Genomic DNA, 72,089 nt, shown 5'->3' on the forward strand with positions numbered 1-72,089 from the left:
AAGGAATCCTGTACTGCAGAGTTGCAATTATGACAATGCAATAAACCAAACCTACTCAGAACAAAGACTGATTAATAAATTCACCTATTGGAATGTGGACTGTTTATATAATGGAGGAATGCACAATGCACTCATCAGATCACAGAATAATTTAGGCTGGAAGGGATCAGGAGGTCTCTAGTCCTACCTCCTCTTAAATATGATCAGTTATGGGGTCAGATCAGGATGTGCAGGGTTTTATCCAGGTGTTATAGGGGATACTTTCAGTTCAGGAGGGCCAGGTGAATACTGTGAGAGCTGGATGTGGGGCAAGATAAACAGGAAGAAAGAGGAATGAATTGAAGATTGTAAAAGGGGCTAAGCCACTTGGGGAATAGGCAGAAAAGCCTATACTTAATTCACTGCACTCTCCTCCAGTCTTGATTGAACCACACACCCGACTTTCACTATTTTTCAGATGTAAGCAAAACGTTAGCAAAACTTAGTGGCAAGATGTTCTGTTCCTCTCTGATGCCGTTCAAAGAGAAGATGGCAACCTTCAGTCATTTACTCTGCCAGCAGAGGTCTGTACCCCATATTTGGGGAAGATGCAGCAGGGGAAGGGTTCCCAACCCCCATCTGCTAAGAGTGTATGATGGGGAGTGTGGGTGGATTCATTTATTATCCTAAAACCAGAAAATTATTTGTATACTCATTACTGGTACAGATCATAGATACTGCAAAGTCAAGCAATCTGATGTTGGTAAACGCTGTAACTAAGATTTCTTGGGCAATGTTGATTTGTGCCCCAAATCCTGTATACATACATTCTGATGCAACATTTAATTAAAAGTGCATTATGATTCAACCTACAATTACATGATTACATACATTTTCTCTTGTAGATCCCCTGCCTTATTCAGCAAAAAAAAAACCCCAAACATGGCCACTCAAGAAGCCCTGACTCTCAGCAGGATTTAGGCACTTAAAATATCTTTGAGAATCTGGATTTTAATGAGGAGAAATTCAATATTTTATTTTCTCCCTGTTCAGTATGGAGCCCCATGACTTATTTAATGCATTGTCTTCAAACCCTTCTCTCAAGAAATAATGGTTAATGTCCTCATGGTATTTTTTATAATATTCCCCTATGTAGTATCCAAGTGTTTCACAAATATTATTGAATTTATTTTCACAGCATCTTGGTAAGGGGAAGGCTTATTACCTTCTTTTTATATTGGGAAACTCAGAGGCAGGTAGGTTAAAGCAAAATCCTAAATTCTGGGTACTTTCAGCTCCCAGCAGTTTAGCATTCTTGAACATGGTGTAGCATTTTGTAATTTCAAAGCACAGCTCCTGTTGGCAACTGTGAATGTGCAGTGCTTTTGTAAATCAGATTCCAGAGTCTCAAGGCATGCACTCACATAAAATGAGACAAATGCAACCGGAATAACATCTTATGGTGCTTTGAGGGAGAGACAGAAGCCTGACACCACTCCAGGGCAAAATGACGGAGTAGCTGGTGCAGCACTTGATGAATAAAGAATTAGAACTAAGTAAGGTAATTAGAGCCAGTTAACCTGGGTATGAGGAAAATAAACTTTGTCATACTACTTTTTTTTTTTTTAATGAGGTTATGAATTTGGTTAATGAAGACAATGGTACTGATATAGAATATTAGTGAATGTAAAGTAAGAAAGATAAACCCAGACTGGTTCTACCGTAGCTTGGTCCAAGTTGTGAACAGATGTACCCGATGTACATCATCTAGACACAGCTGTGCCATGGGAAGAATTTACCTCCATCTGCTGCTTGTGACCATTTCCTAGCAAGAAATTAGTTCCCCTTGTGAACTGCCTGCAGGCCAGTTCCCACAGCTGCTTCCTACTTTACAGTACAGTAAACCAGTGAAGTTTTCTTAGACCAAGAGCTTGTCCTGACAATTTTAATTGAGGTGAGCTTAGGAGCTTGTTCAGATACCTGTCAATAGCCAGCCAGCCGACTTTTTAAGTTATGAATTTAATTCCCAGGGGAAGAAGTGTCACCCTTCAATTCTTCTTCCAGTCTCCCAACTCATTTGTGATTCACCTACCTCTACAATTAATAAGGCAGTGTCGTATACAGAACAGCTTTCTTCGCAGTAAGGTGACCCACATGTGAAGCAGGTCTATCCTGTTCACTGAATAAGGCAAGCCCTCTGTGGAAGAAAACAGTACGTAGTCATGTAATTAAAGGCTTTTCTCACTGTACATACAAAAATACTATACATTTTATATATATGTGTGTGTGTTTGTATAGCACATAGACATTATGTAAACACACAGAGAGGCCAAATTAGATTTACACAAGTTATTATACCTTGTGTAATTTTTTACTTTCAAGTGCTTAATTTTTCATTCTTTGTGGTATTTTAATATACATATTTTTCTCTGTGTGTATACAGTAAAAAAATGCAAAAAGCTAATGAGTGCTTACACAAGACAAGTTCTACAGAGTGCTTAATTTTTAGACACAGATTGTTTGAATGCCTTAATGAATGTAGTGAAATCAAGTAGGAATTAAGTCAGTCCAGTGGCTTTTTTATTTTAAACAGATCTTCAAACACCAGAATTAAATAAATTAAATTAAATGAACAATTAAATTAAATAGGCTTTGAGCTGAATTCCTGTTTCAAAAGACCAAAGTCTCTAACAGCATTCAATTTACATTCCCTTGGTCATAAAATGGTAGCCGAACATATAATGTTGAAAAATCACTTAGTGCAAATACATGTGTATATTTTCTGCATGCTGCTCTGTGGCTGCTGACAGATTCTTAATAGAACTGTTGAGACTGGAATAGTAATACGTAGTTCAGGAGCAAGATTTTCACCTATAATCAAAATCACAACCTGCTACATGCAGATGCTTACTGTCACTTTTACTGCGTAACACAGTTTCTAGAGGGAAAGCAAAAGCTGAACAGCATCTAGGATATTCCTTATGGATTATTAGGGGAAAGGAATCAGAACACTGAGAGGGAATTCAGTGACTCAGAGTGCAGCCCTCAAACAGATAAATTATACCTCACACAGAGACTAACTGTGCAAGCATGTGTATTTGGTACAGAAAGTAACCAAACAAATGTAAGGATGAAAACTCAAAGCCTAATTGCCTCAAATATATGAATAACCAAGTTCTAATCTTGCATGACCTAACTGCAATACGTAAAAAAATGGAACCTGTAATCAAGAACCTTATTTGCACATGAAATATTTCCCTTTCATTGTTTTTTTCTTTACACCCGGGTAAGACAGATGCTCAATGGGAAGTGTTTGTTTACATGCCTGCTCTTATATTCTACATGCAGACTCACCTAGTGTCCAAACGGTTTTGATGTGAGTCCATGCTTACATGGGCTGGGATTGAGTTCTCAATCAGAGCTTGAGCCTCTTCTGTCCTTCAGTGCAGAGCCAAACTGGATGTTATCTGTGGAGAGACTGAGAAGGGGCAAAGCCTTAATTAAACCACATCCCATAGCCACGTGATGTTACCATATATACATTCATCTATTTACGATTTACTTTTCACTCACTGCTGGTTGCACCCCACAAGACTTGCCTGCAGTTCCACCAGATGATTGTTGTGTGTCCCTTCCAACTAAAATATTCGATTTTATTCTATTCCATTCCTTTCCCAATCACAGATAGAAATTACTGAGACACCCTGCACAGACCTTGCTAAATTTGATCTGCATCAGTGCTGCCCTGAATACTCTTCCATGGCCCATCCACAGGGAATATCTGCCACAGTGGCTCACATCCCAGCTCATGGTTCAAGAAGAGCATATTCTCTATTCTCTGTGTACAAAACAAGCATGACCATGCACATATGGTTTCAGAGGGGAATAAGTGCATTAATTGGTTCAAGTTGGAGAAAGTGCATGTTGATTTTGCTCAAGAAAATTATTATGAAACAAAACAACCGCCTTAAGAACAAAAGGGATAGAAAGAGGTTGGGAAAAAAAATCATAAAACAATATTTAATATTTTTGTTGTATTTTCTATCAACATTTGAAGATTTGAGAGATAAGAGGCTTGCACACATAGAGTTAAATAGTCTGTAGTTACGTAGAACCCAGGCCAGCTTGTGCAAATACAGTTCTGCAGTGCGGTCAGCCTGGCAGACTTTGTCTTTCCAGGCGTAACCACCGATTTATACCTTACCCCACAAAGGTCAAAACTCCCTTTCCAGTATGCTAGTAATGTTATCTTCAGCTGTTATCCCCTACCCTGGAAATACCAAACACTTCTTTCATAATGTTTTGGGGTTTTTTCCCCTGAATTTATGCAGCCTGAAATTAAGGAGTCTGTGGACTTCTGAAATTAAAAATAAAAAAAAAAACCCAAAACCAAACAAAACAAAAAAAAAACCAAACAGAAAAAAGGGAGTGAGGTGGGTCCCTTCATTCATCCAAAGGGCTCTGTATTTTACATCACTAGAGACCCAGTGCCTGCTGCATCTGAAATAAAAGTGGAAATTCTAGCTGATTTTGCTCTGGACTGTTAGGGCCTGGCCATCACATGGAGCTCACCAGGATGTTTGCTCAGTGTATCTGAGAAAAGGTGAGAGGCATCAACCATGCCAAGTGCACTGCATCAAATGACTCACTGCAGACTTGCCTCAGCCTTTTTCCTCTCTGTTGCCCAGTGAGGACACTCTGTCTGAGGAACCTTGAAAACAGAGAAGTCAGAAGACTAAAGTTCCTCAGCAGCTGGAGACATCTAGTTAGAAATTTTTACTAGGAAAGGAAAGCAGCCAGAAAATGAGAGGTTACACGTGGAGTGAGGAGAAATGCTACAAGTGAGGAGTTGGCTGGGAATAAACACCTGGCTGGGGGAGGTTTGGCTTTACAAAACAAAAAGAAAACACGCTTTTTAAAAAATGCAAACCAGCAAATTGTAAACCATACTGTGAAAAAACAAACCTAGTATAGGATGATGAGGAAAGGCAAATTAGACTTTCAGCCACATATGGCTTCTCTTTGTGTTTAAGAGATGAAAGAACAGAGGATCATTGACAAGCAGCGTTTACTGTGACCTTTCCCTGCTTTCCCATGCCACTCGTCTGGTCCATGGATGGTCAGCCAGCAGAACAGGCAATACCAATGGTGACATTCAGCAAGGACGGGGCTGTTTTTTTGCTGGCAAACCTGCATTTCTTTCTGAGCAAATACTCTTTTTGGACGTGCCTGAGGTTCAGTCATGTTCCTCAGGAAGCTGGGTAATGAGTGTAAACCGACTAGCATTTAAAAAAAAAAAGGTGTCTGTACTGGTCACTGTAGATTTAAATTGTTCACACTTGTGACCATGTAATGGGAGAACATCAAAGGTTTCCATCACTATCATGGCTGTTTGGAATGAGATAGGCAGTGAGCCAAAACCTACCTTGGCAAAGGCCTCCTGTGTCACACAGCTTAGTTATCCTGCCAACTGTCTTAGGCAGGACATTTCTTATCTGCAGTTCCTTTCCATAGACATGAAGTGTTCTTGGTCATTTGGATCTTCACAAAAGGCTCTGTATGGTCATTAGCTTTGATACTATTCCTGGATCTTATGCAGGAGGGAGGTTGTTAGGCTAGTTTCACAGCAGTGTTGACTTATTTGTGTTCTTCTTGTTCAGTGACAAACAGTGATTCTGAATAGGCAACCTTCATTGGCTCCAGCTTATTCTCATAAGCTTAGCTGGTTCAAGTGACGAACTGGTGCCCAGTTCAGCTTCTTCTCTGTGACACATTTTGGTGATCAAGAGGCGGGTGGTAAGAGATGAAGATGTATTTGTATAATTATGCAGCACTTCTCTGTTAACCTCTCTCAATTATTTTTAAAAGCGTGTTGCTATGGAAAAATGCTCCCAGAGTCAGTTATTTTCAAGTTTTCTTTTTAGATGCTTAAACCCATCCTTCCAGTATTTTCAGATTTGAGGACAAACCTTTACTCATTTAATGAACGTAGATGCAAGGTATGTTGTTCACTCTGCTGGGAATGAAACATTCTACCCACTGCTCTGAGATCTCCGAAGAAATCAGTGCAGTGAACATTATCCTATATTTAAAAAAGGGAAAAAAGATACATTGAATAAATTTTAAAGTTTAGGACATAGTTTCTTTTTCTCACTTTATTAGAAGCGGAAAAAGCAGGAATGGCACAAAGAAAATTATCACTTCTTTTAAAACCACAAATAGAGGAAGTCCAAGTCAGGCAATTTTAGAGGCTGATGTTTTCTTTAAGTGAATCTACCTAAAATTCCTGTGAGCTTTAAATCAGACTTTTCTTTTTCTTTTCATGCCATGAGAAGCAGACTCCTGAGCTGTGACTGACACTAGACATCTATATTCCTCCCATTTTTAGTGCTGGCTGCTACTATCATGGAAAAATTTAGTGTCAGCTTCACCTTTTTGCAAAACAGTCAGCATTTGGTTTGGCTGAACAAAAAATATTTTGGAATGGACCTCAATGACCTCCTGCAAATTGATAGCTGGCTTGCAACAGGCAAATCTGAGTCACCAGTTGCGTGGGGTCGAAAACCAGCCCATATATCTGTGGCATATCTTGCATTGCCAGAGTAATTGGTGTTACCCTAATTGGTGTTGTTCTCAAGTTTTAAAGTAGCTTTGAAGAGCCTCTGATTGGATTTTGACCAGATACTGTACGTAACAAAATCTCTGAGAGGAGGTGAATTTAGACATCTACTCTGTAAAGTTTGGGGTATTTGGGTTCTCCTGTTCTGTATGTGTTTTCCTGGGGATTTTCCAGTTCCTCAGAGGGAGGAAATTCTGAATTCCTCAAGATTCACATTTTTCTGGTGGATTTGATCCATCAGACCACTGAGGCAAACAAGTGATTCACTTTCTGTTATTAACACACCTACTCTTTGCAGGGTTTCTGACATGATTTTGACCACGTCCACAGTGCTTGCAACTTCCTTTTTAAATCCAGTCCAATATCACAGGGAAATTCAAGCTTTTCTGGGATAGGGGTGTAAGGGCTGTATGGCCAATTTGACTGGAAGTTTTAAGGTCTTTACTAAACTTCTGAACGCTCTTCAACCTCCCACATCAAGTGCAACACAATAAAGTTTTTGGGAAGTACACTGATTTGTTGTTGGCAGGCTGTTTTGCTGGGTAGAGGGGAACCAGCTGTGCAACACTGTACATTTCATGTCCCAAAGAGTAGCATCTCCTTGAAACATTTAAATAGGTTCTGTTTTCAGATTTTATCAATGTTTCCAAGAGTATCCCCAGGGTATACGCTTCTGTAACAGTTTCCTTGTGTGCCAAGTTCCCAGCTTACAGCCTTGTCTGACAGCCTGACCGCAAAGCCAGCAGAAGGCTGCAAGTTCAGAAGTTGCAACACAATATTATTCCAAATTATTGGTAAGTCTTAGCTTTAGCAGGAATAATACAGATCTTGTAACTACTTTCTATAATCTAGTGATTGCCCTGGAAGCATTCATGTTGTTACCCACACACAGCAGGCGCAGAATCACTTGCACTTTATTAGAAAGCGCTGTAATTTTACCCACCGCAGTTTAGTCCATTCTTTTTTTTGGAACTTCCCTTGTGGTTTTAAGAACTATGATTTCCATTATCTCATTTTAAACAAACGAGGTTGACTATTTGTTGTGACTCTTTGAAGCACCAAAGTCACAGGCAGCTGAACTTAAGGAGGTATTTTATTTTATCTGGTTTAGCATTTTTCCTTCTCCCCCTGCCCTGCTCCAAGGTAAAGCATAGTCCTTAATATTTCTACCATCTTCCTTTTTCTTCCTGTAATTCAGAAAATCTAATGTACCACTGACTTATTTTGTTCATGTTGAAGAATCTCATCTGTTTTGTGGGGATATACAAAAGCCCAGTGTCTTCAGAATTTTTCTGAAGCATTTTTTTCCCCCAAAAAACGATGGGGAGGAACAGAAGCAATGTAAAAGCTTTTTCTGGGCACTTAGTTATGAGTAATATACACCTGAAGTCTGTAGTTAGAGAAACAGAATCTGCTGTCACTGGTTTCTGAATAGCAGAATCTCTGCCGAAAAAAAAAGTCATTCCAGGGCACACAAAGAGAAAAGCCGTGTTTTGCAGAGCTATTGCTGTAGCAAAGCATAAATGATGAAGTACCTCAAAAAAACAGACAGGCAACTGGCATTTGATTGTAATCACTGGTGATGGAGTACATTTTGAGCAATATCCAATCTTTCTTGCCTTTCCAGCATCTAGTTCAAATGGGATATAGATGCATGAAGGCAGAAACCTAGAATACCTCTGTAGCCAATGCTAAGAGTTGGGCCTCTCCAGAAAGCAACGCAGAGCACAAATTGATATGTGCCTTAGATCAGTCGTTGCATGCCTATTTGCACTAATCCTTTTCAATCAGCCATGTTAGCATGGTTACCCTTAAAACATATGCTTTTCTTTTGTAGTCTTTAAACAGAAAGAATAGTGTGGCATTGAAGAATTTTTAAGGAAAAAGCATTTTAAAAAAATCTACAATATTCAGCTAGTATAAATTATTTTGTTGGCTTGCTGGCTTTACATGCACTATATTTTTTGTCAAAGCCTAGGACATGGCAAGGTAGAAAAATCCTGTCCCTTAGCTATTGATTGTACTGGAAAAGTAACTTCTTTTGTTTCCTCCAAAGTGAACCCCTGAAAGACCTCGATGGCAGAATGAGGTGACACCTTTCAAACTTTGTGTCTTGGCACAGTGAGACGTGGGTAAGGATCTGCAAAACTGAGCCCTGGCAAAGCAGGATTCTCAGTGCACCATTCTCCCGTGCTCTCTTTGGTGAGATGAGGGCTCCCACCGAGCCGCAGGAGAGCTGAGCAAATGCAGGGTCCTTTTGTCTGACCTTGGACCTGCGGGGAGTAGAGGGGCCACATGTGCTTGCTCAGGGATGCAGTGCAGGAGGAGATGAAACAGCAAGAAGAGATTTGTTTGAGCACAGACATGGTGACCTCTTCCAGCTTTTTACTTTTTTTTCAAATTTTTCACTTTTTTTCACTTCCCCTCCACACCTTGTTCACTTTTTAGGGAGAGGTGAGAAGAACCAGTATATGCCCTGGAGATCTTCATCTTGGTCTGTGCTACTAAGACCCAGCTGATACCCTGGGGAGAAGTGATCTGCCTGAAATCACTCTGAGTCTCTACTCTTTCAGGCCTGAAGAGAACAAGTTTTTAAGGGTCTCTGGAGAGAGTGTGAAAAACAACATTCAACTATTTAACCATATGTCCTTCCTGATAGTAGCGGAAAAGGCTATGTCTACCTTCTGCTCACAGGGACATTATAGCCATGAATCTTCAGTCCGTCCCTATATACAGCACCGGAAGAGAAAATCTGCTGGAAGAACTTGACTCTCCACCAGGGTCCACATAAAAAAAACCCAAACCCAAAAAGAAAAACAAACAACAAACAAAACCCTTGCTCCTACTTCCAGATAACGGCTAGATGGTAATTAATAGGATGAAACTGTAAAATCCTGCTTGGGACTTGATCCAAAAATGATTCAATAATACCATGCATTCTACTGGGTGTACATGGCATGCAGATATTCAACACACTGGTTTTCTTCCAGGCATCTGTAACCATTTTTTTTTCCCTGAGAGGGGAAACAATAGTATCTATTGACTAAAATTCTCCATCACAATTTTATCATCTAATCCCCAAGACCAAACCAATTACTTTCCCTTTTCCTTTGATATCCAATGCCTCCCAGCTGGGTCACAGATTAGCAGACACGGTCGCTAAATTTAGTAGAATTGGTGCGCATAAGTACTAATTAAAATAGTCACGACAGCCACACACTTCACCAGTGATGCCTTCCAGGCATCCCTGGAAAAGAAAATGTGTGAATTCACAAGCTTTTCAAGGAACTGTGCTGGGTGCAGAGGCCTGCTGACTGTAATCCCCAATTTAGCTTCATAGGATGAAGCAGCACTTCCTTGGTGTTGTCTTATCTGTGAGGTTCAGTGCCAACCTGTAGGGGATCAGGGCATTCACAGCCTGGAAACAGAGCTGCACTCACTTGTCCCAAAGGGGAGGTAGCAAGGCACTTGTATTTTCTGCTACCTGCATGTATGTTTGGTGTATCCCAGACCACCTCTTTTCTTTGGGACTCACATCTAAAAGCATTGTTCTGCACTGCAGCAAAAATAGTATCAGGCATGGTGTTATCTAGCAGCCCTTGCCTCTTCCTTTCCAACGTGCTCAGTATGCAAACTAAAAAGATAATTTCTTTTTCTTTTTTTTTTTTTTTTTTTACTTCTCATTAAAAGATGGTATAAATGAAAATATTCTCAGTAATTTCTACCCTCATTTGTGCAAGAGCAATGACATTCCCTTCAAATGATGCCTTTCAGTGACACCATGGAAACCTCAGGATTTTTAAAAGATTTGTACAGCATAATTCACTGCAAATTGCAGAACAATTCTGCTGGTATGCCAGGGAAGAGAAAGCTTTTTCTCCTTGAATGAGAAAGCAAAGATCTTAAAACAAGTAACTGCAACAAACAAAATCCTTAGCTTGGAGCTGTACTCACTTGAAGTGAAATTTATGCCTCATAATGTTCTACCACAAAATGTACCAATTAAGTCCTGGTTGAGTCCTCAAATAGGTTTTCAAGATGCATATGTTTTCTGCTGATCCTCTCCACGGGTGTGAAATACGCTCCAAATTCTATTTGTTTGCTGAAACTAAGAGAAAGCCAGCAAGGTTTCCCACGGGTCCCAAGCTTACGCTTTCACAGCTCACTCAAGCTGTTGGTATTTTGTTGAATAATTAAGGATTGGGTATAAATGTATTATGGAATTTTAGTTTGAATGCATTATTGGGATTTTAATGTACTGAGTAGCTGTATGCAGCTGTGTGTTGTAATTGTATGCCTGTGTTAAACTTCCCGATTTATCAGGTGCCTTTGCAACATGCAAAGCAAACCAGCACATGCTACATGATCCTTTTAGACAACTCATACTATGCTGTCAGCAAGAGCAGAAACGGACTTTTAAGCAGCTGGTGGCACCAGCCAACTGCAATATGGTGGAGATACCATTGAAACAGATGAGATAAAAACTATGAGAGTAGACACAGCAGGAATGTCTCCACCAGCCAAGTGGTATTTCATGCAATTGTATGAGTGAGCTTTTACTGTTTGCTTGAAACTTAAGGCATTTAAATTGAACAATAAGCACATCTTATCACTTCAGCACAAGTTAACTCATAGCTTAAGCACAATAGATTATGCTTTGAATATTGCTGTCATCTTCCTTCTGCTTACTGGGGAGAGGGAAAAAAGCCCCATGTAACCCTTTGGATTTGAAATCAAGTCAAAATCAAGATAAAAAGTAGATCCAGTAGTAGGGCTAGCCCTAAATCTCTGTTGTACAACAAAAGTATTTTTATGAACTCACTTTTCTGAATAGCACATGAAAATATTTTTTCTAAGGTAGAGCAGAAAAACCATGTCCCTGTTTTCCGTTCTTTCAAGTTAGCAGTTAGCACCACTATGTCGCACACTTAATAGAATTTAAATCTTCAGTAACTGAATGCTAGTACTTTTTAAACAAATGTTGGCTCTTTTGTCCCATGATGCAAAGCCCATTGTGGCAGACCCTTTGACTTCTAACTCACCCCAGTTTTTACCATCCTTACATAAGATTGGGCTTTAGTTTTGCCAAAGCTGTCTTCTGAGCATGTGGCAGGAAGCTAGAGAACAGTTAGGTGACATTCATTTTCGGACACAGGGAGCAATTGAAGGTGTGAAATTTCAAGGTTAAAAAACATGGATAAATTACCATTCAGCAAAACGCATGCAAAGGGATCTTGCTTTACTAGGCCATACATGTCACTACCAAAAACCCCTTAACTGCTCTGCCCTCCTTACTATTATGTGTTACATGGACCGCAAATTTCATTCAACGATCATAAATCTACATTCAAGGACTAATCTTTACAGCATGTTGTGTCATATATCCCCCAGGGTCATTTCACAGAGGGAGTGGTGGGGGAGGCACAGCAAACAACAATTTGCAAAGGTCCCACACCATGATGGTGCCAAGTCTGGCATGAGGATCCAAGGATCCCAGCCATCAGTACCAGGGATGTGAAGCACACCAGACAAATCTCTTCTCACCCGTGTGTCTTCTTTAACTGCATTTTCCTTCTGTAACTGGTGTGGTGACTGTAGACATGTGAAACTCCAGTAAAATACACTGAGAATACAGATTGTTCTGTATTGTCCATTTTTGTAAGCCCAGTAGTGAGTCTCTAAGAGACAGCCAAGAGAGCCCAATTGCTCCATCCAAGCAACCTCGAAGGTTGACCAGTTCGATCACCAGTTGTGTGCAGCTGGAAAGACGGCCAAAAATGAACTAGGGTTCTGAAGTGTTACTATGAAAATATCAAATTCAATTAGTTTTTTGATACTATTTATTCTGTCAGTCTTCCAGTTCCCTACTGGAGGTCTGACAAGTAATCCCTTCCTCCTGCAGTGCTGATCCTAGAAAGAAAGTCCTTGATCATGGCTGGGTAAAAAAACACTGGACAGCAATTACTTCTCAGAATATGAGCACTCCTTTTTATATTGACTATAGCGGTCATTTAGGAATGACACAGTTTGGTTCCTCTAACAGACATGATGCCACCTCTGGCAGCTTTTTTCATTGGGCCAAGCCCCACTTGTGTCAAGCAGTGCATTTGAAGTGACCTACGGGATAAGGAACTGACATCCCTAAGGGGGTTAGATCGGGGATTTAGGGTGGGAATGGAAATCTATATCAGCCCTTCTCCAAAGTAGCAAGGGGGCCAACCCATTAAGCAGCCTTGAATTTTAGATTTAAGTTTCAGCAGTGCTTTTAACAGCCTTATTATTCACAGAAAAACAGCATAGGGCAAGTATGCTGCTCTGCCAAATAAAGTTTTTTCCACCACAGGGCACATACTCCATGGCAGGCATGCCTGTTCTTACAGTAATTACATCAATATGATGTTTCACCTCAGTCAGCTGCATCTGAGGTTGCCATTCATTCCCCCTCCCAAGTCACACACACACATGGGATCTGCCATTTGCATGCACAGTGGTAGGTAATCTCCTATCTTTCCTATGTCTTAGTGGCTCAGAGCTTCATCATAACTGCTATTTGCAGACATGTGGTAGAATAAGACCACTTTTTTTTTTTTTTTCTCTAAGATAAATTCTTGTTTTAAAATTCCAGCTGTCTAAGCCAAACTGCCACAAATTAGAGCACACCATGGCTTGCTCTTCTACAGAAACAATTCTGTAATATCTGGCAATATCTCTGTGATAGACAAATGCATAGGAGCTTCCTTGCCTGTACGTGCTGGATAGTCACAAAAAGCCAGAAGCTGCTATGCCACAGAGCAAGTACTGCAATGATATTTAAAGGATCCTCAACATCCTTGAACTCAAAAAGATGGAGTTTCTAACTTCCCTTGACAGCATCCAATCTAAGTGCAGTTAAAAATATAGCCAGTGAGTTTTCAAGCTCAAGGTAATGCAGTGGCAGCAATTTAAGGTTTGTGCTTTGTACACAGAAGTTGCACACTGAGCAGTTTCAGGTTTTAGTTCTGAAGGTAGAACTGTGAGATTTATAGGAGATGAGAAAAGTGATTTTGATCCACTGTCCTTTTCTGCAACTAGTGCCTTTGCTCTTCACGCCATTGCTCTTGATTAACACTCGTGGCATGAGGAGTCTGGGAATAGCATAGATGCTGCACTAGCACCACCCTCATCAGAGCTCAGAGTGGTTCACTTTCAAACACAAAAATGAGGTCAGAAACCTGGTTGAGTCCTCCCCAAGGCCTTTTCACTCAATCAGATAGTAGTCATTCTCCAAATTCCTCACCAGGCTTCCTATAGGCAGGAAGCATGGTTGCCTATTGCCTCATGGCTCTCGGGGAGCACAAGTGGGGCTACAGAACCTGCTGTGTTGTCTCTTGCCACCTGAAATGGCTGCACCATCACCCTGTCTCCCAAAGCATACCCTGTGTGCTCCACTTGCATATATAATTTACCACACACCTTGATGGTACAATATTTACTTTGAATGCTCTTTGATGTGTAAGCCAGTGTTGACAGTAGGTCCACAGACGGCAGAATTATAGATGCCTATTTTTTCCATGTGGATTCTCTGACGAAAGGGATCAGTACGCTAGCCTGTCCCACAGTAAGTGTGTTAAAACAATCATTTTTGCTTATCTATCATCTATTTCCTTAAAATTTATTGAAATTTAGTAACATTGATATCTCAAGTAACTCTATCAAGCTAGAATTAAATTTGCCAATAAATTCAGGAATAATTTTGTAGGAAGGTGGACAGACAACATGACTGTACAAGATTTTCTTATCGTAAAAATCAGGCTACAAACCCCACAAATGAATACAACAATGACAGCAAAGGCAATCTCCCTCTCCCCTAGGTCTGTAAGCAACTACATTCTTCCTTTTGATAAAGAAAAGCACTGTTTTTCCCAAAGGAAAGGAAGAAAACACAATGCGAAAAGCAGCCTGCATAGGAAGTATTACTAGCAGGCTTTAAAAAAGCATACCAATTCCAAGTTCTTTCTCTCACCTTTAAAAAACCCTTTTTTCTCTCAGGGATAACTCACAATACTGAACAAAAGCCCTCAGCAAGGTGTGCTTATACTGGACTGGATGCTAACAGACAACTCCAAGAGGCAGCGCAGCCCTCAAAGGCTTATAGTCAAAACGGGTTTGCTGGTTTGAGGGCTTTGAAGATGAAAAACCATTGACCATGTAAGGATAAGTGTAATCCATTCAGGAGCATGAACTTCAATATGGAGTGCTTTTGGCCATTCAGTGCCTGTGACTTGCTCCTGATGGGGAGAAGGAGTAGCCAACTGGCAGCATAAAAACCTGTCTGAAGCAGGAAGCTTATACAGGAGCCTATGGCCAGCCTGGGATGCTACACAATGGATGATGGAGACACCATGGCAAATGACAATTATTTTGTAAATTATGCTCTCCCTTGCCAGCAAACTTGATAATAGTAGTAAAAATAATCCTGTATGGGAAACTTTTGTGTACCAGGGAAGAGGAATAGGAGAGTAAATGTAAAAGTAACTAGTGGAGAAATGCAGTGATGTATAACCTACTATAATCTCCTTGTTTGCACCCTTGTGGCACACATGAAAGTGACTTCTCTATTACAGCCCTTGGTCCTGTCCTATCATTTGTGCCTGTCTTGCTCTACTTTGCTGCTTTCTATAACAGTCAGATCCCATTTTGCCAGCTAAACTGCTGTGCTCTGCAGTGGGCATTTCTGAAACAGAGGGGTCTAACTGTGGCCAGTAACTCCAGCAGTACTCAGAATAAAGCAAGTGGTTTTGTAAAAATCTGGCAATTTGGGATACCAGTGTTCCAGTAAACAAGGCTGAAGGATAATTGTTTTTTTCCCAGCCTTTTGAAAGGTTTAAGCATTGTACCCTTCTCCTCAAACATTTACTTACAGCTATGTGAAGCTGAGAGCCAGAGGCTGCATTTTGAGAACAAGCAGCTCAATTAAACCAATGCAGTCATAACTGTGATCCTTAATGGACAGAGGTGGGCCAACATGTCATGCAAGGAGCTTGGTAAGAAACAAGGGAAACTCTTTTGGTCTGTACCCCTCACTAGGCAACCTGCTCATGTCCTTGTGACCACGGGTAGCGCAAGCAGCATAAGCACGTGTACTGCTGCCACCCAACACATGCTGATGCTGACCACATCCCTTCTCCCAGGAGGCTGAGATTTTGGGGTGCAATACCACATACCAGCCCATTACTTAATTACAGTGATTACTCTGGGATGCATAATTCCCCACAGCTAAGAAAGCTGTTCCATAGCTCCCTTGCCTCCAGCGATCTCATAAATGTAGCCCTGGGGTGAGACAGCAGCTCACGTTTACCAACTTCCTACGCTAGAAAAGTTTTGAAATCTCAAAATCAAGTTTCTGCTATTTATACGAGCTGAGCTTTGGTTTTCCTCTCTCACTTCTGACATTCTCTACTTCTGGTTGGGATAAGCCAGAAAAAAGCAACAACAGGAAGAAAACTGTGCAGAGATGAACCTCAGCAATGTAATCTTTCTACGTCAGTGAAAACTTACCCACCTCTTTTGTTATTTGGGTAATAAACCCTTTGCAAGGCTTACGCTACCTGGCAACCACCAATGAAACAAGAGTTTCTGCTGGCTCTGGACAATGCTCTGCTTTGTGCCAGTCTGCAGACCAGTATGAGCTCAGCATCCTAATCTGTTTTAGGTGAGGACTCCATCAGCCCGTCCTTTTGCTTGCCTTATTAAAACCCACAGGCACGGATCTTGTGAACTGAGCCCTACTGTGCAAAATTTGGGCAGGCTACCAAGCTTATCATGCTCGTAATTTCTCACCTGTGCTGGATCCTGAATACTGCATGAGCCTTCCTCAGGTAGATTTTGGCCTGTGAATGCTACACTGTAAACTGAGAAGCTACAGAGAAGCAGTATTGCTTTCATGTTCTTCCTTCATCCCACAGTTAATAAATATTAAACTTACTGACACTATGAGACAGAAACCAGGGAGGGGCTGATAACCTGTAAGTATTCATATCAGCACAAATGAAGTTATAATTCTGGCTATCTAAATGCATCTGTCTGTATGCAGAAGTCTGGAACTATAGTTATCTACTAGATCTTAATGAGACCAAAGGTTAATAATGCTGTGATGTTAAAATTCTCCACAGTTTTGCAACTTATGTCATATGTTTGGCCATAGTTTGACTCAAACCGTGCAATTTCCTTATTTACCGAAGTATTTTCAAATTACAGAAATAAAAGTCTGTGAATAAAAGCACTATGAGAAGAGAAAACAAGCTTGGTATTTCTGAGATTATCTTAACCTTTTATATTGGTACGGATTTTATTTCAAATATAATCATTTAGGTCTTCTAGTGATCTAGTGATCTACTTCTGCTCCTAACTCCCCCAAGCACACACCACGGTTAGACCAAAACTGTACATTTCTAAGTCAAGTCCTAAGACTCTCCATGGAGCAGTAAAGACTGCCAGATGGGCAGGAGACTAAATTCTCATTTTTTTTCCACTCTCCAAATTTGTTTTTTAGTCCCTAGCTTACAGATAAATTAGGGAAAATAGACACATTTTTCAAACACAGACAGGTCAGCAAAGATTTATGCTCAATCTCCAGCTTCAGTCAAGAGGAAACAAGAAGGATTCATAAGAAATAAGATGAAGATAAATGCCAAAAATATGTCATAATGTTGTAAGATGAATGAATGGACTGGCCTCATGCAGCAGCATGTTCAGTGCTGTTTATCTTAAAAAAAAATGGCTGTTGAATAACTAAAAGTTTCTTAGAAGGCAATAAGAGGGGCAGTTGAACAGCTAGAAAGGCTCAGGTTAAAGTTATTAAATCCTCCAAGTTTCTTGCTCTAAAGAGGAGCTAGAAATGGGAGATGACACAGTACAATAAATAATGAATGATTAAAGGTGTAGAAATTCTATTCTCCGGAAATAGCAACACAACAGCAAGCGGACAGCTGGTGGCTCTAAACTGATGGCTACAAAAGTATGAGAGAGGGTGAGCACTTCATGAATAGCAGGGAGATCTGTGCTCCAGGATGCTGGTGAGCACAGCAGAATTCAGAGACAGACTGGACAATTTACGTGGCTATTCAGAATAAGGTTATAAGTAATGATGCAAATTTAAGAAAAGAGCTTAAATGTTAGGCTTCAGGCCTTAAGATAGTCTGCAGTTACTGTAGATTAGGATGAGATTGAGATAGGGAGTGTTATTGAACAGGACTCTCACACATCCTTCCACATGGTCACCCTTAGGGAGAGGATGCTGGAACACACGGGTGCACCTTCCGTTTCAGGTAAGAGTTTTTGCAATGACATGACCCTTGCAGTTCAGCTGCACACTAGTGGGCCTCTAAGGGTTTGCTTTGGAGATTAGACCATTATTTAAGGTACCTGCCCTGAATATTTTTGGTTTCTATTAATATTTGTGTGACGACATTCTGGAAGCAATTTAACACCTTCAGCATTTTCTCCCTAGTTAATTTGTGGACACTTATTTGATTTGTGGGATTTGGATTCTGAATGTAAGGTAGCTTTCTTGTTCACTGATAGTACCAAGATTGAAGCACAACTATCCATCTGAGATTGCTCTAGCTGCCATGGCAGCACAACGAGAAGCTGTTGGCTTTGCCTTGCCCTTCTAACAGCGTTGGGGTTTTCTTCCCAGAGGAGCAATAATCCACTCCTGAAGGTGTTCTGCAAGGGACCTGGTAACATACCACTGAGCTGCTCTACATGGGCTACTTCTACACAGGCACGCTCAGCTCATCTCCTACCTCACCTCTGAAAACAGCATTCTGTGCTGCTTGGTTAATGCAACAGTAGTCTGTGTATCAACTGTCTCCATTAGAAAACAATTAAGCCCTGATCTCTTTTCTTTTATCTTTATGATCTCTGATGGGGGAAGAGTTATTCAGTCAATTAGCTGTTGATGCTGCACCAGCAGCTTTTTACTTGAAATTCCAGATAGGCAATCAAGCCAGATTTTATTATTGTTAATCAATAAGTCTCAGAGTACAATGTCACAGAAACCCATGTTCCCTCAGAAGTATCTATAATAACACTGGTTGAGCTAAAATAAGAGTTCCCGTAGATTTAATGAGACACCTTGAAAGTAATTGCATTATACTCCAAATATCACTATTTCAAGCTCCACAGCGAATGAGGGACTGTTAACTGAATACCTACTGAGGATGATAGTTATAATCAGGAGAAAGCTGAATAAGGCCACCATATTTTGAAAGACTGTAAGACCATTGCTTGTTTTATAAAGCAGCAACACTACAGACAGTGACAAATTGTTGTAATTACAGTACCTTAACCACTAGATGCAGTGTGTTCAGTTAAAAAAAATTAAAATATGGATTTTTCCATCTGTGATTGGGCAGGGTTCTCTGCAGTGTGAGCATCAGTACTCTCAGTAAAGATCCTCCAGGAGCGACCTAATGTCCTTGGCTGCAGCTGAGCCAGACCACCAGGAAGGAACATGTCTGCACTGGGGTAAGTGAGAACAAAAACTGACTGAAATGAGAATTTCATCTTTCTTTGCCACAGATCTATTAGTGGTTTTTGTGATTGAAGCAAGGAATTACCAACCATGCATTGAAAAACAATCCTATTCATTTTAAGCATCCCTCCTCTGACTAACTCATTTTGTACTCTAAAATTAGGGAGTCCCAGAGGAATATAATCTCTTTTGGTCTTCTTTTTCTGCTGATGTTTGATCATAAGAAGTTACACAAAGGCATTAAGCCATTATGCCCATTATTTGGTTCAGGCTCACCTTTGCTTGTCTGCCTCCTTATTAGTCAGCTGTGAGATCAGTCTGATGTATCAACAGCCTCAGGTGTTGCATCATTTGACTTAGAGGGACAGCAAAAAGGGACGAGAAGTGTTTTACTGAAGGTTGCATCATTCTTTCAGATTTTTAAGAGCTAGAACAAAGGCTAGCTATGACTAGAGAGAAGCCCCTCTGTATACCTTCTTGTCATATATATGTACTCCATGCCAGCTGTGCCCATGCGGAACCTATACCTCAATCTCTGTCCATTGCAGAATTCATTTCATTTTGAGAACCATAGATTTCTTACATGCAGTGGCAATGCCTGACATTTTACACCATCACAGAATATGTCCTGCAAAGTAAGGATGTAGGAGTTTTTGGAGACAAGCTGCTGGAATGAAGTACAAAGCAAACAGGAGCGCTCTTGAGAAACTTTGCTTTATTCCTGAATTTTAATCACCAGAGCAAGGTGGTCCTTGCCCTCACAGAGGGCAATAACTGCTTCTTTTAGAAGGTAGTTATGCCATGCATAGCAATTCTTAGGTAGTAGACAGAGCCATACATTTGTTCCAGAAGTACATAGGAAATCTGGAAGCTAAAGCATGACTTAAGATTTGCTTACAGGGAGGACTGGGGAAAGAAGTTTGGGGTCGTTCCCCCCCTTGCCCCGCTTCTGAAAGGGAAAAGAAAAAGGTAGCAAGTGACAGATTCAAAAGCCAGCATCCCGTAGAGAAAGATTCCTGGTGTTGTACACTTAGCAGTAAGTTGGGGAGGATGGAAATTCCCAAATCCTGTTAATTACCCGCAATTTATTACGCATCTCATTGTTGTCATTTCAACATACAAGTTTTCCCCTCTGCTGGATTTCGATAAAACATGGTCACCTACTCTGTATTCAGTCTCCCAGTCCTGTGTGGTGAGAATGTCAGCAGGGAGAAGAAAACACTGTCTTTTTCATCCAGTGTTTTTTGGCTAATAACCTGAAACAGCATGGCAGGGACTGGCAGGGGAGCTTTGCAGCAGGGTCTGGCTCATATAACGTGCCCCTGGGAAGGGAGAGATGTGAGGGAATGCCCCAAACAGAAGAGAGGGATGGGGAGAGGTTGACAGAACTCATTTATTGTCATGCAGTGCTTGGGGCCTGGAGGAAGGTAGAAACCTCAAAACTTGGGAAGCATTCATTTAGTGCAGACTACCTATAGCTCCTGGTCAGCTCAAGGTAGCTGAAACATGGCATGGCCCAAACTCATCTTTTGTATGGAGAGAGGAAGAAGCTTCAAGTCTCATCATCTTACTAGAACAGACCCCTGCATCCAAACCCCATACTCCCAGACATACTTCCTTCACACTCTTTCAAGCTCACTCCTAATCCATGGGGCCACAGCACCATGTTGTCCAACAAACTCCCTGCAAAACTTGCTGTAAACCAGAGAGGTTTGCATGGAGATATAGTAGCCCTTAGTGGCATAATTGATATCCAAATTAATATGCTCTCAGGTGCATAAGTCCCTCTTCAGCTCTTAATACTTGCCAGTCTTTTTTCCCCCAACTTTCTCAGTTGTTACTATAAGAGGTTTTAAATATTCCTACAGTTTTTGCCTTGCAGCCTCAAGCAATTGTTGCCAATAACAACACAGCTACGGTATTTTGCAGACACAGCTGCAACATCTAAGCTGCCCAACACCTTTCAGAGTAAAGCACAACAGTTGGGCCATTTCTGTAGGGTGAGTGTATCAGAAGTTGTTAATTTTTTATTTTTATGTCAAAGACAGTCTAATGCAGTTGGGCAGCCTAAGACAGTGGCCACAGAAAGTAATCAGGACTGAGAAGGGAAAACAAGCATAGAACAAGGGCTAGGACAAAAAGGTCTGTACTTGCTTCAGTATACTTCCTCCCAAATATGGGGTGAAGCCAGGATACCTAAATCTCATCATTCCACTGCTACACATCAACATTTGTCCAACTCCTGGCAAAGAAGCTCCAAATCCCTAGCACTCATATGCCTGGGGAAGGTTACCCTGCCTCTGCTGCCAGTTTGTCCATGTGCTGGGCCAAATAATCAACCAGCTGGTGAATCACACAAATATCACATTCACAGAGCTGACTTTTTTTGCCATTGTTTGCGTTGTTTCTGTTTCTTAATTTAAAGTAAATGCTTGTGTGTAGCATACAGATGTTTTAAACTCCTAACAAAAGTGCAAGGAAAATCATCCCTTTTAATCCTTATGCAAAAGGAAGCTGATTTATTACACAGTCTTCAATAAGATATCACATACTACTTTTTCCTAGTATTCCTGCATCATTCAACACGAAGAATGAAAAGCGTTCACTTAATCAGCAGTCATTCAGTATTTTGTTTTCTTCTTGTAGCTCAGCACGGGGCCCTTGGCCTTCTTTATGGCATGCTGTTCAGATCCTGCTGCGGGGACAGAAGTTGTCATTTCCTTGTGGCCTCATCCTCACCACATATCGCTACAGCATCCAAGTGCTTTAGAAGTATTAATATACTTACTTATGCAATCCTCCTGAAAATGCTGTATTACCCTCATTTTACAGAAAAGACGGCTGATGCACCGAAATGATGAAGCGTTCTGGAAAGGTCAAAACCACATATTCAGAGTGCATATTCTGCTAATTTCGGTTTAAATTTTTAGAGCTTAATACTTGAAATGAGACTGCAAGTGGGCACAACCAAAATGCCAGCTGGGAACAACTGATAGTTGTGAAACATTAGCAGCAACTCACAGGAGCTCCATGGCACAGGCTGGAAAGGGATACCTTTCTCTAGGACCACATTCAGCTGCCAGAGGCTCATTTCCCCTTCTACAAATGCATGCCTATTTTTTTTTTAATGTCTTCTAATTTCTGCTGTTAGTGAAATGGAGGTAGAAAACAAGGACTCAGAGTGAACGCGAATGCATTGAAGGAACCTGGAAGCCCTCTAGTCTACTCCCCTTCTTTGATGCAGAAACCTTGACAGAAACCTTTGATGCCTTAGCCTTGACACCAGTCTGCTGCTCTGAGGACCAGCAATGCTTCTACCTTTCCAGGTGACTCTGTGCCAGCATTTTGCTGCCTGCAGACCTGTTCACAATTTCTTATGAAACCTAACCTACACCTCCTTGATATAGCTTGGACCTTTTGTCCTACCCACTGAGGACAGAGAGAGCATATAAGTCCTCTTTTGTAGGAACTGACCTCTTTCCACAGCTCCAGCTTCTTACCAGAGTCACTCTGTGCATTCACAACTTTCCTAGAAATTCAGTGCGTGATCACACGAGAACCGTGTTCGTAATATATGGGGTGGGAAGAAAAGGAAGAGAGAATTGAAATTTGGCGGGCATCCTTGATGCTCACTTTACCTAGCAAGGTCTTTACTGCTTACGATTACGATGTTCTTTTAGCATAAGTCTGTGGACTTATGTCCCACTGTCTTTTAATGTAAGAGCTATTTACATATTTGCATATTGTTCTCTGTAAAACTATTTACCTACATGTATATTTTGCTAAGCATCATGCAAGTTCAGAATCTGATGCAACAAGTATCATTGCAATAGCCAAACAGCACAGGCCTGGCGACAGCCCTTCCCCAAAATGCAACCAGAGTATTGTTTGAAGCGCTAAATCTTACTCTTTGATGCTTCAAGCACATACTTCCTGCAATTCTCTTAAAACATCCAATAAAATTTCTCAGCCACTGACATTCATACGTTTGATGTTGATTAGCAACTCTGCATTAAATTAAAATCTATTTCCAAGCTATTCCATCAAATGGTTGGCCACGAACTGACCACCCAGAAGCAGTTGTGCTCTTTTAATCTCACCTTGATTACTCAAAACAGAGCTGAAGCCAATGGGACTTTCTGTCTGGGGACAGCATTTACTTCTCACATTAGCAAAGTTTCGAGGAAAAGAGAGGAGCAGATCCTTATAACTGGCAGGGGGAGTGGAAATCACTACTCATTGGATTTTAGTGCAGCTGGTATCATCTGGTATAGCTCAAGAGATGATCTGAATACGTTTTGCCAGCATGATGCTCTTCTTGCAAGAGTTTAAGAATTCAGTAGGAAAATCAATCAGTTATTCAAAATTAATTTTATGAATGCCAGGTAGTAAGGGATAGCTTGCAAAAATCAGTCTTCAAATCAGCTGCCCCAAGGCTCCCTGCCACTACTGTATGTTTCTCCAGCTGCAGAATGAAATAGCAACAAGTTCCCCTCTGTGAAGCTCTGCTCAGTGGAGATCTCCATGTTGACTGCTTCATCCTGCCTAGGATGAGGCTTGCTGTGAGGTCTAGACTTTTGCCTGGAGAGCCACAATTATTTGTGAAAGGGTGTACTTTCAGCTTGTTGAAGCACTTGTTGGGTTGGAGGGTATATATGTCAAGCATGGGAGGGGATAATTATTTCAAAATGTTTAATTATACAGAAAGAGAAATAATTTATGTAGTTTATTATACTCAAATGAAGTTGAGTTTGGCTTAGAAAATAAAACAAACAAAACCCCTAGAGCTTGTGTGTACAGTTTGTATTCAGTCTTTCTAGGTACTTATGTTCTGTGATAATGTTTCAAAAGCTTGTCCTGGTAATTGGATTGCCCCAGAGTCACACCAAACACAACCCATCAGCACATACCTCAATAAGAACCTTTCTACTTCTGTACCATCAGCCCACACACAAAAAAGAGCCAATATTCCAGATACCCCTTAGTTAGAAGAGCAGATGAACCTTCAAAATTTATCAGTACAGATTAATTTTGTTAATACTAAAGAGCCTGAAGGTTCAAGCCATAAGGGAAAAGGAAAAAAAAGGAAAGTCTTTTAACAATGTATACTGGAAAAATTTTCAAATTATCTGAAATAATCGATTTCATTGCTGCTCACAGAAAACACTGACAATTCACACTTAGAGGTGTTTACAACAGAAAACTAGACAGGTAGTTTTGACTGTTCAATGCTGAGAAACTCACTTTAAAATAAAGCAAAAGAAAAGAAAAAAAGATACGACCTGTCTATCCCTGCTCCTAGCCTTACTATTGGTACGCATTGGAGTCTTGTAGGTACTCCAGGAAGGATGCGGGGAAAATCACAAAGGAAAATTGAATGTCGGTACTGAAACAATTTACAGAGAAGCACACCATAGAATAGCCCCCCTGAACAGCTAGTACAAATCCAACCAGCTGGGCTGTTTTGGAGTGGGCTGACCAAAACACCAGTGTATAAACCTCAGCAGTCTCCACCTTTTATAGGTGAGACACAATGCACCTGCCTAAAAAAAAAAAAAAAAGCCTTTTATCTCTTTAGTTATTTTTCCTGGAATACCGGGCACAGAAAACTGCCTACTTGTAAAGGTACAAGGGCTTTTATGAATGTACTCCAGCATCAAATTTAGTCCATCATCGTTCCAGAAAAAGACATTTCCTGTTTTTGCAGCAGGAAGCCAGGGTCGCAGTCTGGTGCTCTGCCAGGAATAATGTCAGTTTTCTCCTGTGCTAGTTTGTCCTGTGATCTCGCTGTTCAGCTTCCATGGCTATCCCTGGGCCCAAGTAATCACCAGAACAGCCTGACAAGGCTAGGGTTGCTTTAGTCACTGACTATAAAACACAGCTAGTGTTATGTGGGTCTGGAGCACTGCTCACAGTGGTTGTAGGAACACAACCTTTCAAGACCAATAGACATTTTTCTGCTTCCAGGTGGTACATGATGACCATTTCTCTCCTTGGGAAGGCAAAGTGAAAACACCCTCCATAGCTGTAAATCAACAGCGTTGCCAATGCCACGTCTCTTCACCCTAAAAATATCAAGTCTAGCACACAATCAAGTCAATATCCTGTGTTTCTAATGGAAATATTTTTTTAGTGGTTTCCCACGCTCACAGCTAAACTCCAGAGGACTTTCCCTGACATAAAGAGGGAAGGCTCAAGGGCTGTAGGACATAACACCAGATACAAATGAGAAAGAATTTTCCTTTCCACTGTGCAAAGTAGATAGAGGCGATCCTATTTCCCAACTGTTTCGCAAAAACTGCTTCAGTGACCCTTGCTTTAAGTATTAGCTCTCAGCGATACGGGATTATCATGAACATGTGTGAAAAACAACTGTATTTAAAGACCTCATTTCAACAATACTTCCTTTGAATTCCTCCCCTTTGGTGTTGCTATTTCTGCTGTCTCCACTGTTACCTACCGAATCCACCACCAATGGAGGGCTAGAAGTCAGCTGAAGAGATGTTGCAAATGCTGTTGGTTCTGCTGAGCCCTTTTGAGACACTGTTGCGTCTGCATTTGGCTCTGATTAAGTGCACTGGTGGGAACACTGCAGAACTAAATTATGCTTCATCCTGGAATTAGCACAGCAAGACACAGGGTTCACTTGAGCTTTCTCCAAGCTATGATTAGCTTATAGATACAAAACCCACTGTAGTCTTTGTCAGTTGTCATCATCTCTGAAGGAATATATTGGAGTGTGAATTTCTGTTTCCCATAGGCAAAGCCCACTTCATCACCCACTTACTAGAGAGTAAAGCAAGCATCTCCAATGCTTTCTCCTCACACAGACCACCATATAACTAGTAACAGCTCTATACAGTTACAGTCAGTGCATATCTGCTTTGTTCCCTCTGACTGTCTCCTCTGCCACAAGGACTATGCACCACTCAGATGACTGTCGAGCAACTGCTGTGCCTCGAGGTCTCCACTTCCAGGGCTGACCACTCTTGTGGCCCTTGCGCCTTTGTTATTCCTTTAGCCTGTTATCTCATAGGTTTTTCTGGCTTCATTTTAAAGTTTTTTGTGTCATAGATGATTTCTCCTGAGGCTGAACACATTCTTCAGGTTCTGCTGGTTCGTGCACTAGAAAGAGTAAGAAATGCTGATGTGATAGCAATGTGGTTATGATGGTGAACAGTTTAGATTCTAACCCAAATTAAAAACCAGTCTGAACTTCCAAATTTGATTTTGAACCTCCAATCCCAATATTCTGTCTTCAGAGGTTGCCTCAGGCTCTTCTCTCTCCTCTCCACCCCTTCATTTATAGACTTTTGGGCAATGGTCAGAAAGACTAGTCTTGCGATCTGGAAATGGAAAAGCTCGGTTATCTGACTGGCCCCTTTTTAAATAACATTTTAATCTGCTGCTAGAAAGTACTTCCAAAATTCGTGGTAGAACATACTTCCACACATTCTTAACACATTATGAAATAACCAAATAAAGCACTAGGTGTTAATTTAAAATAAAATAGTTAGAAATGCAATTTAGTTTAAAACGTTGTTGGTCATTTTCATATAACATTGCCCTTCAACACAATACCATTTAATCTCAGCCATATAATTATTAACACTAAAGGTTTTCTCCAATATACAATTTTCTCCATCATCAAAAAATACCGCTGCAAGCAACACCTCATGGGAAACACAGTAAAGACTGTAAACCTGCTGCATTACAGTTAGAGGCTGTTAGGTAAGCAATGCTGAGCAAAATTATAGGTCATCCATGATCCCATAGCACTAACTCTGTGCCTGCAATTAGTATGTGCACATGCTGATTTGAAAAGACTACCATTTTCAGAGCCCCAGCACATCAGGCAGAAAGTATGCATGTGCCTCCAAACCGGGTCTGTACACAAGGAACAAACACATCAAAGAGGATAGAAATTGTATCAGATACTCCTGAGAGCTGAAATGTGACCAGTGCATAAAGCAGGAATGAGAGAAAAAGGAATTCAGAGGGAGGAAGGAAAGGGAGGGGGAAATAGCCTTTGACAGAAGACAGAGGATGAAAATTTTTGCACAGCCCATACGTCAAAGGAACAAGAACAATAGACAGTCCCCGGAGGTCTGTAGGGCAGATCACGCCATCTATTAACCACAAAACAAACAGTCCCACTTGGGTGATTTCCTTTATGTTTACTGTGCAATGGGAAGAGGGGGAGTTGAGTTGGGAAGTGGTTGAAGAGATTGTAAGAAAAATTACAGATTTAGTTGACAGTTGAAAAATGAAAATGCTTAGAAGATGGGAGCCCAACTGCTGATGGGTACCTGATGGCTATGCTGGATTAAACGGGTCTGTAGGTGCCCTCATCTCTGATGCATAGGCTTCTGCTAAGCAAGGAAACATTCAAGACTGAGAGATCTTGCTTAGCTCTCAAGCTTATTCACTCAGAAGTTTTCCTAAATTAATAACGTGTTGGCACACTCTCATCATGCAATATGAAACAAGCTTCCCCAAAAGTCAGGCAAAACTTTCCTCTTGTCCATAAAAGAATTTGTCTAGAGTTCCTGAATATAATAAAATATGAGAGATTACACTGAGAAGTTGCAATCAGGAGAAATACTTGTGTAACAATATGAATATATATATGATTTCATTCTCAGGAGATCTCACTTTTTTTCCTTTTAAATTGCTAATGTGCAGAACTGAAATGATGGGCTTCCTATTTCAGGATGTTAAGCACATCGGGCTCTGAGAGCAACCAAGAGATGAGTAATACATTTGTGCTCTCCTTCTTTTGCTCATTTTCATTTCTGTAGTATATTTTTCCAGTTTGCCCATTTTTCAAGTTGGTTCTTAATCCCTCCTGGGGAATGCATGCACTTTTGTCACCATTTTCACAGGAGCATATGGGTAAGGAGCCTGGCTCTTTACATTGAGGTTTAAAGATATTAAACAAAGCAGGGCAGAGTTGGGAGGCCAATGGCTCCACTGTATTTGCCAATAGCTCATCCATGCTGGTGAAAACAGAGGGAGAAATCTTTCAGTTTGTTCTTGGACCACAGAACTTCCTTCAGCAAACTTCCCTGCTTGGCTTTATTATAGTCATTTTCCAAACCAGGTTTGTGAATTTCAAAACTTAAATAAACAACAAGCAATGACAGCCTTGGACAATCTGGGGACTACCAGATGTTTTGAACCTAGGCAGAGGAAGGTGAAAACTTGAGGACTTTAGAGTGAGGGGAAGATTTGTTCATTCTGCCTTCTGCTAGACTGACAAATGAAGGCCATCCATCTGCTGGAGTGGGTGGGGAAACTCCCAACGTTTTTCCTTTTACCAGCTGGCTCTCATATAAGTTGAACATTCCTGCTTAGGTGCATCCTGAAATCTACATGCATGACCACAGGACTGGAAAATAACCCTTGAAATTCAAGGGTGTACCTGATGATGCCATATGAGTTGGGTTGCAGCCTTTGCCAGGTAATGGGATTAGAAAAACAAGGAATCATTCCAACTTCACTTGAAAGATCTAGTGCAGCCTATTTAAATCAGACTGCTCCAAGACTGGCTACGCTTTGTATGATCCAACCTCCTTCTGAGTCTCTCCCTGCAAGCCCTTGTACTGTGAGTATATTCAACAGTATTTGTTAGAACAAGAATTCTGGGAATAGAAATTGGAAGACATCCAGATATTTCAAGCTTGCAGCCTCTTCGCATCATGCCCTCTGCAAAACAGGCTTCCTTTATGTGGATGGAATAGGCAGTCTATTGATGCCTACATTAGCAGGAGAGAAGACCACCACAGAGCAGGCTTCACAACAGCAGCGGGTCTTGACAACTACAGAAATTTGCTGGAGGTGCTATAGACTGCTGGATTAATTTTCCCTATGGAGACCCGGGGCATCCAGCCCTGTTTTCTCCTTGCTCAACCCTGACTATGCACGGTCTCAGTCTTATCACAGCAAAGGGTGCAGCACTCAGATCTACACCCCGCCAGTGCTTCTTGCTCAGTCCTCGGGTGCTCCTGTACAATGTTTTGTGCAACCAGCTGCTACACAAGAGGAGAACAGTACAACCGCTGAAAGGGAAAACCAGCTCTGTTCTGATTTGCAGAGGGCAACAACAGAGACAGCACCTGGCTATCAAAAGGAGAAAGTAGGAAAAGCCTTATGTTAAACTATCATGATGGCTTTCAGGTGGCTGCAGACCATAGCTATGAACACAACCATTCTGGAAAGAGGGCTTGGAGTAGCTGTGCAGTTACCTAGAAATTACCAGAACAAGCCAAATACATAATCAATGCTGTAAGATGAAATGCAGTCATTTAAGATAGCAGGCTGGAAAATCAAGCTCTGCATCCACAGGTGAGCACCAGGAGCAATGGCCAGGTTTTCAGGAGCAGTGGAGACTACACACAGCTCCTCGAATCACTGATCTGTGCCATTTGAAAAAGTGGGGCACATAAAACTATCCTCCAAAGCAATTCAACATACAACATTTTAGATACTGTTGTCCTGAGAGGTGAAGAAAAAAGTCTTGGGAGTTCAGTTACAGAAATTGTTATAAATAACTGCCACGCATGTGTGCAAAGATGAACAAGTTACTAGTAGCAGCACTGGGCATGTAATAAGGTTCATTTGTTTGGGAGCAAATCCCAATTGCTTTTTTTTAGACTCGACAAAAATTGCAGATGTGTTTATAATAAATAAACTAAGAAATTCCAGTCTTATATTGGCTCAACTTAATTTCCTAAAGCTTAAGTGATTTTTAAAAGCCTTTCAAAATAAGCAATCAAGCAGCAAAATACATTCTAAATGTTAGTGTTTCAAGATCTTTTAAACCCAGCTCAGCTATTGACTGACTTTGACCCAGGATACTGAACAATTTTGTTCTAAATTGTTCAGTTAATCTGCTGCTCACTAGAAACGCTTTGCTCCTTTCCAATTAGGAGTTCAGTTGGCAAGAGTAAAATGTTCTGATTGAAACTAGACTCTGCTTAATCATGTTGCACATCAGAACTTCAGTGTCCTTTAGATGCTGAAGGTAAATTAAAAATCTTTCAGGCACGATTGCTAGATTGATCAATCTTCTAGAAGAGGAGCACACATTCACACCAAGCCAGAAAGAAGAAAGTGTAGGAGTAAACATGGAGAGTATTAGTTAGAGGACACTATGCAAATCAGCATAGTTTCCCTATGAAAAGAGGATGTGTTGCCACATTACCAAGCCTCTTTTCAACTTCTGGTAATTAGGGACCCCTTCAGCTAATTTCAATATTCTTTTTATAATGTTAAAGGAAGAGTCCAAACAGGTGGGAAGCCTTAAGTAAACCCGCATATATGTCCTGACCAAGGAGAAGGCTGCAGGGCAGGCTTCCCATTTGGTAGATGAGAGAGAACCCCTAAAAAGGAAAGACAAAAAGGCAAACCTCAGGGATGCCAAGCTGTGAATATAAACCCTTTGGAAATCAGGTGCCATTAGCTCCTCCCGACATTTTCTAGTTACTTTCAGCACTTTCCAAAGGTCACTAGAAAACTCAGAAAAGCAAAGTACGGTCACCCATTTGCAGATGAAAGAAGACCTGGTCCATTTTTCTGGAGGTTCACACTGTAGTTAAATATGCGAAGCACAAGATCTGCTCAGAGAAGTGTAGGGGAAGTATGAAAGTAACTCCCAGCAGCATTTCTGGCTCAGGCAGCAGTTGTCCCTACTTCCTGCCTGCACATGGAGCCACTTCTAAGGAGTCACTGAGCTGTATAGATATGTGCAGTGCTAGGCTAGGGGAACTGCCCGAGTGTGCAGCAGCAAAACTTGCCTGAGGTCAGGCCTAAGTGTTGACAAGGTTCTCTTCTACAGAGGAGCGTTCAACAGGCTTACCATTCAAGGTGCATAAACAGAATGCAAGTAGCTTGCATACTGTCACTGTCAGACTTTTCTATTAAACTGTACCCACCCTTTTTGCCTACAGGCAATGGGGAAGAGTTTCTAGACCATCTCACATTACTCTGTTTCCAACATCCCACAGCTTGTCTGGTTCTCCAGAGCAGAACTAGGCCAGCTCCAGAAGGTCAGAGATGACCTGAAGGAGCACCCCTCCTCATCATTGTTCATAGCCAAACAAATTTGTGACATGCATGTATGTTAATGAGGTAGTTATATTGGATACAGAGTACCAGATTCAGGAGACACCATGAGCAGAATGTTTATACCCTGTGTCTTTCCTAAAATGAAGCTGAAGAAAGGAGGCAGAGCTGCAGGGAAATGGTCTAGCTAGGCACAAGCAATTGCCATTGATACAGAAAAGCAACAAACAAACTCCCAATACATGCTCTGTTTGGAAAACATTTTGAATGCAAGTGGAGGAGTCTGCAGCAATAACAATGGGCCATGGGGAGCAGCACACACACTGCTTTTAACTCTACCTCCTGAGCAGTCCCAGGCTCCCAAAGAACAGCACATCTTCCATCTCTGAACTCAATACTGGGAAAGGCAACTCCTGATAACAGTCCATGATGAAGACATCATAACTTAGCTGGAAACATTCCTCAAATCCCTGCCAAGGAAAATGGTCGAGCACAGGCTATTAGGCTGCAATAGCTACCTACCCACTTTATTAGTGTGCACTGAATTTGTTTTGTTTAAATGACTCTCAGGGGAACAAAGAGCGGAAACAGGCATTACACTTGTTGCATATTTACCACTGTACTCATTCAGCTCCATTACAAGCAAGGGAAGATTTCAAAGCCTTTTCTTATGAGTTGGAACATTTACCAAGGCAATTTTATTCATACATAAAAGCTAGGTCAGCATTTCCTAACTTCTATTTTTTTTTTAAAGGAAGAATTATTTAAGGTTTTGAAAAAAAAATCTTACACAGTGAAATCACACAGTTTTCATTAATAAACATACAGAAGTTAGGTTACCCTTAATGTTCATTTATTGCCTTTGTTGCCCTCTAATCCCTTAATTAAATTTGTTGCTCACATGACATAACATAAGTGAGAGTCTGGTCTTTATTTTTCCCCTCCTTTTTTTTTCGATATTTATCTGCTAATGTCTTACAGATCAAAGTGAAGGACTGCGCTAAAAGTCATTCTCCCTGCCAACCAAATAAGCACAGTTCCACAAAGTAAAACAGAGCTTAGCAGCTGTGACAATCAGAATGCATTTCCCCACATAGTATCAATGAATTACTAAAATAATTGGGAAGCCTGAACATTCACATACTACCATTAACTCCTTAACACTACTAAAAAAACCTGGAGCTGGGCGATGCAAGTCTGACACCTGTTTACTACATCTTCTGGATATTTGGATTATTTTGAGTTGTCCAATTTGTAACAGGACCTCAGTTTGGACACAGCAGACATGAACTATATTGTTCAAACGCAGTAATGCTTTTAAAACCTTACAACACGGAGACACCGAGGATTGCTTTGCAGGAAAATTAATAGCCAAGGTTCTGCAATATCAGTCTAGAGTCAGTTTGTGATCAAAAAGGATGTAACTAAAAGACTGATACTCAAACTGCTCTATTTAAAGACAGCTTATCCTTCTGGCACCTTCCTCTTGGATCTAACACACAAGTTACAGGGTTAACCTCCTGGCTCCTATTCAGAAGGCTTTTTGCTGTACTCCAGTAACCCTCAGCAGAGGACTAGCTCTGGAAGGCATCAGCACCTGCAAACATTAATTTTTGTTTCACTGGAAGGAGTGTCACACCTTCAGGCATCCGTGCAGTTCTGGTAATTAAAAAGGGTCATAATAAATACACATTTAAATTTTAGTTTAAAGTACAGCAAAATATTTGAAAAAGTAGAAGTTGATTACAATGAAGAAAAATGCAAACTCTTCTGCTGCTTTTATATCCCAGGTCTGTTTTAGATGTGAATGGTCAGACTTGTTAAAAAGAAAGCCCAGCTTTTAAAAACTAGGGAAAAAATAAACACATGTGGGGATAAGGAAGCAGAATATAAGAGCTTTTTAAATAAGATCTTACCTTGCAATGATCTGTCTACTTTAATAGTAAACAATATCTGATAGACTAACTAAGCAGAGCTCTCCATCTTAATATTTACATCATCAGTAAAGCCAAACCCAGGAATAAAACCCCAAGTAAACACGAAGGCATGTATTCATGTTTCCAGATTTACTGTTGCTGGACTTTCCCCTTTTTTACCAAGAGTAAACAGAGCCTCTGAAAGACTGCGAGCACATGGAGTGACGAGTGACTAATAATGCTAACATGAACCTCCGTGGGGCTGTCTGAACTTCTTCCAGAAAGTAAAGGAAGAACTCCATAGCAATGGTGCCAAACTGTCCCGTTTTCCCTTGATGTTTTCGAGCTAGGTGGTTGAAACACTTGGAAATTTTTTTACATCTTTGGAAAATCATATATTAACCAATAAGGTGGAAGGAGAAAATAAAGGTGCCTTTGTATTTGTTTGTTTGTTTGAAAGCATCACCCTTACCCTAAGCCATAGTTCTTTCCCTTCATTTCAGAAATGGCATTTCTGGTGCTCTATGTTTTACTCAAAGTAAAAAGTAAAAAGTACATACTTACTTACAAAAAGTAAGCATCTTCCATGGTGTAACACACGTGTAGGGATGAGACAGGTTTTTGTGCCTGCTCGTGTGGCTGGCCTCATCTCCCCCACAAAGCAGCCCTGAGAGGCACTGATAAGACATTTCACTCCTCCAGCAGTGACTAACAGAATCCATAAGGCCAAAGGATCACCACAGATGTTGAAAAAACAGTTTAAAAAACAGAGCTCGAGGGGTTCATTTTTCCTCCCCCATCTCACTCCCAGGCAGGATAAAAAAAAGCACCTGACTCAATGGAACAAAGCCAGGTTTTCTGGTCCAATTATTTTCTACGCTGAACAATGACCGTTTATGCTAAACATAAAAAGCAAACTTGCCAGTGAAACAGATGAGACTGGGGAGGAACTGCTAGGGCAGGCTTGGAAGGAGTCCATACAGGAAAGTCCCCATGAAACACCTCGTGCTGAGCCTGCAGTTGGGCTTTGGAGAAAACTATTTGCTGGACAAGTGGTCTAGTTCCTTCCAAGAAAGATCCTGTAGGTGGATATAAGGATAACTAAATATAAAAGCCAAAAAACAAGTACAAAATATTATTTAAACCCTCCAAACATATTTAAGTATAAATAAAATAGCTTTTTACTCAGAAGTGGGATTCCCCAGTTACTGTTAAAAGACAATGTTTTGAGTAACAAAGAAAACCAGATTAAAGAAAATTTTTTCTTTGATAAGATTAAAAAGGCACAGCAAGCCAAAGTGCTCTTCATTCTCTGTGAGTCGGCCCAGGTGAAGACTGCAATATGTACCACACTTGTTTCAGGGGGCAAGGTACATTGCGGCATGTGTTACACACTGAATCAGCATTTCCATTGTGGATTAAAGGTGAGCGTTGCTACTTTAAAGCTGGAAAGAAGCCACAGGTTGTGGGATGTGGCTGAAAAAATGCATGATGCTGAAAGCACTACTTTTGTACCAAAGGAGCTGTGATGCACTTACATCCTCAGCCCTTACCACTACCACCACAAGAGACTGGACACTAAACTGCTTCAGAGACTTTTTGATCCTTACCAGTAGCTCTGAGCTTTTGCTAAATATTTGCTTAAAGATATTTGCTTGAAGACCTATCAAGGGGAGCCAGGTACCCATGAGCCAGCTTCCTTCCCTGGAGACACCGTGGCTCATCCCACCAGGGCCTGCAGTCAGCCACCTTCTCCATAGGAAAAATGAGCTGTAATTAGAGGCAGACATTTTGAAGTGCAAATCCAGTATGCAAGAGAGCAACTAGAAAGCAGGCTTTCGTCTCCATCCCTTTTAATTAGTTTTGTCTTGAATAGAAGACATTGAAGTCAGATTTTCCAGAGGGAGGGGGAATAGACAGTGTCTGTGAATGCTCCAAAATACTTTGAAAATTCAGGTAAGAAAGTCCAGACAAAGAATAAGTGGGAAACGTACACCTTTCCAACGAAAACCAAGCCTCTGTTTGGTCTGAGAAAGCTGGTATTTCCAGTGCTAAATGTTTCCCTGGAGGTCAAACACCTTGTGCATTCATGCAACAAATTTTACAGAGAGTGAAGCCAATTTTCGCAGACAAGATCTCTCTAGCCCTTGCACCCCATTCCTCCTTCGCAACAGCTGCCTTCGCAGCACTAAATGGGCCTGCCTGGTAGTACTGCCCAGGTCAGGAAGGTGCCATCATGGGTCTCTGCAGCGGATGGCTCTTTTTCCCAGCCCCCTCGGTGTCGTCCTTTACACTTCATCCTACAGAAGGGCTTTCAAATCCCCCACCCTTATTCCATAGGGCCAGTAGCTGGCTGGACCCCCCTGCCACCTCCGTGGGGCTGCTGCACTGTACAGGATCTACCCTGACTGGCTGCTGCTCGTCATCCCCCTCAGCTGCCATGCACATGCCAAAGAGCCAAAAAAAGGAAGCAGCTGCTGATGGATCCACTGGCCGAACATGAACCAAGGCTCCTGCAGGCCTGTGACAAGTGGTGAGAAAGCTGATGTATATAGAGGCATAAACAGGTAACAGCTGTGTCGCAGGAGCACTGCACTAGATTTGTGAAGCTGTCCCTCTGAGATAACCCAACAACACGTACACGCACACTCTAGCACTGCCCCTCTTCCTCCTTTGTAGATTTCCTTAGCCATTCTGGTTTTTAAGCAAAGCAGGACTGCATCTCAGCCCAAGAGCAGAAGCCGTGTGGGGAAGGACACAGCCATTCCTGAGCCAGGTCCTCTGCTTGCACCTGGTCACTAATCCTAAAGTGAGGAACAGAGTGTTAATTCTCCCCCCTCCCCCACAGCTCCTCACTGCTTTTGCTACTCTATTATCTGTACAAAGCTATACAGACGGAAAAACAATCTGCTCAGAATAATTTGGGAGCGAAGGATGAAGAAAAAAAAAAAAAAAGAAAATAGTAACACTGTTACAGACACGCACACACAGAGGCCTTTGTGTGCCGGAGCAAGGGAGCTAACAGAGATATCTCCAGCAGTTTACAGCAGCAGAGCAAGCTAGGGTGGAATTAACAACAAACTCACTGGGATGCAATTTAATCACACTGCCCAAAGGCAAACCCACTAAATAAACTTGCTGGTGTACTCTCAAATGCCCGCTGCCCTTGAGCATTATTTGATTACTTCAGCTGAGGCATAGTGGCTGTTCCTTCATCACTGCTAGATTACGGGATATCCCCAACAGTTTGGGATTAGGCAGATAAGCATTAAGAGCCCTTCCCTTCACCGCAGGAAAGGAGGCGCACAGCCACAGAGAAGGGGTAGCTGGTTTATTGCACACAGCACTGGATTGTACCCTTGATAGTCTTGCCATGAGCTGGTTCCTCTGCTTGCTCTCCACATGCTCTCCAGTCCTATCAGATACAAGCTTTGAGATACGAATAAATAGTGATTAACCCTCAGAGCAGAAGAGTGAAACACAGGCCGTCAAGCCAGCCAGCACCCCTCCCACACACACTGCAAGCTCAGGGGTCATCAGATGAGTGAAGCAAATGAGATCCCACTGAGGTCAAGCCCTACCCAGGCAAAATGGAAAGCAGAGCAAGCCCTTGACCACAGCTTCTGCGATGATGGTCAGATGTTTTTAACCAGGCTGTTGTAGCTCAGCCAACTCCCACCTCTCCTACAAATGAGGTTATAAATAGCTATTTTGTCAGCTGTGTTACAGAGGCCGGTTAGTGAAGAGAAAAATTAATCATTGTGTGAACAAGTCACTGAACTATAATCAGAGCTTTAGTATTATCTGTCATTAATAGGCAGGTACTCAGCAAGGAAGAGCTTGGCTTCGTCTCTGGCAAGCAAGACATATTACGGAGCTGTCTTGCCAAAACTGAGACTGCCTGGCCCCATTTTGCTGGAAAAATGGCAACATTAGCACTTAACGTGTGCATACTGGTACTCTGCACCAGATGTCAATGCCTATTTTTTATAGACTCCTACAGCAATGGATACCAGAGGCCAAATATAGAAAGGTTTCCTAAGGCTAGCTCTACACTTACCTGAGATTTATTATACTGACGACCTTGTTCTCGTATTAGTCAGTGTAATCACTGAAACATTCAAAATAAAGCCTCCATTTGCCCTGGAAACCAAGATATATGACTAAGGCCAGATAAGGGCAGAGCTTTTCAGTGATCTTCTGCCACTGTTGTATTTGGAGCTCAGTCAGCCTATTAAGTTACTCTAATTAAAGCATTTCTACTTTCTTTTCTAGCAAAGCTTATTCATTAGAAATTGTGCATAAAAGCCTTACAGAATGCACTTTGGAAGTACTACAAAAGGTAGTGAAAAGACAGGATTGCTATTCCTGTAGACCAGAGCTAGTCAGGCTCTTCATTAGAAATGTGAGCAATCAGCTAGAAAAGGAAACAGACCGTGATGTAAGTTGTCAAGGTATACTCTGTGGAAAGACATTTTTCACTGAGACACCTCAGGACTTGCTGGAAATTTCTGGCTATTGCCAGGGAAGAGCATTTGAACAAAGAGCTCAGCACGGCTCCCTGGGCTGTGGACATTACCACCAGCAGAATTCTGGCATTTCATCTATTATTCAGCAGCTGCTGCCAGCTCTCATTCACATGTATCACCTGGGCATAAATAAGTAAAACGCCATACACAGAAATCCATGACAGAGGAGAGCATTAAAAGCTAATGAGCAAGCAGGCTTTGTGCATTTGCTTGTACCACAGTCTTGACACTGGCCATTTCACGAGCACCCATCACGCCGAGATCCAGATCTTGGACCATTTTTACTCTATTACACACCAAAGAAGCCTTTTCACCTTCTTTTTCAATTATCTTCTCCTTTTTACCTGGACAAACGCCCTGCTACAATCTATTCCAATATATATTTTTCAAACACTAAAATAGACCTGTAATAACTTCCATCAAAAATTTTTCAGTGGCTTATGGCATGTTCCAACCTCCCACTACTGCTTGCAAGGATCCTTGTAACTACTATAGCGTTACTGCTTGTCTCACAATCAACTTAACAAACAAGGATCAAATGTTTTCACTGTTGCAACACATCCAGCAGTGTTTTCTATATCCATAGCCTTTCTATGCAGCTTTGATTTCAAGCAAGGCTAAGTCCTGAAGTAATAGATTCTACTCCAGAGCCTGCCTCATTAACCAAGGCAACAATGACAGCTAGAGTTTGTGATCCTCATTCCTGACTTGCTTCCCATATCTCTGCATTATGCTGGGCATATAAAACCACTCTGAATCCTCACATTGACATCTAATCCCAGGATAGGCTTCTGGATGCTACCCTACTCTGGACAAAGATATTACATAACACTAACACATGCAGTTCAGTACATGACCAAGTTCATGGCTTGTTTCCTCCTCTTAGAATCAGTGGCTCTCAGGGTCATGCTATGAAGCCACTGATCCAGCATAGCCAAGCCACAGCCATATCCAAGACAGCTACACCTGTTACATAAAAACTCAAACCAAATCCAAACACAAACACACACAAGCTTAATTATACAGAACCACATTCAAGTTGCACCATAATCAACCAAACTGGAAACTAAACTTTAAGAGAAAAAAAAAAGAGATATGCTTTTTTTTCCACCAGGAGTTAAACTTGTCACTTGGCCTCACAGTATTACGAGCAAAAGAAAAAGAAGTGGTCAAGAAGTGGTCAGATGGCCTTCTCTATCAGCATATTACGTAAGTTATTCTGAAGTAGTTTTTATACCAAAAGCTTTTGGAAAAGAATTCTAGAAGAAGTAAATGATAAATACTATTGGCTGGCTTCTGGACATCTTAAAATTTTACGGTCTGTTTCGATTTATTTATATAGAAATTAGCATATTTATGATTTATTTGGAGATCAGTTTTTCACAGGACCTAACACGGTAACAGATATTCAACCATTCCTAGAGTACTGATGACACTGTTAAGCATATAAATATTTTTACATTCTAAACTGCCTGTATCTCCAGGAAATTGAAGTATCTTTGAGTTTCACACCAGAACAATGTGTTTCTAAGGCAGCAAAATAAACTGCAGATATTTCAGAACTTATTAGTTCAGCAAAACTGATCTAGGTACTTAAGAGTTCATTACAGCATAGGGCTGTAAGAGCAGCCTTTGCTCAAACTATAGAACCGGACTCACTTATCTAATTTTCAGCCTACCATAAAGCAACAGAGATTTTAAAGGAGCAGCTTATAGCTAGGCTATACATGCAGACACATTTGTATGGAGGGAAAATAATTTCAAACTTGGCAGTGTGCAGAAGTATGCCCGAGGACCACGACTTCCCTGTAAAGCTAGCAATCTGGATAATACATTCTTCAAAATCAGCGGTAAGACTTAAACATTCCTTCCTTTCAGAAACAGGGCATGTTTCTGGATGTTCACCTTAGCTGCTTTCCATTGGCATTTCCCCCCTAAAAAACCCAACTTCTTTCAGTTTGTTTGATTGTCGGTGCATTTAGTATTGAACCTTCAAAACAGCACCTGCCTTAACTTCAGCCAGATTTTACAGAGGGTGAGATTACTTCTAAGACTTATGCTTATCTGTGAATATTTTGGACAAGCTTATTTAGCAGAGGACTTTGGAGACAGAAGTTTGCTGCTCAATGAACACAAGAGGAAAATCTCTTAATGGAATCAAAATGAAAATCACCTGCAGGTCTGTAGAGACTAGAAAGTGTACAGCTTATGTCTGCCCAGCACCCACCCCAGCTTCTCTCCATCCATCATGATCTAACACAGCAAGAAGTTCAGCCCACTGGCCTAGCCAAAACTCCTCCAAAAAACCTGCAGTCTAAGGGAGGGCACCGGAAGCATGACCTCCATCACCAGAAGATCGTACACAGAGGCTTTTCTCCCAGGTTGAGAGAGATGCCAAATAAAACCCCAAAACATAGTCAGCTGTCTAGCAAAAGCCCAGCTGCAGAGGCCTCACCAGGTGTCAGATTTTCCCTCGGGGTCGCTCATAACATGGTTTCTCCTGACTGCTACTTCAACCTCTCTTGGACTCTTGCAGTCAGCATCTTCATCTCCTCTTTAGGGCTTTTCCAGGAGCAAATGGTTCTCTCTCATTCCTGTCTTTCACTTTCTTTCAGGGGAAAAAAAAAAGAAAAAACCTCCTGGCTCTTCTCTCTCTTTACAGCTTCATGACCTGTGCCAGACTCATAGACCCCTGCCAAGCTTTTTAATGACAATCTTCTTTTCTATCCTATGGGTCTTCCACCTAGTGAAAAAGCTGCATTGCCTGATCCAAGCTCTGCTGCACGCAGAAGGGAATGCCAGCTTGGAATTTACACTTTTCCTCAGAAATTTTGGGTCCAAGCTGCAGCCAAAGGGCAAAATAGCTCTTGATGTAGCCAGTTGTTTATAAATACAGCAGATAAATCTTATAGAGGTGTATATCACTGTAAAAACACTAGCTATGCTGGGCAGCCTGGCTGCTAGGGTGCATCTATCTCCAAGAATCTTAGAAAATAGATGTGTTCTAGCTGCAGGTAGTATTTGCTATACTCTACTCTCCTTCAATTGTCTGCCAGGAATAAAACAGTTACGGCCTATCCTGCCTTGGGCAGAGGAATTAATTACCTGTGATCCTAAGTCCCAAACTGCCTTGGTAATCTGTTTTGATCGTGCACTGGATTGGCCAAGACACAAGGAGAATTTCAAACATATGGACGTGAGCTTCACCAGGCTAGATCTTCTCTCCAATGCTTAGCCTTTACTGCACTTTTGCACAACATTTCCACGCCCTGCTGAGAATGGAAAAAGTCATGGGTGATTAAAAATTGTGTTTTGGTGGGACAGCTCCAGAAGAGCCAGTAGGACTATACCAGATTTAAATCTTTGCAGAATTTAACCCACTTAGGCATTTCCGTGTGCTTTTCTGGTTACCATAACCAAACTCTTACTTTGGTGTTTCTCAAGCTAGAGGTCACCACTTGAACTGTACAAAATAAGAGAGTTAAAAACCCCAAACACTCTGCTGCAATTTCTGCTCTGTAAACCCTTTACATTAAGTTGAAGGGGTTTGTCTTTTTTTCTCTGTTATATAAGAAAATAAATAAGTCATAATTAGAGTGATATATACTCCCCAGATGCTCTAAAGTTTCCAGAATTAATTTTGAATTTCAGATAATGTTAAATACTCTGAGGCTTCCCACAAAAATACACTTGCTACTACAAAAAAAATCCCCAAACAAAACATATCAAACAAGACAGTAGGGAAAAAAAAATCACCTAAACACACAAGAAAAAAGGCTGATTTAATGTATAAATTCCTGAGGATTTTTTGGTGGGAATGAACGATCTAACCTAAAACAATATGATGGTAACATCCCTCTGTACCTGCATTTCTTCATCACCTTGGAAATAATTGCAACCACCTCTTCACCAATGTCTGACCTTGAGCTCAATTTCTCTGCACTGATTGTTGGCTGCTAGATGAAAGGACAAGACATAGAGGGGTAAACAAGGTCATCTGAGCTGACAAGGACCAGTGAACTAAAACAATTGCTGCACGGGCAGATGCATGTCAAGATTTGCAGAGAGATAATGAAAACAGACTGGAAATTAGTTCATCTTAAACATCTGTGTATACACCACAAAGCTTTCATTCATCCTGGGAGAAAAGCTGTAGGCCTGTTTCTCATTCCAAAGAAATTAGCCATCCTGCTTTTGCATGAGTCAGTTCTCGCCAGGGTACAACCTGGGTAGGAAATGGCACAGATCTGTTCTACTCACTCAAACTTTCCCAAAGCAGCTCTTGTGCAGCTTGACAGGCTCATTTCTCAGGAACATCCACTAGATATCTGCTTACTCTGCCACAGGGTCAGAAATAAAACATCAGATAGAGCTTGTCAGGGCTTGTCAACTTGGGAAAAGCTTTGCCATTTCTCTTGGGCATTAGTACTCTGCACCTCACAGAGGCTAATTTTAATGGTGTAAGCAGCAGCAGGGAGGATGAGGAGACAAGATATTTTGCCACTGTTATTACCTCAAGAAAAGTCTCCAAATAGCTGACACTTTCACAGCATGGCAGTGGTGAAAACAGGATTATTACCTTGACAGAAGTCAAATAGAAAAGCTGTATTAAGAGGGAACCCACACAGAAAGTTTAGAATCATAGAATGGTTTGGATTGGAAGGGACCTTAAAGATTATCCAACACCTCCCACCAGACCAGGCTGCCAAAGGCCCTATCCAACCTTGCCTTGAACACCACCAGGGATGGGACATTCACAACTTCCCTGTGCAACCTGTGCCAGTGCCTCACCACCCTCATCGTGAAGAATTTCTTCCTAATGTCTAGTCTAAATATTCCCCCTACCAATTAAAAGTCATTAGGAGACACGTGCATCTCTGGTTAAGGGTGTAATCTCACAAACGCCATTTTGCATAAGTGCATTGTCTTAGTAAAGCAATTGTTACTGCCTAGTGGTAGTGGAGTCTCCATTTGTCTCCAGGTAAGTTTCCATAACAGCACATCACAGCTGGCACTAACTGGCACCTTTGCCAGTGAGAAAAGAGAAGCAGTGAATAAAGATGCGAAGAGGTACGGCAGGCTCTGCTGCTCTGGGAAAACACCGGTCTTGGTTTATACCCGTGAAAGGTACAGTGGATATAGCTGGACACTGCATTTTAGACAATACTTGACTAAAAAAAAATCCAGAAACTAGTTTCTAGAACTAACTGTACTGACATCATACCCAAGCTTAACTTTTAGAGCATCAGAAAGAAACACCACTGATTTATCCACAAGGGATAGATTTTCTTTGTGAAGTGTAAGGAAGGCAGCTAATTAGAAACCAAGAAATTAGAGTTACTATAGAAATATTATTAATATTTTTTAATATTTACAAAACAACAAGAACATATATAACCAAGGAAAGACACCTGATTCAAACATAGCTTTCAGTTTTATTTTTCTAAGTTATTAACATTGTATGAAGGCTTAAAAGAGATTGGAAAATAAGGATTTAAAGTAGACTGCTTGCATTTTATTACAGCCAGCCAAGAGAAGGTACTGCTGTAGTTCAGAAAATGAGAAAGGGAGGTGTATTTTAGGAAGAAATTAGCCCAGTGTTCAGGAATGCAAAGTAGGAGCTGGAGCCCCACCAGACACCGGCCTCTTGCCTCAAACATGGTCTCTGTGTATTGTCAGTAAAGATCTCTTCTTCCAGCTCTCAGACTACATCCTGTATCACTATTGCTAACGAATCCCTGAGGGGTTTAGATATTTAACATTGCAACATGAGAAGACGTCTTAGAGGCAAAAAAATAAATAAAGCAAAGGCACCCAGGCATAACCAAAATTAATCACAATAGGCCAGGTTGCCTCTGGAAGCAGGGCTCTGCTTAGTGCAGGAGCAAACGGACATCACCTCCAAGTGCATGGGAAAGCTCAGTCCAAGACCAGCAAGAGCAGAAACAGTCCAGGGAGTGCTCAGATTTATGCCGTTGGCCATGGTGAGCAGAGGATCAATTGTGCCCACACCATTCCCTGCCTCATAGCAAGAAAACACAAGTGAAAAATGGGTCCAGGAGTTTGCCAGAAGAAATTTCCAGGCTAGCAGGAGATTTAGCACTAGTCACTTCTAACTGGAATCTAATCTATGGTCTCCTCCTGGGGAGAAATGGCCTTTATGTTGGATTTATTAGCAAGTGCTCCTACAATAGACACAGCAAGAGATTTTGCTGGGAGAACTCACTTTGGTTCCACTGGAGACAAAGCACCACAAAGCCAAACTGACAGAGACATCCAGCTCCAGAGACTTCTGCCAATATTAAAATGTCATTTTAAAAAAGGAAAAGAAAAGTTGCTTCTTTGCATAGTGTTAACTTCCTGTTAACCAGTCCACATGTTCGTGGAACAGCTCTAAAGAGCATGAGTGGACAAGACCTTAGAAGGTAATCCAAGGTTGACTCTATGGAGAAAGTCACTGTTTTGCCTTTGTGACACCTGAACTGCCTTACAAGATGTCTTTGGGGTCTGTGAGCAGGGCTTGAGAAGATGCGAAGGCATTGCTCGAGAAGATGCGAAGGCATAGCTCTTGCGCTCTGTGTGAGGATACAGCCCACCTTCCGGGAGTAGTGGTGACGTGACACAATAGCTCACATATTCAGGGCAGCTACAGATTTTGCATTCATAGACAGAGATTTGTAGTCAAAATACAGATGACATCACCTGCTTTTCTTTGGCTTGCTGAAGAAGGACAAGCTTTAACAGTATTAGTAGGTGGTCTATGACACCATGGTTTGTCTAAAATTGTCACATTATCCCTAAAGTACACATTACAAGGTCAAGATGGAAATATATTTAGCAACACTTTATCCAGTCAACAGGACAGGGTGCTTCCTAAGAAGGTTAGCAAAAAAAACCCCATATGAGGTAGAAAACTTATCCAGGATCGACTAGGGGAAATGTTGTAATAGGAGCGTATGGAGCTTTGGGAATTATAAGTCTGCCTTGTGTTCCCATTCCTACAGGACGATGTTCAGTTGTTTATATGCAAGACAAGGTGCATCTTCATGTATTGCAGCTGTTAGCTTGAAGTCCTTAACTCCACAAGATTCATCAGGCTGTCTTTGACTATAAGGATATTCATTGATAATTACAGAACACGAGCAGGTACTCTCTGTTTCTCTTAAGCCCCTCAGTGGCCTGGATCTCAGATCTGTTTCCAGCAGTTAAACCAGTGTCAGATGACATTCTAGATTTGTATCACCTGTAGCAAAGATCCTCTCCTGCCTTGCCAGCTTTAAGAGCCTATGACAAACACTGAAGCTGGGTGCTTATTTAACAGGAGCTCATAAGAGCAGGAAGAAGTAAAACTTCATCAAAGCATCCCGTGGAGCTGAGCTTTCTCTTCTGCCTGTGTATGCTATCAACTAATAATGACCATCTTTCAGTTAATAATCAACCAGTGCCACATGCCACCAGATCATGAACAAAGATACAGGGTATTTCCACAGTGGCAGGCAGCTGCTCCATCTACTGGATTAGGTGTACAGCTAAAGCAGCTTAGCTCTACCCATGTCTTGTGAACACAGTCCTCAGTGTCAATCAGTCAGTGAATCATAACTATGAATAATTTTGTTAAGCCTCAGGGAGGTCATGAGTACTACGTAGATCCTAGTGTTGTAGGTGAGTCGAGTCACTGGAATGGGGAATAAGGAGAAGAAAAAACTGTAAGGCCACAGGCAGGCTGGCTGGTCTCCAGCTATTTTCTGTTCGGTTAGGCATTTGAAAGTTAATTTGTGAAGTAATGTGACCTAAGTCAAACCGTAAATGAAGTTCCTTAAAATATATAAACAAATTAGCATTGATGCTGCTGTTTCTAGGTTTCTAGGGTACACAGAATGTCAAGTGACTGATGATGCATACAGAAAGCCTTGCAACAAAGGATCAGTATTTGCTGAAACAGAGCACATCATGGAGTTTTGCTTTTGACAGAGTTGAATGCCAGCGTGTTCAGTCTTCCACACTGATAGACACAGTCAGCTAGGCGAATCAAAGAAATTTTTTTTCTTTGTCACTCCACACCTTGTGTGGTCATTTTTGTGAGGGTGAAAGAGAAGAATTTTGTTGTTTTTTTTTTTCTAATATATGCCAGTATATACACTCATATATTAGAAAAAAACCCAAACATATATACAAAGCCCCCAAATATATAAACACACAATCACTTTGCACAGCTTTAAATGACTGTGCAGATATGTAACATAAAAAAGCTTCAGCCTTAACTGCCCTTGAAAATAAAAACCTTTTCAGGAAAAGACAGAGATACATTTATTTAAAAGAGACTGTCACACTTGGGTACTGAGTAGGATAATTCAGATGACAGACACTGAAAAGGCTGGCTTTCATTTGTTTCTTTTTCTCTCAGGGTACAAACAATTTCTTCCTATAAAACCTCAAACCCAAAGTGTGATAGGAATGAAGGTTGGGGCAAGGCAAACTAGTAAAGAACAATATGTTAGAGTAAAGTGCATATGATACAGAGTCATCATTTCATCAGCTAAGGCAAACTCCTCTGTAAAAGAGATGATACATACCACAGCTATTAGTGAGTGCAAAGACTTTTAGTCAATATCACACTTATGTAAAGATTTCTTGTTGAGGAGGATCTTGTTTTGGGAACTAAAGACTAAAAGAGTCATTTTACTTCCACCCGCAATGGAGAAACTTTGTCACATTGGGTTAGCTGTCATTTCCCCATCTGTGTGATAGTCATTCTGTTTTAAGTATAATGGCTGTATCACAGCAAGATCACTTGCACCCTGAGATGGAAGGTTTAGCATAAACATATCATTGTTCTTACAATGAGATCATTTACAGCACCTGAAAATGAAACTGTCTTCTTTATCCATCAGGATACTTTTCATACCATGAGAGTTGTCATTGGGAGGAATTCTTAGAATAGGAAAGAAAAAAATCATAGAATCATAGAATCACCAGGTTGGAAAGGACCCACTGGGTCATTGAGTCCAACCATTCCTAACACTCCCTTAAACCATGTCCCTAAGCACTTCATCCACCCGTTCCTTAAACGCCTCCAGGGAAGGTGACTCGACCACTTCCCTGGGCAGACTGTTCCAGTGCCCAATGACTCTTTCTGTGAAAATTTTTTTCTGATATCCAGCCTGAACCTCCCCTGGCAGAGCTTCAGGCCATTCCCCCTTGTCCTGTCCCCTGTCACTTGGGAGAAAAGGCCAGCTCCCTCCTCTCCACAACCTCCTTTCAGGTAGTTGTAGAGAGTAATAAGGTCACCCCTCAGCCTCCTCTTCTCCAGGCTAAACAACCCCAGCTCTCTCAGCTGCTCCTCATAAGACTTGTTCTCCAGCCCCCTCACCAGCTTTGTTGCTCTTCTCTGGACACACTCCAGAGCCTCAACATCCTTCTTGTGGTGAGGGGCCCAGAACTGAACACAGTACTCAAGGTGCGGTCTCCCCCAGTGCCGAGTACAGAGGGAGAATAACCTCCCTGGACCTGCTGGTCACACTGTTTCTGATCCAAGCCAAGATGCCATTGGCTTTCTTGGCCACCTGGGCACACTGCTGGCTCATGTTCAGTAGGCTGTCAACCATTACCCCCAGGTCCTTCTCCTCTGCACGGCTCTCCAGCCACTCTTCCCCCAGTCTGTAGCACTCCATGGGGTTGTTGTGCCCCAAGTGCAGGACCCGGCATTTGGCCTTGTTAAACCTCATGCCATTGGTCTCAGCCCAGCAGTCCAGCCTGTTCAGATCCCTTTGCAGAGCCTCCCTACCCTCCAGCAGATCCACACTTCCACCCAGCTTAGTGTCATCTGCAAACTCGCTGAGGGTGCACTCAATGCCTTCATCCAGGTCATTGATAAAGACATTGAACAGGGCTGGGCCCTTTACCGAGCCCTGAGGAACCCCACTTGTGACTGGCCTCCAGCTGAGGCCAGTTGTGGCTATCCTTAATATTGTGGCCTATCCTAAAAATTGTCATGACGGGAATATCTTTTGGATCCTGGATATCAGTCCAGCTGCTCTCTCAGTCTGGTGGGATGTGCTGAGGCCAGCGAGGTCCTGTCCTCGTTTATGCTTTTTGGATTAGAAGCCAGGACAAAGGACTAAGGGCAGGGCAGGGTCTTTACTCCCAGATTTCTGTTTTGATGATTTGAAAATACAGCTGCTCCCCAGCCACAAGTCACATGCCTGTGCTGGCTGCCTGCATTTACATCCTCATTCCTAACCCCTGAATCATGGTGGGAGCAATGAGATTAGCCAAGAGGGCTGCAAGAAATGATTCATGCAGCATACATACCCACAAGGGTGGATAACCATGCAACCCACTCCATATCTCTCATTGCTCTTATGCTTGTTCTTCTGTCCCAGAATATTTTCAGTATTGCTTTATTGTGGCCGGTCCAAGAAGACTGCAAATGCTAGCACTCCACATGCAGTTGTGGGTCTCTGGTCTGTCTCACAACACATGACAATAGACAATTACAAGAATTTCTCAGTAGCACAGCCCTTTCTCTGCAAGGAACAACTCTCACATCTGACTAGCAAAGTATAGTTTGGAACGTTACGCAGCCACGAATTCAAATCAAGCCAAAATACTCAGTATTGTGTTAAATGTCCTAGAAGATTTTACTCCTACTTCTTCACAAAGATTGGCAGAGATGTCTATCAGAAGATACTTGAGAGACGGCTATATCAAAACAGAGAGGTGACACATGCAGAGACTTTTTTGATTTAAGTAGGATGTCATTACAATTCTTTGTTACATGCAATGATAAATACCACTTAAGATTATTAATTTTGCAGTATCACCAGCAGAAAAAGAGAAAAATCCAGGGCATTTCCACTTAAAACGCAAGAAGCTTGCAGTGTTCTGTAGCCAGAGATTGCTTTGTATTTCTTGTGGATTTCATAATTAAAGCAAGAAGATGATAAAGGACTATCCTTTGAGGCTTGCAAGCTCCTAATGAGCTTGTTTCTGTGGTGAGAATTAGTGGAGCCTGATGCCTTTCTTGAACAAACAGTCTCTGTCTCTGTAATGTGTACACAGCTCAGTGAGTTTACTGAGGGTGAACTGAGAGTATATTATACTGCTTCCCACCCCTTATATTAACTCCTCAAAAGCTGATGCTCCTTCTGTCATCTGTTGATTTAGGAAGAAGGTGCAGACCAAGAGACTGATTATATGTATGATATGTTTTACTTAATGCAGTGAAGTTAATACTGCTCATGGAGATCATTTAACTGCAAAACAACCCAATCAACCACCAAAAGAACAACAAAAAGCCAAAAGCCCTCAAACACTCACAACACAGGCAGAACGAGGGTGACCTGTCCAGGTTCTTACTTACTCCTTCCTTGACCCAAGAGAAGTTAATCTTGACGCCAAATCCATCACCAAGCTCTCTGCTAAGAGATGCCAGATAGTGCTGATCAGTGCATAATATAGATGTCTCATCATCTAAAAGAGTTCATGGTATTTTTTGCTAGCTGAGGGGATGGTGAGCTCAGCTTTGGGTTCAAAGGCGGTGCTGTGGAGCAGAAACCTGAGGGCTAGGAGCCAGGCCCTTGGAGCCATGCTTTGGGTCCTCCCACACTGTGCTGAGCGCAGGCAGACAATATTTGTGTCTGGCACTCAGGCCAGGCTCAGCAGAGCCCACCTTAGGAGCTTGCGTCTGGTGGAGGAGATCAGTTTGTTCTTTATAAACAGATAATTTTGTGCCCATTAAACCACACCTTGTTTACAAGTGCATAAGTAAGTGAACAGCTGTTCACATTACTGTAAATATTCAAGATGATGCTTTGAGCGCTATGCATCTGGATGCCTAAGGGAATGTTGTCTATCATCTCCAAAGATGCTACCTGTCTTGTGATCTATGCTGTCACTGTCACCTACTTAAAACACTTCTATAACTTTTCTGTCCATATGCAGCTACATCATTGAACATATTTTTCTCTTCCTTATCACCGATTTGAAGCTTTCTTTTGAAATACTATTAGCTTATAGAGAAAAAAATAACATTATGTGTGGAAACAACCACAGTATCTCAGCTAGGGGACAGTGGAGTAGCATAACGCATACCCTGGCTATTATTTCTTAGGCTAGGATTTAAAAATCATTAATACTGAATCCACGCTCAGTGCAAATCTGATTCAGATTAGATATGCTCACACAAACATTTGTGGCAGAAGGAGATGGTGCACACAATGAAGAATTTTTACAAGTTACGGGATAGCTAGATCCAGAAGCATCTGTTCAGGAGGTACAAATAAGCAGTAACTGATCTACTAGAGCCTGCTGAAAAACAGGTGATACATTGATATATTTGAGAAACCTGAAGCAACAGAATGTAACTATAGTGTACCAGCAGTTTGTGGTTGTAACCATTTTGATCTAGTTTTAGGAAGACCTCTTGTCTTCCCAATAATAACAAAAGAAATAATGCTTCCCACCAGTTTAATTGCAATCAGTTATCGAACTGATTCAGTTAATCCTTCAGAAACTCCTTTGGGGACAGTTAAATTCATTTATAACAGTTACGGCTTAGAGCAATTTACCTTTCTGTTGGTAAGTAAATTGTGATATCAATTTAAAATGTAGTTTCAAGTTAATAAACTACCAAGATAAGACATAATTGCTATCAACCAAAATACTGTTTCCAGTTGTGTTTCCAAGTGATGTTTTCCATAACTGATTACAGTTAAGTCAGTTCAACTATTCATACAGATCAGCCCAAAATCTGCCCCAATTACATGGTCTTTGTTTCCAAATGTTCAGCAACGCACAAGTGAAAATTCCATCTGTCCCTCTGGTAAACAAAATGGTAAAGCATGCAGTACGCAACCCTTATTTAAAACAACAGAAAATGTGTTTAGGAATCATAGTGAAATGGCAGCAATGAAGTATGTGACCAACAGATTTCTCTTTCAGTCTATCAAACCACAGCTCCTCAAAGACCCCCCAGTTTAAGTACAGAGCGTTTACTAAGTTCTGGGTTTCATGTACTTATTTTTTTGCTGTGCTCTCATTCCAGCTGCTAATGGTGGCTTTGTGCTGTAACTACACCCTAGGAATCAAACTATTAACTACACTTGTGATACACAAGGGAACAGGCCTGTGTTTCCAAAAGCATGGAGCTGTCATTGCTGGAAAGTTGTTGAAACAAAGGAGGCAGTTCAAATAAAAGCAGGTGCTCCGGGTATGGTGATCATCCCAAACTAGTTTTACACTGGACCAGCACCCTCAGGTTAAATAGCTATAAAGCTTAATTAAATAAATCAATAAAATTAATTTGATAAAATTAATTAAATGACGCTAAAGAAAAAAGATTTGTTCTTGTTTCTCAGATGGGAGAGGAACAGCAGAGAAGAAAGTCCCAACACTCTTACCTGATCCTGCTGTTAATGCAAAAATAAAGAAGCATAGAGCTACTATGGATACTTAGACTTGTTTAATCAGACCATTGCCTACTCCAGGCTCATAAGGAAGCAGCCTGGGACACATCGGCAAACCACTTTGGGGAGCAGGGTGCCCTCAGGCCAGGCAGAGGCTGCTGGGGTGCATAGGACAGCAAAGCTTGCATTGGTGGAGCACAGAGTGGGGGTCACCACTGGCACACCTCAAGCTCCCGCTACTACACAGCTGCTCACCAGGACAGGGGTAGGAAGACAAACAGCTTTTTGGACCTGCCTTTTTTTCTCCTTTTTTTTTTTTTTTTTTTTTTTTTTTTTTTTTTTATTAATAGCTTTACTCTTTGCTAGCAGTGAGAGTAAGTGAACATGAAGGGATTAAAGCGGGCTGAGCCAGGGCACACGAGTGTCACAGGGCATAGTGCTGCACCATGCAAGGGACAGTCACTGGTTTCAGGAGGGGCTGATGCTCACAAGAAAACAAAATAACTTCAGAAGAGGTGAAAAGTTCCAGTCACACATTTCCAATCACGCCAAAGTTGCACATGCCCCAGGCCAGCACTGCTGTGCAGGCTGAAAGATGCTCTCTTCCTGCCACCTGCTTTACTTCTCCCTATATAGGGTTTTAGGACTTTTTCCTCTACCTCCTGGGGGCGGATCTGGGTTTGACATCTTCTTGGAGGGCGTCTGCATGCTGATCTCTCCAGCACACACATCGCCTGTCTAACATTGTTAGACCATAGTTTCAGCTCAGTGGCTGGGTAGTATGTTCTTTCTCAATTTCATCACCAGTAGAGAAATCCCCATTTCACTAGCACAAATTTTTAAAGTTCTGAACTATTTTGGGAGGGCACCAGTTGTAACAGCTATGCATCAAGCTATGTTGAATTTTGTATTTTGTTTTGGCTTGATGTCTTTTCAGATTTGAAGTCAGCTTCAATTTTCCTTGGCTTAACTTTTTTTTGGGGGGGGGGGTTCGCTTTGGACAGTCTGAGCTGTCTGGGCAGAGAACTCTATTTAATTGCTGATACTTGCTTTCCAGTGTATTAGTACTTCTTGACATGTTTTTTTCATTAGAGCAGCTGATGTGAACTGAAGTACTTTATTTTTGTTGGGTTTTTTTTTTGTTTTTTTTTTTTTTTTTTAGCTTTTAGTGTGCCATTTGTTGCTACTAAGTGGTATCTAAATTTTAAGCCTAATGAGATCCTCATCATTTACCTGTGCCTGCATTACTGCAAAACCTTTGTTACTTCCTCATCTGGTCTACAATGAAAGTACTGCTGAAGAGCTAAATCCACTCCTTTCTCAGGTCATCCAGTATTGCACAGCATTCAGCATCTCTACAGTTTTGTTCGCTATAATACTGAAGGCCTGGTGGATGGTCCCACGCACAAGCACACTGGCCATCAAATGCCTTCCAAAATCAATTCAGACAGAAACAAGAGAGACCATCATTCTTCACATTCATCTAGCATATCTTCAGCAGGAATATGTGAGAAGTCTCAGGGCTGAAGCTGGCCTCACTTAAGATTTGCAACCATTTCTTCTTTCATCAATGACTTTTGTCAAAGCTTATTAATGCACAAACAATCCCCCAGAATAAGCCTCCATGATTTCTCACCCTCTAATTATGTCTCTGGTGTTCCCCTGCACTCCCAAACCCTCCCATGTTCTTAAGCAAATATGCTGATACTAAGACCAGCCTTATACAGTATTGTGGAAACCTCCTGCACCCATGCTGTGGGCACATTGAGTCTCTTCTGCAGCCAAAATCTACTGGGCAGGGAAGAGTTCAGCTGTCCCTTCCTTTTTCACAGATCTCGACTCTTAAGCATAGGCTGAGAATGGCTCTTATTTATTCTCCTGGCATAGAACTACTACACCAGTGTCAGATGAACCGCAGCCTTGCTGTTCCTATCATGCTCTTTGCCCATCCTGGAGACAATTCTTGTGAAAGCTGCCTTTGCCAGCATCACACAGCTATGCTAGCTCTTCAGAGACAGGGAACCTTCCTACAAAGCATTTGCAGCCCTTTTCTACCCACTACACCCACATGAACAACTTACTCTGAATGAACTGGATGGGTAAGAATGGAAGGGAGAATAAGTGATCCTTGGGTGAGGCGCTTGCACGTAAGTGTGCAGTAAAAATCAAGAAGCTCTATGACAAACTCTATGGCATGACCCACCTTGAGACAGCACAAGGAGAGGGCTAATTTTCCCTCTGCACAAACAAGAAGAAATTTTGGTTTTGTGGAAGAACTGCTTGCAAGAACAGAGTACTCAAGTCCCTAGAGGAAAAACATCAAATGGTGCTACTGCGACTCTGAGGTTTTACGTTGCAGACAGAGACCTGTTCCTCCTGAAGCACCACTATAGCATCTGACCACCTTTGAGCAATTGTTGTGACTACTGTGCAGCCTAATCCATAAGACCGCCATGATTTAGAGGCTTTTCTTTACCTCTTGAACAGAAAAGCAAGAGCCAACCACGGAACAATTCTGCATCCTGCAAGGCTGCTCTGTATCTCTGATAGGTACAAACATTACAAGGCACCAAGGAAGAAACAGTCATCAGAAAACTACATCCAAGGCACCAAAATAGACCCAGATAGGCGTAGATACCACTGAAAGATTACTTCACTCTGAGGTCAGCCAGAGTGGAGGATGAAGATAATGTTGAGCCAAGCAGGGTACAGGACATAGTGTAGTGCCTCCCCTCACAGCGCAGAGGAAAAAAGCACTCTGCTTTCAAGGTCTTGCCCACCACAACATGCTCTTGGCAACACAGTGGGATTACCAAAACACCATTTCAGGCCCAGTGGTTCTTCATGCCAATGGTTGTTTTTTGCCAGGCCCTGACACAGCTGAAGGAAGGTGATGTTTGCAGGCAATACTATCCACTCTGCACATCTGTACAACAGGAGGCATTTGTTTAGCTATCTGCCTCCTTCATGGACATAGTTAGGAGACGTAATATCCCCCACCCCAGACTTCATGCAGACTGCAACAGGAAATACATCAAATCTAAAATGGGTGGACTTCGGCTGAGGTAGTTTTTCTTTACAAGACTTTAAAAATAGTGACTGGCAATCCAAATGCAGCACATTTGATGGGTTTTCAGTTCAAAAGATCTTGGTTTATTGTATTAAGGGATTTAAAGAACGTGAACAAAAGCAAACCACCCATTTCAATTTGTTACAGCTTTATGAGCTTGCATTAGGCTTGTTTCTGGATCTGTTTTTTTCTAGAAAAGAACTTGCTGCCTTTAACCCAGAGGACAAACATTATTCCTCACCTAAAGAGAGTCTCAGCTGCCACCCAGTGGAATTAGAAGTCTCTGCATTACACCAATGGCTTCTACTGCTGCCCCATCACTCCTTCCACCCATAAGATTTAAGTGACCAAAAATCTGACTTGGTTTGTCTGCAGTATTTTAGGCCTATAGATCATTTAGTACTTCAGATGTATCACCATTTCCATTTTTCAGAAAGGAAGCTGAGGCACAAGGGCCAAGTGGCCTGGCCCAGCCACACTGCAGGCCCAAAACAGAGTTAAGAACAGACTATGCCTCTTCATGATGGATGTCCTAAACACGGTTGGCTGCCGAGCCAAGGAAGATCCTATGGCTTCACAGTTCAAAGTAGAGGGGACAGCATAGAGCAGTGGGAAGAGACAGAAACATACTAGAGGTTAGAGTAGGATTAAGCCTGTCACTTTTAATCTGTACAACTGGTTGACCAGTTTCCTTCTCTTTGTCGTCTTCTGCGTTTCTTTATAACTAAAATGGGCAAGCAGTCTGGTTTAAGAGATGCCTGCAGAGATTTTTTTCAAGCTGTCACTAGTTATTTTTCACTCTAAGAGAGCAAGCTCCAGTTACTGCAAGAAAGACGTTCACATATGGTGGGATCTACAGGGGAAATGTGGAGAGTTGCCTGTACAGCTAGCAGTACAGATCCCTGCAATAAGTGGACAGCTAGAAAGTCACAGAGGAACTATGAGTGTAGAAGAAGTGCTACACAGAGGCAGCCACAGCTCTAACCAAAATGCAGACAGGAACCACCCTTGCATTAGGCTATAACCACCTTGTATGCAATGGAAACATGACCTACTTGTTGGGCCTTTTGTGGGCCCTGAAGCTCAATAATCCCTCCTTCTGTTCTTCCACAATTAACATAAGTTTTAAGCTTCTATGAGCCTTTTCAGTGAAAGAAATTTAAAATAGCTGGAATATTTCTTCCTTATCCTACACAAGCACATAGCTCTGAGCTGCAGCTCTGCCAGAGTAGGGACAAGCACTGGTAAATGTTGTGTACTAGAATGGATGGAAACTCCCTAGAAATTGGAAGCAGCAGCAAGAGAAGGCATTTATTTTTAAAGACAATGTGTATGAATGCATGCATGTACCTGTATATATAAAAGTTACTTTGAAGATAAGGATAAACATCATATTTACAAAAATCCCAGACGCTGAAAAAGATGGTAAAGCCTGACATTCTCTGACCTAAAGTACAGTAGCAGGAGAGAAATATACACATAAAGCCAAGGTTTTTTTTCAGAAGGTTTCTTCTACTGTGCTCCTGAACAGCACCCAGCAGATGATTATCACCAGTAAGAAGTATACAGCTTTTCTATAAGCCTACATCTTCCTCCTTGAATAGCTGGATTTGAAAAACATATCTCCAAAGCCTCATCTAGAGATCCAGGTAGCTCAGAACAGAAAGCAGTGACCATTTGGATTCCAGGGATATGGGGGGACTGCTCAGCAACCAGCGCTCGGGCTTTTCCAGGTCAAATGGGAGTTTCACCTTTCAACCCACTTTCTGATTTGCTATGCCTTTACTCCCTTTAAAAGGAAAAGCGCAGCACGTGCTGAGGAGGAGGAGGTGAACATCCACATTCTGCTGTTCACCAAGGTCACGGAAGAATCCACTGTGGTTTGACAGTGTTTTCACTTTCCTACTGAACGTTCACAACACTAGAAGCCTACTTTAAACCAAGAGCCAACAGTAACCCAGTGCCAAAGTAATCCCAGATTGCAGTAGTACTATCTCTATCTGATGACATCATCAAGCATTGACAAAAATATCCCTTGCTAGGTTTACCACTTGGAGACTGTTTCAGAGAAGGGGTATCAAGCTTTGTATTTCAAAGATAAAATATGACCTTTATAAAATATAAGAGTGACCTTAAAAAAAGGAGGGGATTTTAAAACAATTTCCATAGAAAAAAGGATACAATCATGAATTGTGCTTACAGCAGCAACAACCTTCCCCTAGTATTATCTCCTTAACCTCATACACTGCTGCATTAAAACTACAACTGGTGCAAATCACTGGCTGACTGACTTCACTGTTTGAGGCTGAATGGTGTTGGTTGGCAAGAAAAGAATGAGCTGTTGTTTGAAACCCAGGCAGCCTCATGCAGCCACATGTAGGCAGAGACAAGTCCAAGGGGAGGAATTCCATGAAAGCTCCAACATTCCACATGGGAGAGTAACAGCCAGAGGGGGAATGAAATCTGTGTAAATAGAGGCTTTATTTACCAAACTGATGTTGTTATTTAATCTGTTGCTCTGGATGCACACTAAATTAAATCCAGAAAATGTACTCTGCCAGGCAACCACATCATGATGGACACACTGATCAGGCACAGAAGGTGCTAAACTGCTGCCAAACCTTCAGTCTGGAGACATATAAGGCACAAAACGGGTCTTATGGGCTTATTCCCACTCTAAATAGGCCTTGGGAGGTAAGAAAGCATCACGTAGACTATGTACATAGTGCCATCCATCTTTCCCCTGGGAATGTACATCTTTGGATACCGGATTGCACTTCCGTTAGCAATTCCTGCCTGAGCCCATGGAATGACTTTAATACACATCGCTATCCAAAGTGCACTGGTATACTCACATGTGTTTAAGCTGTGCATGATATTGTCCTGGCACTCCCAGCATGTTTGGTCTCCTCTTTTTTCCTTTCTTTCCCGCCCCCCCCCCCCCCCAAAGAATAAGTACATTTACTGGTCTTGAAAGCTGAAGTGTCAGAATGATGTTCTTAGTTATTCCAAAGAGGCACTTTACAACTGTCCCACAAGGTAAACCATGTTCACTCACTCACCACAGTGAATACACACTGACAAAGTGACTGTGAATGCACATTAAAAAGTGATGCAGAGATCCGCAATATCAGAGTTAAGCAGCCTTCCAGAGCAAAGCAGGGCCTTCTTATATACTACATTCCCCTGCATGAGAACAGGTTTCACTCAGTCCAAGAAATCCATGCTATCAAGCCTCTCCCACGTGAAGGGATGCCTCCCATTTATCTTGGTAGTGTTGGAAAAAGTTGCTGCAATTGTCACAACTGCTTGTTCACAAACCAGAACTGAGGGATCGAGAGACCTCAAGCTAACTCTGCCCACAGACAGCTGGCCAGGCCACCGGGCTTTGTTATGGAAAGCCTCTGAGAGCTGTCCTATTGGACCCTACAGTCTGATCTGCTCCATGCAGCAAGAAGCATACGCTACATGGGCCTCAGAGATCCTCCTCATCCCTTGATCCATCTTCTCATTCACATCTGGATCCTGATGAGAACTTTACCCTGGTGCTTGTTGAGACTTCTCCAATCACAGCCATTCCAAACCAAGGACATTCAAGTTTAATTATCAAAAGGAGAGTAGGGTTCCAAAATTATTTCGTATGACAAATAAGTGGTTCAAATAAACTCGCATGAAGTTTCAGGCAATTGCAATTCCCCAGACTGCTGTTAGCCAGAAAGTTCAGCTGTACATCACCATTACATCCTTATTTTTGTTCTGCATCCACCACACTAACAAAAAATATATGTGCAGGTCAAGCTCATTTTACGAGCTTTTTCTCTACAAATAGACTTCTTCTAAAGTATTAGTCACCTTTTCAACAATCCAGACTCTAAATATATGATCTTTTGTTTATAAGCCGTAAGAGTTAGATAGGTTTTTATTTTCAGCATTTTTGTCTCTAATGATTTAGAAACATGTCTGGGAAGGGAAAACTGTTCAAGTACATGTATGGTTAAGCCCTGTCTCTAACACTAGCTATGTGCTTTGATCTTTGAAAGAGATAATATTGGTAGGTACGTGTATGAAATCTCTTCTAAGGCATCAAATCAGTTAAATATACTGCACACAGTAAATATATTCTATTTTCATCAGACAAAAAGATACTGCAAGTATTTAACTTTCTGCATGAATATCACCTCACTGAGAACAGTCACTCATTTCCACTGATTAGACATGGATTAGAGGTATCTAATTTTGGTCCTTTCTGCTATGTTTGTGTTAGATCTCCAACATAGGTAGCTTAATGCCTCTGGTAACAATCCAGCTTCCTCACCGTTAGAGGAGGTACCTGTGGATTGGAAGGTGCATTTCCTCCTTAACTATGTTGGAAAGATCCAAATGGGCTGTTTTAGAGACTGCAAAAACAGCAGGAGACCTCCTGGAGGTTGTAGCTGTGGAAATGATATATCACAGAATCATTGAATAGTTAGGGTTGGAAGGGACCTTAAAGATCATCTAGTTCCAACTCCCTGCCATGGACAGGGACATCCCACTAAATCAGGCTGCCCAAGGCAATTTGAGTGGAGCTCTGTTCAAAAACAAAGTCTGAACAAAAGTGCGTGATGATTTACCTATCCTTCCTTCTACTGCTAACCTGCCAGTCAATAAGGAATAGCAAATGAGAGCAGCTAAAGTTAAAGAGATAGTTATTAAAGAATTAATAAAACTTAGGAGTGGGTACCAGGAAATAACAGTTTCAGTGTTTATTTGTAATATTTTAAGCACAAAAGAGACCTTCTGAAGATATTGAAAAATGTCAGAGTTATTCTTTGGAATCTTGCATTTCAAGTAATACACCGGTATTTCACAGTTATTATGGTGTCATGACCACGAGGAAGGGTTTTATCATATTAGCTTCAGTACAACACCTAGGTTCTTGCCTCAAAGATCCTTAACAAGTCATTAAGCATTGAACAGACAGGCTGCAAAAAAAAAAAAATTAAAAAAAAAATCCCACAAACAAACAAACCAAACCACAACAACAACAAAATGCCAGGAGAGGGAATTATTTGCTTTTGGTTTTGAAAATGAATATAATAAACAAGAAATATCGGTCAACATTTGCAGCAAATTGCAACTCTTTTGCCTCCATGAAGCAAAATTTCTGGCAAGATTAAGAAACAAAATTGATCCTCAAGAAGGGCTGTTACGGCCTTGTCCAATGACTACCAGAGGGTGGCTTACTTCTGGAGCCTAGAGGGATTTCTTTGCTCTTCGTGGGGAGAGGATGGGATTCTTTCTTGTAGCATTCCTGCCTTTCATATGAAGCACCTATCCACTAGATACAAACCAGAATATAAGATGACCATTCCCATGCCTACCTTCCCCACTTTTGGTCCAACTGCACTTTGGGGACAAGCAAAAAACATAGTCATGGATTCATGTATTGTCACTGACTTCTCTGCCTTTAGAGGTGAAAACAAGCTTCCCAAGCCACCTTTTTACTAATCTTTGCATCATCCTATAACCTTCTTGATGGTTGGAGGCTGTAAACTTCTCTTCTAATGTCAGTTTAAACAGTGGTCCTCATTGTTATTCAAGTAACTTGAAGTTCTAATTCTGTTCAGTGTAAAAGCTAAGTTCCTGCAAGCTTTTCCTCGTGGGTACGACTTGCCACCCAAAATCAGTTGTTGCAGTGGCATGAGAGTGAGGATTTGGAAAGAGCAGTATCAATATACAAGCATGACCTACTGCAAAACCTTTGACTGACAAATGCTTACAAAAAACACCTCTTCCTGGTAAGTTGTGCATAGAATGATGTCACACTTAGGCTGAAATAGCTGGAATGAAAAAGGTGATTTCTTTGATTACTTCAAGCAGCAAGATGATTGCTTTTCTTCTTACAACACCCGCTACATTCACAGTCTATTCAAACTATCACAGAGAGCAATTCCATTCATACTAACAACATTGCTACTAACAACATAGTCTAAGTCTATGAAGAGCCATTAGCCAGCAGAGAACCATAGAAACAGTCTTGTTCCTTGATGAGAGGTTACAATTTCTCTCTAACTTTGTCTGTAAATTCCAGTCCATTGGGATTTATGACAGGCAAGAAGTAACAGGAAAAGAAGGTGGAACTAGTGCAGTGATTCACCTGAAGCATCTAAACAGAAGCTCAGAGGCATCAACACGGAAGGGAAGGTAGTTTTCTTCCTGTGGTAGTGATTCACTATTTCATTGCCTCATTTGCAACTGTATCCCCACCATGGTCCAGAGTACCTGTGCAGTTATGTGATGAGGCACCAACAGCTACAATAGCCAACAGTACAACATGACAGTCAACAGAATTGCTTCCCTGAAAGCCAGCGCACTTACAGAACCTCAAAAGTCTTGTAAACAATGAGATTGAAACAGCCTATGCATTTCAATTTTGGGCAGTCATACAGAAATTCATGCACTGAAGTATCATCTATCCCTCTCATTAAGGGCCATAGGAAGGACATAGAATCTATGAGTGACAGCATACATTCAAATATATATATACATATATACACGTATGACTGTGTTCATACATTTGACTCAAATATTTATATTTGATTCAATGAAGAGTTTCATTCCTTCAATCACACTTGAAAAGGACAGCCCTAAATGCAAATTTTTCCCAGTAAGAGCACTACACTGGTAAGAATTACACGGTGGTCTCTTTCTGGTATTCCACATCGTAATTATTATGGTATAATTGCAAACACGAACAGCATGTAATCACAATATTAAGTATATCTCCTAACATGTTTTAAACTATACTCAAACAGCTGAGATAATAACACATTAGCTAGGAAGTAATTCAATACAATATAAGTCCTTTCTTAGAACAAACTAAATACTATGACAGTTACAATGAAAATGAGAAAACAGAGCTCAAGAGGCCAGCCCAGCAGTTAACATCCTGCCTGAGCTCAATTTGTACCTCTCAGGCTGTGAGTACAGTAGACACGGAATACTGATACCACTCCAGGGAGAAGTACAAGTCTCTCACCTCATAACGGCTATCCCTTTAGTTAAGGGCACAAGAAATTGGGTGTACTGGAGGAAGGTTGGGTCTGAGGGCAGCAGAAGGGTATGCAGTGTGGAAGGGAATCCCAAAACCAGGTATGGCTTGTAACACTTCCTTTTCTACTCATTGGAGATATCTCCCCTGACTCTTCTGAACACAGCTACTTGCACCACTCAGTAAACCACCACCACTCCACAGGAGCTATGCTTTTAAAGAGATAAATTTCTTTTTGGTCCCATTCAGTTTTGGTACCACGTAGTTGTGCATTTGAAATAATTAAGAGCTGTTCAGAAAAAACAGAGCTGTTAGAAACCACTGAGGTGATTAAAACAAGCCTTCTGCGACCACGGGCTATGGGAACACAGAAACTAACCCAAAAATACCACCTCTGCTTGCTTCCTGTGTGCCACAAACCCTTCTCTGAAGTCCTAGACCCTCACCCCATGTAAATCCAGAGTTTTTCTTTTTAAATGGCATTTGCCATCTTTTCCCCCCAGCTAGAAAGTTTCACTATCCCCGAAGCATGTCTAACAGCCTTGGAGAAAAAGACCAGAGTCTTCTAGGGATACTCCTAAGCCAGAGAGTTTTGTTGTAAGCAAGAACTGAAGGGCCACAGGAAGATTGTCTCACACCACCTTACGAATGCAAATGTAGCAGCCCACTGCATCTTACTGGATGTCCATACAGGATCTCCCTGTGTGATGCACAGCATCCACATTGTTGCTCAAGCTGGGGAGATGAATCCATTTGTGTACATCAGCATGTACTTCTGCCAGGATCACAGAATCTTAAAACATTTTGGGTTTGAATGGACTTTCAAAGGGTCATCTCTGCCAACCTCCCTGCAGTGGGCAGGGACATCTTCAAGCAGATGAGGTTACTCAGAACTCCCTCCAGTCTGACCTTCAATGTTTCCAGGTACAGGGCACCCAGCACCTCTCTGTGCAACCCTATCAAGCATTTCACCACCTTCATTATAAAAAATGTCTTCCTTCTACCAAGTCTAAGTCTACCCTCTTTTAGCTCAAACCATTACCTTTTATCCTATTGCAACAAGCCCTGATGAAAATTTTGACCCCATCATTCTTATAGGCCTCCTTTAAGTATTGAAAGGCCACAATGTGGTCTTCCCAGAGCCTTCTCTTCTCCAGACTGAGCAACCCCAACTCTCTCAGCCTGTCCTCATACAAGAGGTGTTCCAGCTCTCTGATCGTCTTTGTAGCCCTCCTCTGGAGCCACTCCAACAGGCCCATGTCTTTACTATGCTGAGGATTCCAGAGCTGGATGCAGTACTACAGGTCTCACCAGAGCAGAGGGGCAGAACCACTTCTCTCGACCATAATTCTTTTGATGTAGCCCAGGATACGGTTAGCTCTCTGGGCAGCAAGTGTACATTGCTGGCTCATGTCCAGCTTTTCATCCACCAGTCACCTCAGGTTCGTCTTGGCAGAGTTGCTCTCAATCCCTTCATTCCTCAGCCTGTATTGGTACTGGGGATTGCCCCAACCCAGGTGCAGGACCTTGTACTTAACCTTGTTGGACTTCATAAGCCCACTTCATAAGCCCATAAGTTCACATAAGCCCACTTCTTAAGCCTGTCCAGGTCCCTCAGGATAGCATGAATGGAGAGCTTTAGGGCAGATGGGGGTGTGAGATTGTTACTGGGGCTACAGCAGGAAAAGGAAGGACTCAAGGAAGAGCTCTGGTTATTCTCACAGCGTGGGCACAGAAACAAAGCTTGGGGACGGGCTAGTATGTGGAATACAGCTACAGACTAAAGAGATATTTGCACAAAGGAAACAATGGTAGCATTTATTTTATATTCATTTAGTGAGCTACTGTCCTGAAAGACGACCTGTCAAATTTTGGAAGTTGACTCATAGATCAGTTTTGAAATTCCTCGCTCTCAAAAGTGACCAACGAGTGACTATTTTTACAAGAGCAGATATACCTTTTTTCCTACCAGGCAGCCACAGCAGGCTCAAAAGCCTCCAACCTAAGAAATACATGTCGCAATATTGTTATTTAGTAGGTTTTAATAAAAGGGTGTCTAGCATGAATGTGGAATGTATTAATATTTATGCCCAATTGAAAGAGGGCTGCTTGTCAGTTAGTGCCATTCATCTACTGAACAGCAGAACCTAATCTCTCTAGTCACTACTGCTCAGGTTTTTTTTCTTTAAATTTAAACTGCCTTTCTTGCTGTGGCCTACTTTCTAGGGAACATATGCTCAGCTAATGCCGGTAGATCAAATCAAAACTGTAACTATGCTTCCTTTGAACAGAGACGCATCCTTAGCATTCAACAATAAAACACATCTTTTTTTTCCTGGCATTCATTTTTAAACAGAAACTCTGGATCTGGTTGTACGTCTTGCTTAATCTGAGAATCAGTCGTCCTTATTACCAAAAGGATTTCTGGATTACAGCAACAAAAGCTCATTATTTTCTCAACACAGGCTAGGATTCTTCTGCAAGTAACTCAACTGTTATCTCTTGTCCACAATATCCAAGAAAAGCAGATGAGAATAGCTCTACTGATCTGATTTTTGATACATTTGTCCCCTGCTTTACCTCTGTAGGTTTGCTTCCTGCTTTCTGAAGCCTGTTAGATCCTCACCAAATACATTAACTTAAACCATAAATCTGAATCCAGTGGAAGGAAACACTTTTGTGATTCTTCCTACAATTAGCTCAGCACAAGATGTCCTCAGCTCTGCTTCCTCACCTTGAAGGTTTTGCAAAAGAGCATTTATTCAATGAGCATTCAATGCTCAGCAGCAGCCCACAGCCTATGCAACGTATATTCCTCTCTCAGTATATATTGTGAGATGACAAGAAGTTCACTGCATCAGGTAACCCCAGCAGAGCACTTTGAGGTGAGGACTAAATATACGCTGGGCTCCTCCTCACTGTGCGAGAGCAGAACTGCTTACACAGGAACTGCAAGAGTTCAGCACATACCAAACCATCCTGCACAGGGACAAGCAGCTGCCGACCAGAGCAGTGATTTGCAGAGGTGGCAAGCTGACCTGTAGCAGCAGCAGGAATCTGGAAGCAACTGGAAACTGGGTGAGGCAATAGGATGTCCTCTTGCAGGGGTCCAGCAGAAGCCAGAATCTCTCTTCCCACAGACACCAGCTTCTCCTAAGTAACAGGATCTTGCCTTTCAGATCTTGCTTGGAGCTTGCCTTGGTTTCGCTGGCTCCAGGTTAAGTGCTCTAAGCCACACCTAGCGGGATTCCCCGTCTTCCAGAACACACACATTCTCCCCAGCTTGAGCAACGATGCAGATGCTGTGCATCGCACAGGGAGATCCTGTATGGACAAGCTTTTGCCTGGGAAAGTCAGATCTTCATATCTGTCACTATTGAACTGCATCCTTGGCCATACGTTGCAATGCTGGACCTTTATGGCTTTAACAGAGGAGGTTTTTCATTATTTCATAGCTGCTCCTTGTCTGACTTATGTCCTTAGAAGGCCTGCCTCCACTTTTTCCCCCTGAAGACTGCACTTAAGGGCTTACGCACACAGAACTCACTCCATAAATATTTGAAGTTATTTTAAAAATACCTCTTCCCTATCCCCCCCAAAAGGGCACTGCTGACAGCCTGTGAACTGCACATATTAGAAGACAAAGTTATTATACAAGGAAATCAGAGCAAATCAAGGTACTATAAAAGACTGCATTAGAATAATTTGTCATGGGCCACCTAACACTCCTCACAGTAATGGGCATCTTTCCACTAGTTAGACTAAGAGCTGGATCAAGACCTTGACTTTCATCCAGCCACCCCTACACTGTAAACTGTACAGAATTTTTTTATCTGCTACAGCTGGAAAAAGGCTGAATTGACTCTGCAAAGTCTTGTAGTCAAGCTTCAGGGGAGAAAGGTGATCACATTTATGCAACCAGATCAGTCATGCATTTGTGGTCTCTTTCGATCAACTTTTTATTTTTAAGCTCTACAGACTATTCCAAATACCTGTCTTTGGTAAAAAAAAAATTTAGAAATGTTTGAATCAGGAAAAAGGATATTGTGATTTGACACTCGATTTGTATGATTTTTAGCTTGCACGCATATATGTAAATGTGAATGCCTGAAAAAAACATAAAAAGGATATTTAAAAGCTTTTTTTAAAGTTATTTTGTCCTCTAGCACAGAAAAAAAACTTAGATCTTTTGTACTAGGCCAGCTGAAAAAGACAGTTCCTTTATGATAATACCATGGCAGGTCCCCAGGTAATTTCTCCTTACTTGTTCAATCACCAAACAGACTTCTCCTCGGTAATGGAAAAAAGAGCTGGATTTGATCAGCAACAAAGGAAGTCCTGATTCCACTTCTCTCCCTCCTTCCCTCCCCCGGCCTGTTTCTCTTCAGGTTTCTCCACTATGACAGACTGATGCACAGGACTTGCGCTCCAAATGTGAAGGTTATGCTTGTTTGTACAAGGAGGATTCACATTCTCTAATACAGTCTTCTGCTCTGAATTGCAGCTGTACATTACTATCAATTTCTCATGGGTTTCCTCCTACTGAATACTGGATGCATCTTAAAAAGTGCTTTCTGTAAAATTAAAATATGAGCTTTTTTCCTTTTTCACTTAGTTTTGAGTGCAAACAGATCACGGATTGACAGCCTTGGAGAGTTTGATACCATCGGCTTACCATACAGCTGCAGACATAGAATCCTAGAATCAACAGATTGGAAAGGACCCACTGGGTCATTGAGTCCAACCATTCCTAACACTCCCTTAAACCATGTCCCTAAGCACTTCATCCACTTCCAGGGAAGGTGACTCAACCACTTCCCTGGGCAGACTGTTCCAGTGCCCAATGACGCTTTCTGTGAAAATTTTTTTCTGATATCCACCCTGAACCTCCCCTGGCAGAGCTTCAGGCCATTCCCCCTTGTCCTGTCCCCTGTCACTTGGGAGAAAAGGCCAGTTCCCTCCTCTCCACAACCTCCTTTCAGGTAATTGTAGAGAGTAATAAGGTCACCCCTCAGCCTCCTCTTCTCCAGGCTAAACAACCCCAGCTCTCTCAGCTGCTCCTCATAAGACTTGTTCTCCAGCCCCCTCACCAGCTTTGTTGCTCTTCTCTGGACACGCTCCAGAGCCTCAACATCCTTCTTGTGGTGAGGGGCCCAGAACTGAACACAGTACTCCAGGTACTCACCAGCGGTCTCCCCAGTGCCGAGTACAGAGGGAGAATAACCTCCCTGGACCTGCTGGTCACGCTGTTTCTGATACAAGCCAAGATGCCATTGGCTTTCTTGGCCACCTGGGCACACTGCTGGCTCATGTTCAGTCGGCTGTCAACTATTACCCCCAGATCCTTCTCCTCTGCACGGCTCTCCAGCCACTCTTCCCCCAGTCTGTAGCACTGCATGGGGTTGTTGTGCCCCAAGTGCAGGACATGGCATTTGGCCTTGTTAAACCTCATGCCATTGGCTTCAGCCCAGCTGCCCAGCCTGTTCAGATCCCTTTGCAGAGCCTCCCTACCCTCCAGCAGATCCACACTTCCACCCAGCTTAGTGTCATCTGCAAACTCGCTGAGGGTGCACTCAATGCCTTCATCTAGGTCATTGATAAAGACATTGAACAGGGCTGGACCCTTTACCGAGCCCTGAGGAACCCCACTTGTGACTGGCCTCCAGTTGGAGTTAACTCCATTGACCACCACTCTCTGGGCTCGGCCATCCAACCAGTTTTCAACCCAGGAGAGTGTGCGCCCGTCCAGGCCAGAGGCTGACAGCTTCTGAAGCAGAATGCTGTGAAAAACTGTGTCAAAGGCTTTACTGAAGTCCAAGAAAACTACCTCCATAGCCTTTCCCTCATCCAGCAGTCGAGTCACTTTGTCATAGAAGGTGATCAGGTTAGTTTGGCAAGATCTGCCTTTCATGAACCCATGTTGACTGGGCCTGATCACCCGGTTCTCTTGCATGTGCTTCATGATAGCACTCAAGATCACCTGTTCCATGACTTTCTCCAGCACTGAGGTCAGACTGACAGGCCTGTAGTTCCCTGGATCTTCCCTGCAATCCTTCTTGTAGATGGGCACAACATTAGCCAGCCTGCAGTCCAGTGGAACTTCCCGAGTCAGCCAGGACCACTGGAAGATGATGGAAAGGGGTTTGGAAAGGACATCTGCCAGCTCCTTCAATACTCTTGGGTGGATCCCATCCGGCCCCACAGACTTGTGGGTGTCTAGCCAGGCAAGCAAGTCTCTAACCACCTCCTCTTGGATCATGGGAGCCTCATTCTGCTCCTCTAACTCCTGGGTTTGTACACAGAGGGAACAACTTTCCTTGCTATTAAAGACTGAGGCAAAGAAGGCATTAAGTACCTCAGCCTTGTCCTTATCCCCTGTCACTGTTGTTCCTTCTGTGTCCAATAGGGACTGAATATTCTTCCTAGTCCTCCTTTTCTTCTTAATGTATTTGTAGAAAGATTTTTTATTATCTTTCACAGACTTAGCCAACTTGATTTCTAGTTGGGCCGTAGCCCTCCTGATTTTTTCCCTCCGCAATCTCACTTCCTCCCTGTAGTCCACCCAAGACACCTGCCCTTTCCTCCAAAGCTCATAGACCTTCTTCTTTTTGATGCATCTCAAGATCTCCCTGCTCAACCAAGCTGGATTTTTCCCCGCCGGCTCCTTTTCTGGAACACAGGATGGCTTGCTCCTGGCTGCTAGGATTTCATTTTTTAAGAGTGCCCACCCCTCGTGGGCTCCATTGCCCTGAAGGACTGTCTCCCATGGACTTTGCCAACCAACCTTCTGAACAGTCCGAACTCTGCCCTCTGGAAGTTTAATGTGTCTGTTTTGCCAATCCCCTTCTTTATCCCACCTAGAACTGAAAACCCTATCATATCATGATCGCTTAGTCCCAGGTATCCTTCAACCATTGCATCCGTCACAAGACCTTCTATTCACCAACAGCAGGTCAAGGATGGCACTGTCCCTTGTTGGTTCACTAACCGGTTGTGTGAGGAAGTTGTCTTCCATGCAGTCCAGGAACCTCCTAGACTGCTTCCTTTCTGCTATGTTGTACTCCCAGCAGATATCCGGAGGATCGAAGTCTCCCACTAGGACAAGAGGTAGACATCTATCGCAACCTTCTGCAACATTATCTTGATCTTTTAGTGCTTCATTGACCATCTTTCAAATGAACTATAAGGATCCTCATATTCAAAAAGTAGTGGCACAGAGGACAGAATCAGAAGAAATGATCTATGAAGGAATGGAAAAAAAATAAAGCTATCCTTACTATGTTCCATAGTTTTGCATTAGACAGCCAGAAGACCTTATAATAACACAGTCTTGTGCCACAAGGAATATGGATTGCAGGTTTTGAGTGAGAAATTCGAGTACCATAGCATCATTGGGGTGGACACTCTTCAAAGGAGAGATATCTGATTCTGGAATAGTGACTCAATAGTTCTCCAGAATAATACCATCTGTGTTTCAGAGGAGTGAGTAAGGCAGAAGAAAGGAGCTGGCTGAGGGAAACCCATCACGTTACTCCAGTGATAAACAAACTTACTATAGCAGAACAGCACACTTAAGCTGGTGAATGGCCCTAGTGCAGCCAGGCCTGTGTCCCAGTTTATAAAAGTAGCCACAGCTACTGCTATTTGCATGCCACTTCAGTCCAATGAAATGCTTTTCTCTTGGAAAAGCAGATGCGAGCTTCTCAGTCACTCAGGTATCACTGAAAATTCTCCCCTGCTCCTATTAATTAGAGGAGAATAACACTCATTACAGATTCTAATTAGCACTAGATTTGGCACAGGGTTGTATACCATCAATGCGTGATGTTTAATGAGTATGTGGCAGACATTCGTCATCTAATTTAACATGCAGAGGTTCCTCACAGATTAGGATGGCGAAGAGGAACCAACCAGAAATATTCCCTGGACTTAAACTGTCCCTTGCAGAAGTGTTCCTGGGCCAATAGCTGACCTGTTTTTTCCTCCCCAGCCACTGATTCCTAAAGGTCCACCTTGACTTTTGTTAAGCCAGCACAGCCCCACATTTTTCTAGGGCTGCAGCCTGTCTCTCAAAGATGACAGCAAAGCTGTAAGAGGTTATTTTCATCAGGCAAAGGGGATAAAACCCCACTGAGCCAGGCAAATGCTACTTGACAGAGGCACATACATGATTACTACTGCATATCTCAAAGCAGTCCCAGTTCTCTCCAGAATTGGTTTGACTCCAGAGCCGTGCCTTAACACTGCCAGCAGTGTAAGAAGTGACCACCATAGCTATCACTAGAAGGCAATTAAGAACACCAGTAAATATCTGTCAAAAAATCTCCCCATCAAGGAGCTGCTGTTTTGTCAGGAGAGCCTCGTGGTTTGGTAGTCGTGTTGGCCAAGCATCAGCAGCAAGTTTTGCCTGACCATGTGCTCAGCTGAAGCCCATCCATAACAGCAAGTAGTTCCTTAACTCTTCAACACTGGTGGCACTACAAGAGCGCTCTATTAAGTATGAATATCCTATGGTGTTAAGGTGGCACCATATATAAAAAGCAAGGCATTAATTTTAATAATTCTCTTGGAACGTGGAAGCCTGGAAATGTTTTGCTTTGGGATGTGAATGTTTATTGCCATTTGCAATGTTCTACTGCTTAGTAAGGTCCCCCAAATAGTTAGCTTTTTCCATCAATAACTTATTTTTTTTTGAGTACTGCAGAGCTGTACTGTAGAAGTTGCAAAGAAAAATACATCTGCAACTTGGCTTTTAGGGTGTATTTAGCCAAAAGTCTTATTTTTAACTGTAGTTAAACGAAGGATTTGTAACAACGAAAACAAAACAAATCAGCAAAAATCCTTTGATAGTCTTCCCTGGAATATCAGGTAGTCCCCCTCAGTGCCTTTATCAACATCCACGAGATGCAGCTACACTCATCTTGGAAATTTTGTTGATGCACAGTGGTAAAAAGCTACAGTTAAACACTGAAAAAGAGCAAGAGAAGTCACCGAGTTTAATTTCTACACCTGTATTGATTTTGCTTTCCTCTTCACTACAGTCAAAACTTGCAGGAAAGCATCAATCAATGTTACCTGACTGGCAATTAACTAGCACTAGAAAATATTTTTAATCAGTCTAGAAAGGGTGGCTCAGTTATGCTCTGCTTCCTCACTCCAGGCTACAAAATTGTGCCAAAGATCTGTGCTGGCCTTTATAGAAATGCCTGCTAGTTCATCCTCTGCTTTTGTAGTGAAGGCTCAAATTTTGTAGCAGAGGCAATGATTTCTTCAGTGACAACTACAGGACCAAGGCTTGCCTCAGGCTTACGGCACCCAATTAATATGTGAAACAACTTTGTAAGAAAGCTTTCATGCATAGTGACAAACGCATCTAAAACGTGCCCTGTACTCCTGAAGATGTGGCCAAAACATCTTCAGCAAACCAAGTGCTACACAGAGCTGGTGAGAGAGACTCAAGTACTTGCCAATGCTACCAAGCAACGTAATGGCAAGGAGAACACCATTGCATCCCTCCCAAAACTCTGGACTTCCATTTTGTTCTTTCCTCTAAATAAAATGAAGGAACAATTCTGAATAAGAGAGAAAAAGCCCTTTTCTTTCTTACACAACAAAATTGCACAACTTGGTTTAGAAGCATATTTTGCAACATAGCCTGCTTCCTGCCCTTTAATACTCAAGAGACCACAGAAATCAGTGTGCTTTCAGCAATCTAAAAAGATCTAATGGTAAAGGAGTGAGCTACATTTCACAGTAAGACAAGGGGGTTAAGAATAACAAATTTTTCCAATTTCACGTTGGCTTTTACCTAGGGTAGAATGGCCATTATGGATATCAAGCACATTTCCACAGTCCCAGCTGCGTTGCTTTGTGTATTTGCTATCTGCAGATTTCTCACTCCAAGAGCAGTCGTATCCTTGTAACCATGGAAACTGCTCATGGCAGATTTCCTCAAAACACAAAAGCAGAAGGATGGAAAGGAACAAACATTTTAAGAAGGTCATACACAAAGTGCAAGACAGTATCTTATCTTCACAGAAGCATTTCCCATGGCTTGGGGAATAAGCTGGATAGGAGAAAACCAGTTTTTTGATGTGTCAGGCTGCTTAGCTTCCTCACTGGACAATAAAACAGAGGACTTTGTGTAAGGCTCTTCTTTAGCATCATAGTTGTACTCAGTGAGGACTTGCACGCATGCAGTGTCAAAGCTTTTCTGAACATTTGGTAGATCAAAGGACTCAATAATGAATTTTCGTGGTGGTATATGACAGACTTGCATTATGCCTAGCACAGATGCACTTTGAATTAAGAAAAGTAACTTAGATTTTTGTCTTCTAAAATAAAAAAAAATAAAGGCATGCTTCTGTGTAAAATCATTGCTCAGAGTTATATCTGAGCAAACCTTGGTGCGTCTAATTCAGCTTTCTACCTGTGACAGTGCCGGTAAATGAGGAATTGCAAGTACCACTCGGGAGGCATTTTCACCCAACTACTTCCACCACCTCCAACTCACTTCTGCCTCAGGGGACTTCCTGAGCTTGTCGTGGTTTGTCTAGATAGTAAACCTCAAAGAGGTTCTACTCCAAACACTTCCAGACTTCTTTTCCAAGCCATCCTTTGACAGACAGTACAACAGGCCTTCACTTCAGATGACCAACCACCTCCCATCTGTGTTGAGCCTATCTCCTAACTCATGTCACTTCATGACCCCCTGTTCACATGCCACAAGAAATAACAATCAATCTGTATCCACCTCTCCCATGTCACTCATTATTTTGTGGATATCTATCATATCATCCATCAATCTTTGGGAAAGGATAATGTAAATCTTGGTCCACTTAACTGTTTCTTGAATAGATCGTCTCATACCTTTGCTCACATGCATTGTCTTTCTTCAGGCTTTCTCCTGGTGTAATACATCTTGAGAAGAGAGGACCAGAAGGAGGAGGTGAAC

General features: G+C 41.9%; 1 long non-coding RNA gene across 1 annotated transcript; it reads right to left on the reverse strand.

Annotated features, from left to right (window-relative positions):
• Nucleotides 1–1,918: 1,918 nt before the first annotated feature.
• On the reverse strand, nucleotides 1,919–49,105 carry LOC128851355 (uncharacterized). The gene is made up of 3 exons (XR_008448715.1): nucleotides 48,989–49,105; nucleotides 3,334–3,457; nucleotides 1,919–2,176 (listed from the first exon to the last, which is right to left on the reverse strand). It is a non-coding gene; the product is annotated as an uncharacterized LOC128851355 (long non-coding RNA).
• Between the last annotated feature and the right edge of the window lie 22,984 nt (nucleotides 49,106–72,089).

This window comes from Cuculus canorus, chromosome 2 (genome assembly GCF_017976375.1).
Source record: "Cuculus canorus isolate bCucCan1 chromosome 2, bCucCan1.pri, whole genome shotgun sequence".
Lineage (NCBI taxonomy): Eukaryota > Metazoa > Chordata > Aves > Cuculiformes > Cuculidae > Cuculus > Cuculus canorus.